The sequence below is a fragment of the Armigeres subalbatus genome, chromosome 3 (assembly GCF_024139115.2).
Source record: "Armigeres subalbatus isolate Guangzhou_Male chromosome 3, GZ_Asu_2, whole genome shotgun sequence".
Lineage (NCBI taxonomy): Eukaryota > Metazoa > Arthropoda > Insecta > Diptera > Culicidae > Armigeres > Armigeres subalbatus.
Genome location: NC_085141.1, coordinates 388,298,826 through 388,370,914, shown reverse-complemented (window position 1 = coordinate 388,370,914; position 72,089 = coordinate 388,298,826). Strand labels below are relative to the sequence as shown.

Here is a 72,089-nt window from a genome sequence, read left to right as displayed (position 1 = left end):
TTATCGCATTACGCTGCGGAGTGTACGCGTTGTATTACCGCCATAGGCGTAGCATTTTCCTACGTGTAGTGTCTGTTTAAAAAAAATCACATAAGGTTCCCTGGCAGCTTTTAAATAATTTATTTTTCTTCATAAATCAGTGAAAATTGTCTTTTTATGGACACTCATTTCCAGTGACGATATCCGGGCAAAACAAAGAGTCCCGGCACACAGCCGCGCACAGATGGTGGCACAGTTGCAACCCGGTGGCTATTCAGCTGAGATTGCAATTAAAATTGTTACATTCTGTGAAATTCCAATTACCCCATTTGAATAACGCAGACTTGATTGTATTGCCAACGATCAAAATGAAATAAAGCGCAAAAAAAGAAATCACACATGGATGCCACTTTTCATCGTAAGCTGATTTTAAATTTCAATTTAATTTTTTGCGAGTGCATCGAACCGGAGGCCACACTGCACCAAACGCATATCGGGAGTGGTGGGCTGGGCCTTACGCTTTTATTTTCGCGTTTTATTATTGCTTTCACCCGGGCTCCCGGTCGGTGTCGTTGTCTAGTTTACAGCGATAGTGACATTCTGTTGGTACACGCAATGATTTTCACCATATCCAATCCAACCATATCTCGTTAGCCTCCTGGATGACATTCATTAACATCCGCTGCTGGGATGCCGAACTTTGGGAACCAATTTGCAGCCCCCATTTGAACAAACAGTGCAACAATTTCCCGTGGAGAAGACGAGCCCGGAAAAAAATAACATTGCTTAAATTGCTTGCAATAATAGAGTTTAATTAAAATTTTCATATTGTTAGAGAAAACTTTGGACTCTGGCTCTGTGCTCTGTTGGAACAATAAAGAAAAGTATTTATTTGTTAACGAAGTCGAGTGGATTGACATTTGTAACATATATTTCTGTTTGCGATTCAGGAGGTAAATTTTCGTCATGACTCAATAATTCGGTTTACTGAACCATGGCTTTACTTTAAATCCAAGTGAAAATGCCTACTCACTATTAAAAAATATAATCCTATTCATTATTGAATTAGTTAATGTTTTTGGTGAGTATTTCTTAAGGGTAGTGTCTCTACAATTGATATTTTTGACCAAACCATTTTAAATGTGGATGGCTCTAAAAAAATGGCATAAAAAATATTATTATTTTGGAGTGATTGGAATGCATGGCAAGACTCATGACTGGTATAGTGGTATCGCATTGAACAGTTACAGAAAAATTAAATTTCGGCATTATGATTGACTTCTTAGAAAACATCACACCTATAATTAATTGCACCTAATAGGACCTAATAAAGTTCGGCCCTTACAAAGCGCATCAACCACATTGCCCTGCCAGAACAGTTGTTGATGACCCCTTTTTCAGCTAACATGCCATTCAGGAATAAAGGGCTTGCGTGAACGGTGATCAAACTGCCCCGGCACAGTAGCAGTAAAACTGAACCGGATGGATAACCGTCATAATAACCACCATCATCACAGAGAGCCAACCGACACAACACGATCGTCTTCGGATGATGGGAAACTTCAGTCAGCCTCCCTCAAACCGGAATGGAACGCAGCGAAATAAAATCAGAAACACGAAACCGGGAAACACCCAACGTACAAACGACCAGGTAAACTAAACCATAATAAAGGTGTCAAAATACACACCAAAGATCATTGTTATTCGGCGTGTTTGCCGTTCGGGATCATGTTTTCGTCTTCGGCTGCACTCGAAGGTATTTTTCGATTGAAATGCCGAATCGTTGTTGCATGATCGCTTTCGAGAAATAAGAAAACACCAGAAGTCTTTTGATCGTCTTTCACAGCTGTTATCCCGGGCGATTTGAAATGTGTCATATGATGTCGAAAGTGGCAGACAGTTGCTCATTTTCAGATTTTTCCTCCATCGGAGATAAAGGTTGAATCGTTTTTATACTTGCAGCAGGTATGACATAATGGTCTTTTATTTTTTCCCACTTGGTTCATGTGCATCTTTTCTCGTCTTGCAGCATTTAACAATGGTCAAACTGATGACGGTTTGGCTCTTGTTGCAGAGTGCATTGTTCAGGCGATCTTCCTGTGTAGCAAACGCCCAATAATATCCAACATATTGACATTGAGGATCCAATGGGCGTGCGATTATTCAGTGTAAAATATCACGACAATCCGCTTTAGATCTGTTTGCATAAAATTGCTTATGCCAATGCTTATTTCCAATTTCGAGCGTAAAAGGAGGTCGCGTAAAAACAGGATTTACAGTATTTTTTTTTTTTTTCAATAATCGCAAAGATCGATTAAGTTGAATTTTTGCATCAAATTAATGAAAATTGAAATAATATCAATATTTATCATTTAATCGGAACAGCTTAGCGGCCAAGTACATGTATGTATGACATACATTGTATGTCTCTCTTCTTCCTAGTCAATCATTGCCATTGCATCCTCTATTGGGACGCCACCACGCAGCTTAGAGTTCATTAGCTTAGAGTTTCACAGTTATTAACTGCGAGGTTTCTACGCCAAGTTATCTTACCATTTTGCATTTGTATATCCTTCTAAGGCAATACGATGTAAGCATATGCGGTATTTCGAAAAGTTTCGTTTCAGGTGGTTCGAAACGAAATTCCGCGGAATTTCGCGGAATTTGAGCGTGGCGAAATCTGATTTCTTGATTTCGTTTCGTTTCGTAAAATCACAAAAATTTCGCTAGAAAAAATTAGCTTTTAACGGAACTTAACGGAATTCCGCGGAATTTCGAATCAAATTTAGACTTAAACCATACTGTCTCGTACGGTAGTGTATTATCAAAAATTTTGGCTGCGCCGCTGAACAAAATCATAAAGCTGTTTTCAAAACTTAATTTTATACAAATTTTCATATTAACGGTTACTGCATAATCCCATTCTGAGTCGACAAATACGTATTTAGTTTTTATTTATAAAACGTCTTCAGTGTTTTGTTAGAAATGTCAAACAGAAAACGAAAAATATCTTCAACTATTTTATCTCAATATTCAAGACGTCAGGCTCAGAGTATAAATGTAATCAGATACGAATCTGATCAGTACAACTTTGTCAAAGAGGCAAAGCCATGGCGTGAATTCTTATGGAATTTGTTAATTATTTTTGAAGCGCCTCTTTCTTATTAACGGCCGACTTCTTCACCTCTTATGTCTCAAACCAGCTCTAGGCGGTTCACTAAGCACCACTTAACAGTTAAGTAGGCCCCAATGAAAACATTACATATTATTAAATGAAGCACATTGATTAAACGTAGTTAGATTGATTTGAAACACGGTTTTCGTCTTCGAGTTTTCATAATAACTTCGTTTACTATGAATATTTAGTCGCTTACCAAGGCTTCACAAGAATTACCTTTTCAACAAACCAAAGATTCCTTTCCCGTGGCGCTCACTGAGATACAGAGCATTCCTCGGTCTCTTATAATTGTCAAACTAATTTCCCTCTCCTAATCCCAAATTGACTGTAAGGGCGTGAACGGCTTATACCATTACTCATGAATTTGACAACGATTTTTACATGCCTCATATGCACAAACACATATACAAGGACAAACAGATTATTACTTGGTTCGTCGAGTTGATTGTATATAAGACTCTCTGAGCTTCATATAAAAAGGTTGAATTTAGAAGTAAGTGATATCCTTTTGTATCAAGTTTTTGTATGAAAAAGGAAACATTATTTCTTCATACCTGGCAAACTGCTGCCGTAAAAATTTTTCGAGTTTGCGGATTTTAGAAAGGTGTAGAGGATTTGTCTAGCGAGCAAATGTATGCTATTAACAATTCTCTATCTACTATCTATCATTTTCTGGTTTTGAGTTAGCCCAATGATTGTATGGCATTTGCCACAATGATTTTTACCAGAAACCCATTCCCCAGAATGGACCATATGCCAGAATTACCAATTGCCAGAACGTAATTTGCCAGAATGTACAGTTTCCCAGAAATAGTAAAACTCTGAATACCAATTATTGTTGGTGGCTAAAGAATAGAAAAAGTATTACATAAAGAAGGTAATTTTGTAAAACGTGGATTTGGAATTATTTACTAATGAAAGGATTTTCTGTATATAGTATCCCCCGCTTATCCGGACCTTGCTATTCCAGCGACTCGTTAGTTCTGATCTCGCCAATTCGGAATTTTCCGGAATAAAAATAATCAACACCCATTTAAATACATTATACTGTCAGTTTTCTAATTTGTGCTGTGATTTTGTTTTGGTTCATTTATACGGATTTGACAGTCGGATTGACGACAGAAACCACGTTAGTCCGGCCACAGATAACAGATATTTTGGCTAGAGCAAATTTCATTGAAAATCCTGTGTAAACTTTTGAATTGATATACATTGGCCCACTCCTGCCATCTACTCAACTGATTGCGGCAGTACATACAAACGCAGCGGATTAACAACCAGGCTGCGTTTTCAATAACAATGATCCTTGCGCCATCTCCAATCGATTACTAAACGCGGTCCCCATTTAAATACAATTGAATTGACGGTTGCGGATGTTTACACACGTATCGGATGCCAGCCTCAATATCTGTTATCTGTGGTCCGGCCATACATTTGTCGGATCAGCGGGGGTATACTGTAATTAATTTTTACAGATAAAAATATTTTGTGATTTTAAATGTATTTTCATGCACATATTTGGAACATGCAAATAAACGTAACATTCAATCGATCTCACTATTCTTTTAAATCGAAATAAATTTTAACTGTGCTTGCTTGTAAAATTCAGTCAAATTCAATTGAATATCGAATGTTAATTCGTTTGATGCGGTAAGCTGCAAATTTACACGTCGTGGAAGTTTCAAAATTTCTTGCTGTGTTCATAAATGGGACTATTTAACATATTAGACAATTTTCAGAAAGATGGATACTATTTATCAAAAAAATTACATTCATATTTGTCTAATACCAAACAAACTGTTTACGAATGGATATCATATTTCTTTGTCCCATTCCAGAAGCAGACTTCATTTCAAAAATTGAATCATATCTACAATTGAATAATACCACTTTAAGTGATCCTAGACAGGTTTTGCTTTCATTGAAGACATTATATCTACAAGTCTAGGCAAAATGTCTACTTCTAAAGAAGGAATCACATCCTAAATATGATAATCAAATGAAATTAGGAACTGCACTAATGCTGGCGTATTGCCTTTTCGCCAATTGTAAACGGAGAAGCGGCGATTTATCTCAGGCTGCTTATTTTGTTACTACAATGACCAGGATAATAAAAACCCACTTGCAGTTTTTCATACAAAATTTTCAATTTTGGAGATATACATCTCGATTGCGTGTGAACCAATTTTGTAAACTTTAAAATCAATTCAATAAAAATTCCGCGGAAAAAAATTAAAATTTCGTTTCGTTTCGTAAAATTTCGAATTGAATGGACCTTGATTTCGTATCGTTTCGAAGTTGCGGAAATAATTTATATTTCGTTTCGTTTCGTTTCGAATCAACATACACATTTTAAATTTCGTTTCGTTTCGTTTCGTTAGGAAAAAGTGTTTTATCGCATACCCTTAATGCGATGATACCCAGGGAAGTCGAGAAAATTTCCAACCCGAAAATTTATGTATGTGTTACTTGACGTTTTCGTCACCTCACAATCTTACGCAGTCTTTCCATTAAGTAAAACACGTAAAACGTTGACGAAAGTAAAAAAACTTAAAATATAAGCCTCTAACATTTGCCCCAGCACAACTCATCTTCCCCATCAAATGTTTGGCAACGACGATGCATCAAGATGATGAGAATTTTTATTTTTAAAACAATCATCATTGGAAAGGCAACATTAAGCTGGGAATCAAATCACATCGTTTAGTAATGTTTGTAAACCACTCATCATCTATCAGTGCTCTGACCGACCGTCTCGATGTCGTTCCTTATGGTTTGATTCTCCTCTGGCTGAGTACAAAATTGAGTCACGCAAATCTGAACAGTGACAGATGGAGAGCAGCATTCACATGGGCCAATGAAATGAATACTAGCAGCTGCCGTTCTTGCGATAGAGCAGAACCACCAATCCGGACCATTCTTCGAAAGCAATTCCAACACAGAAACGGGGTCCATTTCGCAAGCACCTTATTTTCATTACAATGAAAGTGCACCTACAGCGAATCGTAGCACTTTACCCTCAGTTTGTCCTGCAGGAGCATAATCATGAAATCGCTCTAAAGAGCTTGCGAATGACTATCACTTCCCTTCACTACCGGGGTGGATGGCTAAGGGATATGCAATGAAATGTGTACAAAATTTACGCTCTTTGAGTTGTCATCAAAATGAAAAATGGTACCATATTTGAGTCGTATTTTTCACCGGAGAAAGGGTCCTGCTTTCAGAACCTGGAAGCTGATGGAAATGTGAAGGCAAATGAGCAGTCTGGTGATGCACGACGAAATGCACACGTACTTCCGAGATGATGAACGTCTTTGAAACGTGACGGGGAGTTCGGAAGAGTAGTAGAGGCGATAGTGAGCATAACTGAAGAGGTTTTTTACTGCCGGTAACGAATTCAGTGTAAAATATGCATCACCATTCTGAAGCAGAGTTAGTATTTATATTTTTGATAAATTTAATTTGCACTGATATTTCTAACTAAAAGGTTTAGAAATGCGTGACAAGGCATACGAGACGAGCCAGCCTTGGGCTGGAAGTTTCGTTAATAAAGACAAAAAAACAAGACACACACTGAGAAAATGCGTTAAATCCCCTATTCTTTATTTAAGAGATTTCCAAACCTAAGTTTGTTTTTTTTTCAAGATCATCCTCTTTGAGAATGAATAACGGCATATCAGGAGTAGACTTTGAATCAGTATAATGGAGTGTCCAGCCGGAATCTAACCTTACAGTTGAGGTCGAAATAAGTATATGTAAAAGTAATACAGAATTAAATGGAATTGTGCTAAACTCGTCTTATGACAGTGAAAATATTCCACTAAAAAAGAGCTAAATAATTTTCTTGACTGTTTATTGTCCTAAGCAAGTTTACATAATTAAATTTCAGTGTTCAGTGCTTATGCAAATAGCTGTTACGGAGCCCTCTCTAGAATTTGCAATTGTTGCAATTTGTTCATCGACTCTGGAATATGATTTATGGAAACGCTTTTATTGAAGGACATCAACTGTCAATTTTTGGTCTCGTGACGTCACTTTCGTCAAGACTCCGAGACAATGAATCGCCTGCTTTGAGCGTGCTTACAGCGGCACACGAGGAGTTAACTTTCTGAAATCAGTATGGCGAAAGGCATCTAAGGTTCGATTTCTCAAAATTAAGCACCTTCATCGAAAAAATATTTGGTAGGCGTGGTAGCGGACACCATCCTTCATAACCGGTACCAAATAGTTTTTCATGAAAAGTTCCTAATTTTGAGAAAAGCCGCGTTAGATGTCTTTCGCCATACAAATTTCTGGCGGTTAACTCTTGCTGGCTATTTGGGCATATACGATAGCGCCTGGCTGTGGAAGCGGCGGGTAGAAAATCAGCCACTGCCAATAATTCATTATTGAATTGACTGGCCCTGAAAACTTTTGAGACAAACTGTACGGCATTGTACATCACATCACTTATTAGTTCCATTTCTAATGACGTTGAAGGTTTTATAATGCTTTCATTATTATCGTCTAGATAGAGCTAAAAACAAAACTTGAATAAAGGACAAAGCCACAGCTGTCAGATCCAGAACTCTCAGTAATGATTATAACAAAAATTGAGAAAAACTCGAAACGAAAACTCACAGAGAGTTAAAACCATACGCATCAACTGAACATTTTTCTTTCGGTTCATCTCGCGAGTTTGATTAATTGATCCTCAAGAACACGTTTGCGCCTTCCGCGGAATGGAAATCCAATAGTAATATGGTCGGGGCTCAGCCAAATCGCACCTAGCGGCTTTTGGTATTTGGGGCTAACTTGGGGTATTTTGTTCGCAAAAAACGCTAATATGCAGCCTATTCGGGTTGTACGTAAGGGTATGCGATAACACTATTTTTCCTAACGAAACGAAACGAAACGAAATTTAAAATGTCTGTGTTGATTCGGATCGAAACGAAACGAAATATAGATTTCTTTCGAGACTTCGAAACGATACGAAATCAAGGTTCATTAAATTCGAAATTTTTCGAAACGAAACGAAATTTAATTTTTTTTTCCGCGGAATTTTTATTAAATTAGTTTTACATTATGTACGCAATTCTGATTTCACTTTTACGAAGTCGAATAACTGTTTTACGACCAAAAGAGCTATAATAACAGAAGAGGCAATCTGTGATAAATCGCCACATTCTCACCGCATATACCATTGGCGATAAGCCGATACCCCAGCATTTGTGCCGCTTTCAAAGGAATTCATCGTGGAGCGTGTGTTCCCGTATCTGATCAACTTTATATAAGTTCAATTTCATATCAGTTTTATATACTTAATATGAAAATAAAGAAATTGTGGGATTTTTCAAATACTGATTCAAATTTCGCTTAAAACCTTAGTTCACTTGAGAATTATGTAATTATGCTGTAGCATACTTCATATTGTCTTGTCAGCGTGGTGTTACAGTATTGACTTAGTCAAAATTAGAAAATGAATGCTTAGATTTGTTTTCTTATTTAGATGCTCTATTATGTATCCACATCTGCCAGGCGTATACGTAGTGTAACTGCCAGTGACGTCCGCCGTCTATACAGTCCAGACGTCCCAAACTAGCTCACCGTTGGGGTTCTCAGGCTTACTTTTACTTGCTCACGTGATATACGACGGAATAGCGAAGTGAAGTGGACAATACAACGAGAGTTCGACGCAATTGCATGCACATAGGGATAGCGTTTGAATGAACCGAAGATTTGGAGATAGATTTTTAATTATATTTTATTTTTGATTTGATATTCCTGGGTTTTTGATTAGTGGGAGGAAAGGAAGGGTTGCGGCCTTACGTTGGTCGACATTGCCATGCTCAGGTGTTTTGACATACGTGGGTACTCAACGGTACCTACAACGGGATTTGAAGGAGCTCCTCCCCGGCTCCGCTAGTGGATTGCTGACCGGGCTGACAGTGGTTGGTAGTTTGAAGCGACTATGCTTCTCCAGGTCCTCTGGATAGGTTGCCGACGAGGCAGTCTTGGACACGTGGGAGGGGAGGGCTCGATGACAATTTGTCGAAGATTTTTCTCGGCTTCTTATTGTATACATGCTTCGGAGTGCTTATAGTTAATTTAGGTTTAGGAGAGGAAAATTAGTTTAACACTCATTGTTATAAGAGATCGAGGAATGCTCTGCATCTCCGTTAGCGCTACGGGAAAGGAATCGTTGGTTAGTTGAGAAGATAATTCACGTGAAACACCTTGGTAAGCGACAAAATATTTATTGTGAACGAAGTTATTTTGAAAACAAGAAGACGAGAACTGTGTTTCGAATCAATCCAAAGCAAGACCAATATGCTTCGTTTAATAATCTTCTACAACACGATCGATTCCGCACTAAATAATTGTGTGCTCTTCGATACAGGCATTAGTTTTATCACTTCGCGTTCTTCCACACTAGCAGGCGTGATCAGCATCAACACTATCGATTGCACTCGCGATTGTAGATTTTTATCACTTCGCTTTCTCCCGGACTAGCTGCGTCCCATGACCAGCAGTAACACGATCGATTCTGCATTCATATTGTGCAAATAGTAAAAAAAAATATCACAAAATTTAAATTTTAATTATGGAAACACAGAAGACGTTTTATAGAAGAAAACTATATGCATATTTGTCGACTAAGAATGGGGTTATGTAGTAAGCATTATTAGAAAAAATTGTATAACATAAAGTTTTGAAAACAACTTAACGATTTTGTTCAGCGGCGCAGCCAAAATTTTCGATAATATAAAGTATGGTTTAAGTTTAAATTTGTTTCGAAACTCCGCGGAATTCCGTTAAATTTCGTTAGAAGCTAGTTTTTTCTAGCGAAATTTTTGTAATTTTACGAAACGAAACGAAATCAAGAAATCAGATTTCGCCATGCTCAAATTCCGCGAAATTCCGCGGAATTTCGTTTCGAACCACCTGAAACGAAATGTTTCGAAATACCGCATATGCTTAGTTGTACGCAAAGGTGACGTAGGACTACGTAGCAATACGAAATGGATGGTACTTGTCATCATAGTTTGTGTATCTTTAACTGTTATGAACAGATGAAAAAGTAGTAACCCACGATATCCCTTATTTGGTAGTAACCGTTTATCCTAGTAACCATGTTTAGAGGTAGTAAACGGAATAATAAAACTTTTCATTAGTTCTTCAAACTACATCCAATACGGACGTGTTTTCTTTAATTCTCAAGTGGTTATGGGCCCAGAGTTATTGGCCATTGTTTGAAGAAAAGATACATCGCACAGTTGTCAGAATTGTCCGAGAATGGTTCTTCCAAGGGATGATGCGAATATTCAAAGCGGTAGGAGTACTAGCGGAAGTGGAACTAGTGGAGGTGATGGTGCAACTACTAGTAGAGTGAGTGTGCATTCAATTGCTCCGGTTCGCACGTTCGGAAACGCAGTTAGTCTACCCAAGGCGATGGAGAAACTAAAGGGACGACAGAATTATGCTTCCTGGTCTTTTGCGATGAAAATAATCTTGATTCGTGAAGGAACTTGGAGAGCGGTAAAACCAATAGATGTTCAGAACGTTGATCAAGACATGTAAGAGCGAGCTTTGGCGACCATTTGTTTAAGCTTGGAGAAACATAACTTCAGCTTGGTAAGAACAGCGAAGACAGCAAAAGAAGCTTGGGACAAGTTACAGCAAGCATTTCAAGACAACGGATTAATAAGAAGGTTTGGATTACTGGATAAGCTGACATCAATCAAGTTGGACGAATGCGAAAGTGTTGAAGATTACGTGGATCAGTTAGTGACAACAGCAAATGATTTAAGCGAAATCGGCTTTGAAGTTAACGATCAATGGCTCGCGTCTTTATTGTTGAAAGGGTTACCAGAGTACTATAATCCAATGATTATGGGATTGCAAGCATCCGGTATCAATCTCACAGCTGATGTGGTGAAAACTAAAATCATTCAAGATGTGAAATGGCCGTTGAAGAATTGCGGTACTGGTGGAGCTCTTTATACGAAATCAAAACCGAAATACTTGAAAAGCAACCAGAAAAATGGAGTCTGTTTTACATGTAACAAGCCGGGGCATTTTGCAGCAAGGTGTCCACAAAAGTCTACATCTACATCGAAATCCAAAGCAAAGGCATTGAGTGCATCATGGACGATTGGATGCGGAAGTGAAGACAGCTGGTTTTTAGATTCTGGGGCATCCTCTCATATGACGAGGTCAGAAGATAGTTTTGTAAAGCAAATAGATTGGGTACATCCTATCGATACAGCAAGTGGCCAATGCATCAATTCTATTGCAAAAGGAACAGTGAATTTGGAATTAGAGAAAGGACCAATGCAAGTTGAAGATGTATTGATGGTTCCAGAGTTGTCAGCAAATCTTTTATTCATCAGCAAAATTTGTGAAAAAATATGAGTGTATTATTCAATTCCGATGGTTGTGAAGTACGAGACAAAAATGGTGAAGAAGTCGTTACTGGAATTCAAGAGAATGGTATGTATAGGCTGCTCACGAAACGATCTCAGAAAGCATTTATAATGACCGACATGGAATTGTGGCATAGAAGACTTGGACATTTGAACAAGGACTATATCAGAAAACTTGTTACCCTAGTGGATGGACTGGAACTGCGAGTAACAGACATGCCTGATTGCATAGCTTGTGCGCAAGGTAAACACAAGAGAAGTTCATTCCATTCGAGTGTATCACATGCAACTGATTTATTGGATTTGGTACATTCCGACGTTTGTGGTCCGATTGAAGTTCCTTCCATTGGAGGGAGTCGCTATTTTGTGACGTTTGTAGACGACGCAAGCCACAAGGTGTTCCTGTATTTCATTGAGTCAAAGCAGCAAGTCAAGGAAGTTTATGAGCAGTTCAAAGCATTAGTAGAGCGCCAATCTGGAAGACGACGTGAGTGTGTACAGATAATGGAACAGAGTATGTGAATTCAGCATTCAGGAAGCTCATGCAGCAAGATGGGGTAATTCATCAAAGGACTTGCCCATATACTCCTGAACAGAACGGAAAAGCAGAACGAATGAATCGTACACTGGTTGAAACAGCAAGGTCTATGCTGAACGACGCTGGATTACCAAAAAAGTTTTGGGCGGAAGCAATATCAACAGCAGCGTACCTGATAAACAGAAGCTTTAGCCGAACTGTGGAATCAAAAACACCGGAAGAGGCCTGGAGTCGAAGAAAACCCAATTTGAAACATTTACGCATGTTCGGATCTAGAGAAGCGAAAAAAGTTCGATTCGAAATCTGTAGAAGGCGTTTTCGTAGGTTACAGTGAACATTCAAAAGGTTTCCGAATATACATTCCAGCAGCAGATGATGTCATCGTTAGCTGTGACGTGATATTCATTGATGAAGGACGGCCATTGAAATTGACAACTGATGTACATGCACAACCGATTGAGTTTATGGAGCTATATTCCTGGCTGGACATTGAAGTGGATCAAGAAAATATCAGTAACATCAATGATGATGTGTTTTCAGATTCCAACATACAGCCTAATCTCGCGCTCCCACCGCAATCAGAACAATCAGCTGAAGGGCAACTAGGATTGAGGCGCAGCGGTCGGGAGCGCATTATTCCAGGCAAGTATTCAGATTTTGTGTATCTCAGTTCAGCTACTGGTCCTGATGATTTTGCAGACACCAATCTAGTAGTTGCGGATTCGGATTTGACTGAGGACCCGATCAACTTTACTGATGTGTTACTACGACCAGATCGAGATCGGTGGATGGAAGCGATGCGTGAAGAAATAGATGCCCTTCATAAGAATAATACCTGGGAATTAACGGAATTACCAAAGGACAAAAAGGCAATAAAAAATAAATGGATATATAAAACGAAGCTTGGAGCAAACGGAGAAGTGAGTCGATACAAGGCCCGACTTGTTGTGAAAGGTTGTTCCCAACGATATGGAATCGATTATGAAGAAGTGTATGCTCCTGTTGTGCGATATGCCACAGTCAGATATCTTATGTCATTGGCAGTTGAACATGATCTAGATATTGAACAAATGGACGCAGTGACCGCTTTTCTCCAAGGCAAACTTACGGATGAGGTGATATTCATGGAACAACCGCATGGAACAACCGCACCATCAAAGGTTTTTTTTTTTTTTTTTTTTTTTTTTTTTTTTTTTTTTTTTTTTTTTTTGTTAGAGAGGTTTGCAGCCCTAGGCTGACTCACCTCTTATTTTTGTAAGTTTGTTTATTTTTTCTTATTTTTAAAATTATTACTTGAACTATTGGGCTTGTTATTGCCCGAAGAAATCATTTCTTTTTTTGAATTAGGTAGACGATAGCTTAAACTAGGCATATCACTTTGGAATCCCTGGCTCGAGCACATTTTTTTTCTCTCATTCTCACGTCTAGTTGACACTCGTCGCTTGTTACTGTCTTCATTGGCATCGTATTGTACAGAAGCAGATGAACTAGTGTTCTCCCCGTAGTCGTCGTCGTCGTCGTCGTCGTAGTTACTTTGCTCCTGATTCTGGTTTGGCGATTCAATTTCAACTGGCTCCGCAGTCGTAGGTACGGTTATGGTTTCAACCTGTAACTGCGCTGGTGCTGATGGAGCTGGTTCTTGTTGTTGATGTAGTGGAGGGAAATCATTCATACCAGACAAGTAGCATGCGCCACTCGATAATTTCGGAGTTATTGTTTTCTGAGTTTTGTTGATTGTTTCCTGTGCCTCCTCTAGGCATTTCTGCTTAGGGTGGGCAGCTTTTTGACAATATTGGCACGTGCGTTGTTGCCCCGGGTAAGAAATCGTCGTAGAATATCCATTAATAGAAACGTACGAGGGAATCGGGTGCTTTATCTTCATATGAAGAATACGAACACCATTGTAGACGCCAGGAAAATAATTCTTCCAGCGTTCACGGGTCACCGACAAGACCTCGCCGTACTTGTTAAGGAACTCGGTTACCGTGGTATGCTTCATCGCCGGCGGAAGATCGTGAACCCGCACTGGAACACAATCACTTTCGACATAAACAGGTATTTTGAAACCTTTATCTTCATAAAAGATCATATGCCTGTTGTTGTGCAGCCGCTGGTAGCGTGCAGCAGTTTCGCCATCTTTCACTCCAACAAAAACACAATTCCTTATATTATGGAACTGGATGTTTTCCACTTCTGATAAATCCAGTTGAATATCCTCCTTCAAAAATTGTTGGACCTTTCCTGCATCGGGCCGCTTAGGAAGGATGCCAAAGTCGATCACTAAAGTATTCTTTCGTAGAACGCTCATCTCAAACAGTAAACAAACCGAGTAAAAACACTAGCGATAGAAGCAATGCGTCTGGCGTCTGAGAGTACCTGCTGTCAACTGACCCATCAAAGGTGTGCAAGTTGAAGAAAGCGCTATATGGTTTGAAACAGTCAAGCCGAATATGGAATCTTCAGCTTGACAAGTCATTGCGAGAATTTGGTTTGGAGCAATCAGAAATGGATCCCTGCTTATATTTCAAAATCATTGGTGGGCGAATAGTTTTCGTGACAATTATTCTCAAATGAAGAAGCTTTGAAAATGAAATTAAAAGCATTTCTAAATAATCGTTTTCAAATGAAGGATTTAGGTGTAGCGGAGTTATGCCTTGGTCTTCGAATATCGCGTGATCGGTGCAATGGGAAGCTTTGTATTGATCAACAACAGTACATTGAAGACATTCTGGAACACTTCAACATGACGAATTGCAACTCAGTTTCGACACCGGCAGACCCGTCAAACAAACTAGACAAGGCGATGTGTCCTAACGATCCATCAGAAGTAGAAGAAATGCGAACAGTTCCATACAAAGAAGCAGTGGGTTCGTTGATGTACGTGGCATGTGCAACAAGGCCGGACATTGCGTTTGCTTTGAACATGGTCAACGTCATTGGGAGGCAGTAAAACGCATTATGCGCTATCTGAAAGGAGAAAAACATCTTTTGCTATATTCGAAATATGGCAATCCGCTTTTAACAGGCTACTCGGACGCAGATTGGGGAGAAGATTTGGATGAACGAAAATCTACGACTGGATACGTTTTTATTCAAGTGGGAGGAGCAAATACAATGAAACTCTAAGCGACAGGATGTTGTGGTATTGTCCACATGCGAAGCTGAATATATTGCATTATCCAGAACTACGCAAGAAGCTCTCTGGTGGCAGCAATTACTCAAGCAATTCAATATACAGCATAAACTTTCAATTATGTGTGACAACCAATCGGCTATCTTCGTTACCAAAAATCAAGGATTCAATCCAAAAATGAAACACATTGCTATTCGTTACCATTTTGTCCGTAACACGCTAAATCAAGGAAATATACTTCTGAATTACATTTCAACAAAGCAGCAACCGGCAGATGGATTTACGAAACCCTTAACTAAGCAAAAGCATGAAGATTTCAAAAAGATGATCGGTATCGTGTGTTGAGGAGGAGTGTTATGAACAGATGAAAAAGTAGTAACCCACGATATCCCTTATTTGGTAGTAACCGTTTATCCTAGTAATGTTTAGAGGTAGTAAACGGAATAATAAAACTTTTCATTAGTTCTTCAAACTACATCCAATACGGACGGTGGTCCGGAAAAAATCGATTTTATTAATCACTAAGGGAAACAAAATCAAAGAATCTTGCCAAACAAATTCACTTTCCGCCGACGATAGCCAAATCGATGAAGACGACACCTTAGTTGACAATTCCTGCAGCAACCACTCGACCGCACGACCGCCATCCAAAAATTCGCCATTACGGACACCGTCGATGCTGACGATGATTTGGGACCGCTCTCTGCGGAATCTTAAAACATTCTGCGGCAACCATGTAGACAACCACCACCGCTGCCTTTAAAAACGTGAACAGCAACAAAATCAAAATCAAAACCAAAATGCGTATTATTAGGAAGAGTATCGAAAGAAATTTCACCAAAGGCGAAGTTTCTTCATAGTACATCGCTTGGCGTCTGTCGGTTCGAGCGACGGACGCCGGCAGGTTACTGCTGCAGAAATTGTACTCTAAAATGTCATTGTCTTCGATTTGGCTGTCGTCGCCGGAAAGTGGATTTTTTGGCAAGATTATGTGATTTTGCGTTTGTAAATGATTGGAAATAAAATCTATTTTTACCGAGCAACCATTTCATACAAAAGAAGGTTGAACTGAGATGAATTTTCTTTTATTTTCTTTCCCCTTTCTTGCCGAATATGCTGTGCTGGTCCTGAAAAGAACCAATTTTCTATTCCAAACACGCCTTTCCAATAACTAATCACAACCAAACGCTTGTAGTAACCTCGCCTTGATTTTTTTTGTGCTGCTATTGTCCGACGGCCATTCGATAATTTTTCTCTAAGACACCACCATTTGGAATGCATTTTCCTAGACTGCTACCAACACTTTCGAGCTACTGCGCATGCTTCGCTGCGTGCGCTCTATGTGAAATCTTGTTCAAATTGAGGATTAGATCCAATCCGGCAAGTTGCTTGATTTTGATGTCTGTGTTTGCGATGCACTTACGAGATTGGTTGGTTTACCTATTTCTAAACTTGACGATAAAATGACGCATTCATACACCAAAATATTTGAAACAAAATATTAGAAAATAGAACTGAGCGTTATGGCAGTTTTGAGTTTTTGACAAGTGGCTGGTACAAATAATGAATCTAGAACAGCTGCTGGGCAAATAAATGTTGCAGATTCATATTCAAAATGAGGATTGCTGATTTTGCTCTAAGGCCGTTACATTTAATAAAAGTTTTGTCCTACTGATGCCGGAAAGGTCGAGGGGGAGAGAGTTATAAAAGATAAATATTTAATGAAAAAAAAAATCAAAATCCTTCTGGGATTTGTTAAAAAATATTTTGAAAATAATTTTATTTTTCCAATTTTTTTTTTACATATTTGTATCGACCTTATTTGACTCTAAAATTGTTAAACAAAATTATTTCCTCCGCGGATTTTTTTTATTCCTTTTTTGAATTATCTATATACCGTGGGGCATCTAAATCCGTACACTTAAGCACCTTAGTATATGAAAAAGTCATTAGAAAATAGGAATCGAATGTAAATAAAACGTTTGTCATTGACACAGGAGCATAAAGGCTTCTAGTTTTGAAGTGTTTCACATTTACTCATTAAAAACTACGAAACACATGATAAAATAATAGATAAAATCTACTACTCCTGACTCGAAATCCATCCACCGTGGACGGATTTCGAATCTAAGGATCAAAATCCGTACAGCTATTATTTAACTAAATATTTGAATTGAAGCAGTCTGATTGACTAAACTACCACTATAAATAGTTCGATACGTACCTTGAGAAGCGATCCCTTCGATTTGTATTCCGCTTATCTTATGTAATGATTCTCAATTAACAATTAAAACACCGTTACATTTGGTGCAGTTATGCTCTACCCGAAAACAAAATGGCGGCAAAAACTCCGCGTTTGGTGGGTGGCGATTTGTTTTTGATGTTTGCTGTTTTATTGTCAAAGCCTTCTTTCCATTTCTTTCCCCTAGAAGCTTACTGCCAAGTATCTGAACAGGATAACATAAATTATTTCTACATTAATTATCTTTAACACCCTTTAATTCATTGATATCTTATGAGGTGGACGGATTTCGGTGCTGTACGGATTTCGATCCCGCACGGTAATGCTAAACAAACTTTTAATAAAAATTCCGTGGAAAAAAATTAAATTTTGTTTCGTTTCGTAAAATGTCGAATCAAATGGACCCAGATTTCGTTTCGTTTCGAAGTTTCGGAAGAAAATTTGAATTTCGTTTCGTTTCGTTCCGATCCAACAGCATTTCTAATTTCGTTTCGTCAGGAAAAATTGGGTTAACCTTCTTCGGATATTAGAAAAAACTTACGAATAAGATGTTGGGGTCATATTGACCCAGAAATGTAAATGCTTATAAAACAGTCAAATTATAACCGAATTTCAAAGTTTATATACCGTTCGAAAGATAAACTCATCAATTTTGTGGTTATGTGGTGATATGCTGGTTCTGGAGACAATGGCCACCGGGAAACGACTTCCACGGGGACCTTGTCGGTCATATAAGGGGAACATAAAAATCACTCCATGTATGCCATTCGATCGCTAATTCTTCATAGATTCTCTTAAAAAGGTAATGTATGGTCCATGAGAGGGTTTCCGATGAAAGTGGCTACTCCTGGTACATGCAAGGTGCCCCCGGGGAACCCGCAGGAGGGGACATTTCCGTTTTAGCACCAAAATATGCCGTGCGGCGGCTCTTTCGTCATGATTTTCCACAAAACAGATGATTATGCGCTTGAAATCGATAAGTGACCACATTGGTCACTCCTGGTACATGCAAGGTTCTCCCGTGGAACCCGCAGGAAGGGACATTTCCGTTTTATCACCAAAATATACCGTGCGGCGGCTCTGTCGTCATGATTTTCCACAAAATATATGATAATGCGCTTGAAATCGCTAAGTGATCACATTGGCCACTCTTGGAGCCTATGAGGTGCCCCCGTGGAACCCGTAAAAGGGGACATTTCCGTTTTAACACCAAAATATGTCGTGCGATAGCTCTTTCGTCATGATTTTCCACAAAATAGATTATTATGTGCTCGAAATCGATAATTGACCACATTGGCCACTCTTGGAGCCTATGAGGTGCTCTCGGGTTCCCGTAAAAGGGGACATTTCCGTTTTAGCACCAAAATATGGCGTGTGGCGGCTCTTTTATCATGATTTTCCACAAAACAGATGGTCATGTGCTTGAAATTGATAGATGATCACATTGGTCACTCCTTGTATATGCGAGGTGCCCCCGGGGAACCCGTAGGAGAGGACATTTCCGTTCTGGCACCAAAATGTGCGGTGCTGCGGCTCTTTCATAATGATTTTCCACAAAATAGATGATTATGCGCTCGAAATCGATAAGTGACCACATTGGGAACTCTTGGAGCCTATGAGGTGCCCTCGAGGAATCCGTAAAAGAGGACCTTTCCGTTTTAACACCAAAATATGCCGTGCGGCAGCTCTTTCGTCATGATTTTCCACAAAATAGATGATTATGCGCTTGAAATCGATAATTGACCACATTGGCCGCTCTTGGAGTCTACCAGGGGCCCCAGGGAACCTGTAGAATGGGATATTTCCGTTTTAACACCGAAATATGCCGAGTGGCGACTCTTTCGGTGTGTTTTCCCACCAAAGAGATGGTTATTCGCTCGAAATCAATAAGTGATCACATTGGCCACTCTTGAACCACATTGGCTACATTTGAAACCTATAAGGCTCCCTCGGAGAAACGCAGAAGATGACATTTCCGTTTAACACCGAAATATGTCGTGCGGCGGCTCTTTTGTCATGATTTTCCACAAAATAGATGATTAGGGGAGACTGGGTAGACTTGATCCCCTTTTCTGATTTCCGATGTATCACAACCAAAAATAAATAAACATACGCGATTTCCACACAGACTCTTTAAGAAATATAGTATTTTACTTTACTGATGTATGAAAGTCCTTAAATTATTGTAGTTATTGTTACACAAACGATTTTTCGGAGTGCTGTCAAAAATCGACTTTGAAAATATTCGGAGGAAATTGATCCTTCTCCAAGAACATGCTTTGATAAAAGTAGAAAGGTGCCCTCAGATTTTTTAAATATTTTCCCTTCAAAATACGCGAAATTATCGAATTGCTGTGCGTATACATGAACGATTTTTGTTATTGATTTAAACAGCACATGCAATTTTAAAATTTGGGGAGACTTGACTATGAGATCTACGCAAAAAATAATGTTTCCTGCCAAACCTTCATCAAATCCGTCAAATCTACAAAAAAATTAGAAGTCTAAGAACGGTTTTTAATTTTTTTGATTTTTTTTCGCCAAATTTTTGTATGGGTGACTAACGGGGGATCAAGTGTCCCCATATTGAGGCAATAACTTCAAATCCAAATATCCTAAAACTTTGATGGAATGTTGACATTTTCATCAGTACACATCAATAAGCATATTTATGGCTTGTTGCTGTGAAAAAACGAAAGACTTTGGTCATTGCTATGAAAAGTTGTTCGAATTTTGCGTGGCCAATACAAAAATCTTTAGGAAGGTCAAAACATACAAATCTCCCTGCAGAATAAATAAGGTTGTCAATCCAAAAAATAACTCATCACATAAAGGTCATTTGGCTAGAGGATCAATAATAAAAAATACGCTCAATAAAACAGGGGGTGATCAAGTCTCCCCGGGGATCAAGTCTACCCACCTTCCCCTATGCGCTTGAAATCGATAAGTGACCACATTGGCCACTCTTGGAACCAATGAGATGCCCACGGGGAACCCGTAGATGGTGACATTTCCGTTTTTATACCGAAATGAATAAGTGACCACATTTGCCATTTTAGAACCTATGAAGTACTGCCGTGGAGCTCATAGGAGAGGACACTTCCATTCTTACTCTTACTCTTACTTAGGGCCGATGCCCACGTAGCGTGTTTTCAAGCTGCGTGAACGCGGCGTGCAAGCAGCGTGAAAAAACTTTACGTGGACATCGGCCATTAAAGACATGCCGTGCAGCGGCTCTTTCACTATAATTTTCCATCAAATAGTTGGTAATGCTCTTGAAATCTAATATCAACCCGGGGGAACCCCAGGCCCAATTTCGGTAATTGTGGAGTGCCTTGAAGAATTCATTGAAAGTGTCTGTGTACACATAATCTAACTCACTTTTGAGGAACTTTTCCTCAACCGAATTGCTCGCAGTAAATAGAATTCAACGAAAATCCTGCCTTATTGTTTCCTATTGAAAATTGGCCAGACCGGACTATGGGCTCCGAAGTTATGGCCAAAATACTAATTTCAGCAGCTACATAGGAAAATCACTTTTCTGGTACTTATGCTCATCCGATTGGCTTGCAATAAGTTGCGTTCAGCAGAAAGTTTTAGAATGCAAATAAACAAATATGAAAAATAAGAGCTATCTACCTATTAGTGTAATATTAGACTTTTCTTAAATATTTCACAACCCTTTTGAACGAACGATAAAGGCACCATCACCACTAGGTAGATTAATCTTGTTTTTTTTCTATCAAATAGGTCATTCATTCTGAACTTAATATATACAACCTACAAGGTACCCGCAGGAGTCTCACAGAAAGAGAGATTGTTTTATATCAAAATGTTGCGTTTTCATATCATTGTCCACGGCGATCGGTGAAAACCTCAAACTTCTATGAGTCGATATTGAAGGGACCATCGACTAATGGTAATATCGAGATGCGGAATAGAAAATCCTTGGAGAGCTGTTCGAAGGAATCATCACAGTAGCCCAGAAACTATTTTTTAATTTGACTCAGTATACTCAATTTCAAATGAAGAACAATTTCAAGCGCATAACCAACTTTTTGAAGACTTGTGGCCAGGGTAGACAATGATAGACGAAGATAGAGCTGCCGCAAGCGGCACAGTACATTTGATATAATAATCAAAAAGTCCTCTCCTACGGGTTCGCAGGGCATCTCAAAGGTTCCAAGAGTAGACAATATCACTAATCAACTCCAAGCACATGACCATCTGTCCAAAATTGTTCCAAAATCCCAAAAACAAAATTTTGGACAAAATTCCAGCAAGATAATATTCAACATTTGTACTCTACTGATTTTAAAGTTAGTTGCAGCTTCAATCTTTCCATTTAAAAAATATGTTACTGGTAGTTTATAATTAGAAAGTGCTTCATGTAGACTATAATAAGAGTCAGAAACGCTTCATCTGGAGTTATTGAAGTAATCTATTATGTTAATAAAATAGTAGAAGACGTTGTGTTTGCCTCGACTTACAAAAACTTCTTCCAACAGACTTTCCTGTGCCAAAATCTAACAAATATAATATTCTTAATCATATTAAAAACTTAATCATATTAAAAATCGATCGATGTTTTTAATGTCCTCCTTTTTCAACCAAATGTCCTCCTTTTTCGCTCAATGCGGGTGAATTGTCCTCCTTTGGAAAAAAAATCATATGGTCACCCTACTTTTACCAGTCAGAATTGAAAATTGCGAAGTGAGAAGTGAGAAGTAAGGAGTGAGAAGCGAGGAGTGAGAAGTGAAAAGTGAGAGGTCTCACTTCTCACCCCTATTTTCTCATTTCACACTCCTCATTTCTCACATCTAACTGTTAAAAGTAAGAGAGGTGAAGTAAGGAGTGAGAAGCGAGGAGTGAGAAGTGAAAAGTGAGAGGTCTCAATTCTCACCATTATTTTCTCACTCCTCACTCCTCATTTCTCACATCTAACTGTTAAAAGTGAGAGAGGCGAAGTGATAAATGAAAAGCGACCCGTGTGTACATTTTTATGCACGAGAAAGCATAATCGCCAATAGATGGGTTAATTAGGGACAACTTTTTATTTCATTGTCATAATCAACTAAAATCAAACCGCATTAAAATCGATCTTGGTGTACTCGATCCTTTTGAGCTAAGCTTATCAAAAACAAGGTGCTTACAACTCAAAGAAGCTGATGATGTGAAAGTTATTCCCCTAATTTGTCAATAAACAAAGTAAACACCGATCGCCGGAATTCGACTTTCGCACACTTGCACAAACAATTTCGCTCATTAGTCAGCCAACAGTTTGCGGACTTCGCTGGAATAGCCGACGGAAACGCTGCTGAGCGACGTGAATACAGAGTAGGAAGGCGCACCTCTAAATTAGCACAGCGACCAGTTCTGATTACAAAGAAAGCAAACCAAAACATCTTGCAATAAGATGGAATTTAATTAAGTGTAAACAAATCCCTGGAAGTACCTGGGACTAGTTAAGTGTTGTGTTGTGTGTTTCTTATTGATTAGCATTAAACGGTTTGGCATTTTCTGCTGTGATTACATGTTCAAGTGTAAAACTAGATGTCTGGATGGCAAAAACACTTTTTAATAGGCAAGGAGCTTTTAAACAGAAGAACATATTCGCGGCGTAAACATTGTTCATATGTAATTCTTTGAAGTGAATGAAAAAGAAACCAGTAAAATATGGTTGTCCTTTCAATATTTATAGCAATAAAAGCACAATGATCTGATAATGAATTAAAAGCCATTTAAACATTAGCATGGGATCCGGGGAACACAATTAGCAATCGTGCAGCCACTACCGATTGACGGTTTCAGCACAAACGAATAGCACTGTTATTAGCATTTGGTGGCAGCAATCCAAAGACCGATTACGTCGTTGCATTAAAAGCACATAAATCATATGAATATGCGTGCTCAGCAGTAATAAAAGTCGCCGATTGGCGCTGCCGGGCACCCCCAACATTGAGTCCGGAGAAGAACCTACCTTTCTACGGGCTAATTTGTGTGCAAGTTGCATCAAAAAGGAATCCGAGGGTAAAAATCTCCGCTGCCTAATAAAATGCTTTTCGCCTCATGAGCGTAGCTGAATTGGGTTCAAGAGGTAAAATGCTTTTCACCTCATGAGCGTAGATGAGTTGTGGTTTGAATGGAGCTATGGTTCGGATTTCTCCTAAAAACTTTGTAGTATAAAGCGGTAAGAACATAAATGCATTTTTTGGATAATAATTTGTTTAAATTCTTGCTTTGCAGGCAGATAGGCCCTTTTGTATACGCCCATGTTGCTCACTTCGAAATGATGCACAAAGAAAGAATTTTCATATAATTCGCGAATAAACACAGTAAACAGAGCTACTTAGCTTCACAGAGCTCAGCGAGGCCCGGTCATTCTCTGGGACGGAATCTTGAAAAACATTTTTTCGCCTCCAGAAACAGTTGCACCGGCACATCAGCAGGAGGAGGAAACGAATGAAAGAAATGCACTTTGCTAGCCCCGGCTCAAGTATGGAGGCATTAGCAGGAATGTGCCTTCGGATGCTCCGTTGCTAATTTATTTTATGTTTTAATCATAATTCTTTATGTAAATATGAGCAGTATGCTGCGCTGCTTGCCTACTCGCGCCGGTTGCCTCTGGATGCTGTCGGTATTATTTTATTTTATTTGCATTGCCGAGCCCCGGCAGCAGGACTGTTTCTGCTGGTGGAAGAATAAACAAGAGCATCGTTATCAAAAGATCGCCCGCCAAGGATGAATGGTCAAGCTAATGAAGATTCTCCACTCCCAGCGTGGAACAAATGGCTGTTAGCCGATGTTCAAATGAATCAGAACAATTTCGCTGTCGTTTTTTGTAAGCAAGCAGCAAACAGAATAAACAGAGTACGTTTTCAGAGGCGAATAAATTTGCCGTGAAACGTTCATAAATAGTAGTTCTGCCATTCCGTTCGTAAATATGTTCAGGCAAATCTTCTCAAATCAACAACTGTACTTATTAAGCTTAAGCATGGATTCTGAATACATAGAAAACTAGGGTTTGTTACTCGCGTCTGGTGTCGACAACTGGTCATAAATCAACTACTACTAAAAACGGTAATTCTTGATTTATTACAACCGTCAGAAGTTTGAAAAGAAATGTCACAAAGGCTCAAAGATGGACTTATTGAAACTTGTATCTGGCTCACGATACGAACACGTTCAAATCCTTAAACTTATAAACAGTATGAGAAATGAGCAAAACATTTTTGAGAATCTCTTATTTTTAATGTATTATGTTTTCAATCAGAGTTTGTGATATTTGTATGCATCGTAATTGTAAGGTAATCTGTGACCTGATAAAAGGGTGCAGTCGAACCGCCCAGTACTGCCTACCATTCACAAACAAATGGACTCGTGGGATGCTTCATCCTAAATCGAGCACACTTTTCCATCACACCTAAAGCTAGTGCACTTCGTTAGTAACACTACAAAGCTAAATCCCTCAAGCGTTGTGATGGAGTAGGAAAAACCCAACGCAATCAATTAGCCAAACCACGCGAGCAGCTCGCCCGCAACACTCCACATTTATTGTGGTGGGAGCGAGTCTATGGAATTCCTATTGAGCCGGTTGCCGGGAGGGGGAATTGCAAAATAAATTGATCGATCACAGCGTGGACCTGCTGCTGCACAAAAACCGAGAGCCTCCTCGAATCAATAGTCCGAAATCCTGGACGCATGCGAACACTCGTACCCACACACACATACACACAAGCTGCTCAACAAGCAGTTAATCAATGGCAATCCTTCGGCCCCACTGATTGACTGCACATGGCCGTGTAATCGATGTTTCGTGGTATTCGGCGATATAATATCACTGCCGGATTTTAATTGATTGATTCAGTTGATTAAACGACGATCGCACCACTGTTGCCTAGAGTGGAAATGCATTACGACGTTTTGGAAAATCTAAAATTGCGAAAGCAGGAGAGAAGAATATTGCCGAAGGCCAAATGCCAATTACAAATAGGTATCGTAATGATTGTTGATGTCGCATACCATTCGTACTGAAATAAATAAGACTATGAGCTTTGCTATTTGGAGATTGAGTAAGTGTACCCTAAAAATTTCGGGGTACTGCCACGTTTGGATTATAAAAAGTTTGTACTCGTACCTTTTCTTGAATTTCCATTTGTGACCCACAGTTTGCCGTATCGGTATAGTTTCGCAGCATCTCTCGCACGCCGAAAAGGAAGAAATTGCCAGGGAAAAATCTGTCACGTTCATGATTAGCAAACTTTTGCCGCCGCCGCCGCCGCCCTGTCGAGGTAAGTGCGAAACGTAGGAAAATTTACTGCCATTACGCAAACTATGTACCCAACTATGCTCATTAATTATTCGCAGCTCCCGTCGGGGTGGGGGCCACCACTTTGGCTGACAACAGGTGAAACCCGGGTGCTTGCTCCGGTGTCACAGAGAAAAGGGCAATCTTCGTTGCCGTGGAAATTTTCCGGCTGCCACATTGATGTCGCGTAGGTACATGGAAATTGGTCTTCCCACTTGTTTTACATTCTTGATGGCGACGGGGCCGGGTGTCGTTCTTCAATGTTGTCACGCTCGGTTGATTCGATAGGAAATGGGAAAAGCGTGGAGGCGCGAAAAATTCACCAAGAATTCTGCAACAGTAATTTATAACTTTTCACCTACGCGAAAGATGTGCAACGACACTGCCGTGTCGCTCACGCGCGGGAGTTTTGCTATATTTGAAGAAATTCTGTCATGTGCAGTTCTCTTCCGAAGGTAATGGAAAATTTCTTACTTGTTCATTAATTTACTCCACATCTTCCGAAAAAATCCTCCAATGACACCAGCAAGAACATGTTGATCATTCAAATTAGATAAGGATCGATCATTGGCTTGGAGAAACCCGAGGAGATCGGTAGTAAACAGCGAACTCGAGCGAACTTGGACAACTTGGATGATACTGCAAAGTGGTGTTAGTATCGGCAATCGTAGGTAATTTGTACAATCGGAATCCTTCATTAGAACTTTTATTAGCTTGGAGTCGTTGTGAAAGCAGTGCGGGGATTCCCCATTTGGCCGAAAGTCATTCAGTCAATAGCTATGATGTCAGAATGACACTTTAGGCCGAGAATCATCTAGTCCAATTTAATGTTTAGCCGACACGGTTTCTTTTTTTTTCTGGCCGACACGGTTATTGGACAGAAAACTGTTTGGTCGAAAAGGACAAACGGTAGAAATTGTTACTCCACCGAACTGGTCGTTTAGCCGAAAAAGTATTTTGGCCGAATAGGTTGTTTGAAGGGAAAATTCATCTGACCAAAACAATCTTGGTTGAACTGAAAGTGTTGTTTCATCCAACATGACGTTTGGCAGCAAAAGACGTTTGGCGAAAAGGATAGTTCAACCGATGTAATTTGGCCGAACGGGTCATATGATCGTAAATGTCATTTGGCCGAAGAAAAGTGAAAGTGAAAAATGTGAAGTGATTATTAATAACTGAGAAGTGAGAAATAAGAATTAAGATGTGAGGAATGAGAAGTGAGAAATGAAACGAAGTAACAAGTGGGAAATGCGAAGTAAAATGTGAGACGTCTTACAGTCACTTTTTACTTCTAACTTGTTTCTCCCACTTTTCATTTCTCACATCTTACAGAAAGAAATGAGATGTAGAAAGGGATTAATGAGATATGGGAAGTGAGAAATAAGGCATCTGACTACTCACTCCCTATTTATTACTTCTCTCTTCAATTCCTATTTCTCACTTCTTCCTGCACAACTTCATCGTAAATGATCGAATTTGTCCATGTCATGTGGCTACCGTGGAAACCCTGAAACTTGTGTCGAAAAGCAACCCATTCTCAAAGACGACCGCTAAGTCTTGGTATTCGTAGTGACTTCACTGTGAGTGCAGTAGCCAGATTCAGCAATGTGACTATCATTTGAACGAAAATATCCAGGGTTCGAATTGCTCACTGTCAAAAGATTTTTTCACTATCCATTTTATCCGGAGAAATTACAGTGCGATAAACTCTGGCACAAGCGATATTTCGCGAAAATCAAATTCGCTGCTTACTTTGCCTCTCCAAACTGATTGCATATGACGATACGCCACGACAAGTAGTAGGTTCAATACAGCAGTTTTTCTATTTGTTTTCAATCAGTTCGTGTGGTGGTGTGGTTATAGTGGGCGCTCTGAACATTTTAATTTTTTTTTTGGTTTCGAATCCCGTCCTGGACCTACATTTTTGAAAAGATGCTTTCAAAACTTATCTGGAGACATGGTGAGGTGGAGAATTTGAAGACGCAGACGGTTGACAGAACAAAATGTCGAAAGGACAAAACGTCAAAAGGATAAAAGGTCGAAAGTCAAAAAATGGAAAGGACCACTGGTTGAAATGACAAAAGGTTGAAGAAAAGAGGATCGAAAACTTAACAGATGGTTGAATGAAAAACTAGTTGAAAAAAATCATTTTTGAAGTCTTAACAGTTCAAAATTACAAAAAAAAAATACTGAAGTATCCCGTCTAAAGGCGGTCTTGGGCGTTAGAGGGTAACTAGTTGACTTCAAAATGAAACACAAACGTTCACAAATCACGTTACGGAGGGTCCATAAATTACGTAATGCTTAGAGGGGAGATGGGGGGTTCAGCGAAGTGTGACGATCCATACACAATTTTTAGATGTTTCTTACAGAAAGTGTGTGGGGAGAGAGGGTGCTTTAAAATGCCCAATTTTTGCGTTACGTAATCAATGGATTTTCCCTAATACAAATTTTGGCAATTACATACCCCTCCCTACTTTACAGCGTAACGTAACGGTTTCTAATAATAAAAATAAATGTATTGTATTCGTTTATAGTTACTTGAAAACAAATTTTGTGAACAAAAATGTATCATCTTTTGAGCACATAAAAATAAAATTAGGCATAATGGACGTTAGGCATAATGTACGTTAGGCATAATGGACGTTTGGTATAATTCTGCCTTCTTTATGTCATAGGCTGTTCTTTGGGTCATTTTATGCCTAACGTCTATTATGCCTATCGTACATTATGCCTAACGTCCGTTATTCCTAACGTCCATTATGCCTAACGTACTTATGCCTAACGTCTTTATGCCTAACGTACTTATGCCTAACGGGGTATACCCGAAGATAAGTGCTAGTCCCAAGCAAACATCTGTTGGTTCTCTGTACAAGAACAGCTGATCTGGTCATAATGGAGTAGCAACTACGAGCAGTCAATCAAGCTGAAACTGAAGCTGAAGCTTCGACCTTTTGGTCTTCACGTTTTTGATCTTCGATTTTTTGACCTTCGACCTTTTGTCCAACAACCGCAATTTCTATCTTTTGTTCTTTCGACTTTTTGTCTTTCGACCTTTTTACACTCAACCTTTTGTCCTTTGACCTTTTTATATTTGACCTTTTGTTCTTCGACCTTTTGATTCAGTTTTTTGTTTAGACCTTTTGTCCCTTCGACTGTTTGACTTTTCGACCTTTGGTCCTTTCGACCTTTTTTCCTTTCGATGCTCGACCTTTCGACTCAGATTTTTTGTTTCGACCTTTTGTCCCTTCGACCTTTTGTCCTTTCGACCTTTTGACCTTCGACCTTTTGTCCTTCGACATTTTGACCTTCGACCTTTTGTCCTACAGCCTGCCAGCAGAGGGATGGCCATCAGTAGCACCTACTTTGTACGAAAGAACATCCGAAAGCACACCTGGAGACACCCAAATGGTGAAACTTTTAACCAGATAGACCATGTTCTGGTGGATGGGCGCCATTTCTCGGATGTTATCGATGTGCGGACATTCAGAAGTCCGAACATTGACTCTGATCACTACCTCGTTGTCAGTAAAATTCGATCACGGTTGTCAACTGTATCGAACGAAAGATCACAGCGAACGATACGTTACAATATCCAGCGATTGTCGGCGGAAGGAGTATCAGCTGAGTACCGCCAGAAGCTCGAAGAACGGATAAGTGCAATTAACGTTAGCGACAACATCAACGATCTATGGGAGTCGATCCATGGAGCGGTGAGCACAACAGCACGAGAAGTGGTAGGCACTGCACAGAGGCGACCCAGGACGGGTTGGTTCGATGTGGAGTGTCAGAGAGTGACAGACGAGAAGAACGTTGCCAGAAGCCGGATGTTGGTGTCAGGTACCCGATCGAATAGAGATCGGTACAAGGAAGCAAGAGCAGCCGAAAAACGAACCCACTGCAGGAAGAAAAAAGAGTACGAAGAACAAGTTATTAGTGAGGCGCAGGAAAAAATGGAGCAGAACGATATGCGGAGGTTTTATGAGTCTGTCAATGGCGTGCGGAGAAAGACAGCGCCATCTCCCGTCATGTGCAACGACCAACAAGGGAATTTGCTGACAGATAAAACTGAAGTGGCTGCCAGGTGGAAGTAACACTTCGAGACTTTGTTGAATGGAGGAAGTGAGGGTGTATCGGTGAACAGAATAAATATTAGCGACGATGGACAAGCTGTGGAGTCACCTACACTAGATGAGGTTAAAAAAGCTGTCAAAGAGCTGAAAAACAATAAGGCTGCGGGGAAGGACCAGCTCCCGGCTGAACTTCTCAAACATGACAGTGAGCAGCTTTATGAAGTTCTGCACCATATTATGTCGAAAATATGGGAAGACGAGGAAATGCCTGCTAGCTGGTTGGACGGCCTCATTTGCCCTCCCTTTAAGAAAGGGCACAGACTGGAGTGCGCCAATTACCGAGGAATAACCCTCCTTAATTCGGCGTACAAAATTATGTCCCGTATTCTGTTCAACAGATTGAGACCGCTTGAAGAGTCCTTCGTCGGCGAATACCAATCAGGTTTTCGTGAGGGCCGATCAACGACGGATCAAATGTTTACCCTGAGACAAATCCTTGATAAATTCTGGGAGTACAACTTGCAAACACATCATCTGTTTATTGATTTCAAGGCGTCGTGCGATTCAGTAAACCGGAATGAATTATGGCAAATTATGCTTGAACATGGTTTTCCGGCGAAACTAATACGGCTGATTCGTATAACGTTGGACAGATCGAAATCAAGTGTAAGGGTTGCGGATGAAATATTGACATCATTTGTTACCTTTTAGATGGATTGAAGCAAGGTGATGCACTCTCGAATCTACTGTTCAATATAGCGCTCGAGGGAGCGATTAGGAGAGCTGGTGTGCAAAGAAGCGGTACCATTATCACAAAATCGCATATGCTCCTGGGATTTGCGGACGATATCGATATTATCGGAATTGATCGCCGTGCCGTGGAAGAGGCTTTTGCGCCTTTTAAGAGGGAGACAGCGAGGATTGGACTCACGATCAATACCAGCAAAACGAAGTACATGGTCGCTGGCAATCAACGTGGGTTCATTAGTGGTGGTGGTAGCGAAATAGTGCTGGATGGTGAAAAATTTGAAGTGGTAGAAGAATTTGTGTATCTTGGAACAGTGACGTGCGATAATGATGTTACTCGCGAGGTGAAAAGGCGTATTGCAGCTGCAAATAGGGCTTATTACGGACTTCGTAACCAGCTTAAGTCCCGTAGTCTGCAAACGAAAACAAAACTCGCGCTGTATACTACTCTGATTCTTCCGGTGGCTTTATACGGCTATGAGACATGGACGTTAAAGGAGGCTGATCGGAGAGCTCTCGGAGTGTTTGAACGTAAGGTGCTGCGGACAATACTCGGCGGTAAACAGGAGAACGGTATCTGGCGGCGTCGCATGAATCACGAATTGTACCAGGTGTATAAAGGACTGGATATTATTAAGCTTATACAAAACGGCAGACTACGGTGGGCTGGTCACGTTGATCGTATGCCGGAAGAACGTCAAGCGAAGATAATATTTAGTAGAGAACCCGAAAGAGGCCGCAGGCTTCGTGGAAGGCCGCGTACGCAATGGCTTTTTGCAGTTGAAGAGGACCTGAGGGCGCTCAATGTTCAGGGCGACTGGAAGCGATTGGCCCAGGATCGAGTCCAGTGGAGAAGGATACTCCATTCGGCGTAGGTTCATCGAAGAGCTGTAGCCCATCAAGTATCAAGTATTCCACTGAAAAGCTCAAAATAATTTTCTATACAATAAGGCTACTCCTAGGGTTGAAAATCTCGCTAATAAAGACAAAAAAAATAAGGCTACAGGGAAGGACCAGCTACGGGACCCCTCAGGGAGAAAGCTCTTCTTGAAGCAGTATATATTATAGTATGGAATAGAACCGATTTTTTCAATAATGTGCCTCTTCAATCACTGAAAGTAACTTTCAGAAGCTGTTAACAGCAATTATCTGCTGTCGTCGAACGATTATGATTTGCGCATTGAGGAAAACTCGTCTTGGCTCAACCTTGTCTTGGACGAAATGGTGGTTGAAAAGAATAGATTTAATTTTATTAATGTGTCATTTTCAATAACATCAACAATATCTTGGATGAAAATTTCAAATCAAACTATCAAACTTTTCATAAAATGCTGGCAGGTCCATGCACTTTGCACAGGTCCAAATGCATTGTTGTTCCAACTATTGCAACCGCTACCTTTCCAGTGAAAGCGCATGCTACATAAGCGTTCAGCTGCTAATTATGGGATTGGCTGTACCGATTCACTGTCTCCATTAGAATGCGTCAGGGGGGGGGGGGGGGTCCGTAGCGTAGTTGGGTACACGTTCACCTTATAAGCTCCTCCTTTAAACCTATGGCAGTCGCCGGCAACACCGTCCGTACGGTGACGTTTTGGAGAACGCGCCTCGTCAAACGACTGCCTGATGGACGACTTACAAAACCGTTCTTCTCGGAGGCATTCCTACAACGTACCTGTATAAATGGCAACCGAACAAAGCAACGATCATTGGATTTACCAGGTGGACAAATGGATACAATGGAATCACGATAAGATTGATTCTGTGTGGATTACAGCAGAATAACACAGTCGATCACGGCACAGTAGCGGTTAAGAATGCAGAGAACCTATCAAAAATATATAGAAAAAAAATTAGAATGCGTTAAGTGAATGGCCTTCACTTGACTTCTAATGATGCCAACGTCAGCCACTCGATAGCTGAAGATACTTCGACTTGCGGAAGCACTGGCACAGTGATCAGATGCCCATGGCCGTCGATAGGCTTGGGCCTTGGTCTTCATTGCAATCGGATACTGGGAAGCCGAGGTCTGATTTTCGCGACAGAATCGGCAAAACGACCGGAACAAAGCACCGAACAACCAAACATCATGACACCAAAATCCGTGAAGAGAAAAAGGCGGCAGGGATGATGGCTGCTATGGGCAGCAAGGCTCAGTTTGTCAAGGGCGACAAACTACCGAAGCGGAAGCCACGGAGGAAAGAAAACTGTGCCATCTACATTTACAAGGTGTTAATGCAGGTCCAATGCAGAACGGGAGGCTAAGACCTCCCGTCCGGCGCACTAAAACCACCCGCAAGATTTAGACCGCTATCCGTCTCCTGCTGCCGGGCGAGCTGGCCAAACACGTCATCTCATAGGCAACTAAAGCCTTCATCAAGTAAACCAGCTCCAGCTCGTTTAGAACGAGCGATTAGCTTCACCCAAAAAGGTCCTTTTCAGAGCCCCGAACGCTTTTACTGCCACCAACTCCAACTTTCTGCCGTCACCAAGCAGTTTTGATTTGCAATTTGAAGAAAAAATTCACTTTAGCAATGGAGTTTTATTGAAAACTACGAAATGTGGTGTCGGCATCGATGACAAGAACTGTGAAAACATTGACATGCTCCACAGTGAATTCGTAATCAACAAACAGCATATCTTAGATGTTTATCATATGTATGCCTGTTATGAACGAATAACAACGAGGCAACGTTAACACTTCAGAATCCAGCAGTTTGGATTTGGACAGCTCCGTTACTAGTGATAGTTTGCAGCTGGAAAATTCCACACTCATTCCATTCGGCAGTCATCGAGAAGTGGAAATACCCACTCACTTTCAGAACATTCACCGCCTTAAATTGTGTTCCCACATAGGTATGTGTATTATGGTATATGGAAAACGTTCTCAAGGCAAGCGCAAAACTGCAAGAGGATAGATTTTCGTTAGATAAACATTACGACATTTCACACAGGCAGGCATCATGTTCACTTGCCATAAGCTGGTTGCAACAGCGCGCAAAGAGCAAACATCCAGTAAGTGAACCTTTGTGGTATCCTCTCTGTGCGGTAGAGAAAAGTTTGTTCCGTCGCATGTGCTGAACGTTCAAGTCCCTGTGACAGCCAGAAGCCCACATGACAAATTCCATTCCTTGTTTAGTGAAACTGCCGCGCTACCACCACGCGGGCCACTACTAGTGATGATGACGATCATCACATGGACTACATGGACTCGAGCTACAGATGCTTCCTGCATTGAGAGACACGCACATTCTTTGCATAACAAATCATACAGAGTCTGTGCCAAAGTGAAAGTTTTTGGCAAGGACACTCCGTAATGATAGAAAATGGAATGTTTATTTGGATATTGTCAAGGTGTCTTTCTATCTGATATGGTCCTGACTTGGAGACCATACGAGACACCTAAATACAAGAAAGCACTGTACTCACATGCTCACTGTTTCGCTATTATTGCCCTTGATGGGTGTCAATTCATCCGACTAGGAAAGCGAGAATGCTAATGAACAACGGATCGCATGCCGAGAGCATGTTTGTGTCCTCGGATCGAAAACTGCTCCGGTCCCCCTAATTGTGAATATTTAATTAAAATTTATTGGTTTCCTGGTGCCGTTGTCTGCAGCCGGAATGCACGTGGCAGACGGGAGGAAGTGGCCGCACGAGGCTAAATATTGTGTTGGTACATGTTTGACTTTCGTCACCAAAAGTGAACTTCGAAATGAATACAAGTTTGTTGTGCGGATATCGATTTGCCAGAAGCAAATTGTCACCATTGTGACACAATTCATGTGGGACGATAACGTAATCCCCTCGGAGTGACGTCGTAGTGATGTTCTCACACGACGAATAACATATGAACTGTAAAAGTGGGTAAGTTTGATGGAATTGGAAATTTTCTGAATATTTTTGATAAGCAGTGTTTAATTTTTTCAAGAAAAAATAGGTTAATATCAGAGCTACATGTAGACATTGAAATTTGCTGAAAATGACACTGGTAGATAGTTTTTGAGACTGCAGTGGGTTTGATAATGTATGTATGTTTTGTGGAGTTATAATAAATTTTATAAATTCATTATAAACATAAATGGGTTCCAATCAGTTGTGGATTATTCTGTGATACATCACTCTGTGAAGAATAATGGTAATGGGAGTAGTCAAGTATAGCTTAGCTAAGCTTGACTTAGACTGACTGTTCATATCAATGGTTGCTACCCCAGGATTGATCAGAACTGGTGAAAATTGCACTTCGAAGGTGAATAGGGGTTGGGATTCGTCTATTCTCGAAGTGCACGTTTAGTATAATGGGAGTAGTCAAGTATAGTGCAAATACTGTAAAATACTTTCAATACAATTTTTGGATTCCTAAGGCGGGTACTAGGTTCCATAACCATAAAATGTATGTTACGTTAAAGCCAAATCCGGATTCCTGCTTCGGTATGAGACAGTCGTACCACCAAAGTTACCCGCACTATCAATGATTCCCCACTCAACGGTACCACGTAGCGTAAATACCATTATTAAGAGTGAGAAATAGTTTATTTCGCTCCGGTTGTGTCTATAGAGACAGAAATAGGAACGATGCGACAAAGCTCTGCTGGAAATATTGGTGTGATAGATGACGGTTTTCGATCCACTCATTGCCGTCTGTAGATGCTCCATAAATCAATTAATAATTAATAAATATAACAGATCGGGTAATTGATTTCCAATTGATACAAACGAGTGTTCATTATCGATGTTGATTTTTGGGTGATTTGATAGCAGTGGGTTGTTTTATTGTCGGAGACAGATTTCTGACATCATTATGGGAAAAGTAGTATTTAACGTTTCAAATATGTGCATTAGACTGGCCCAGCCTTGTATGGGGAGAAAAAACGGTTGTTGAATTCTACGAAGCCTTGGGTGCCTTTGGTGAGAAAATCAATCTCTGAAAATTTCAGCTCAATCGCTTGTTACCTAAGCCAACCACAGCAAATAGTTTTGAAAATTCAACGACGTGTAAAATTGCAGCAAGTCCCAACAAACGAATAAACACTCGATGTTCAATTAAATTTGATTGAATTTTACAACCGAGCACGGTTTAAATTTATTTCGATTAAAAAGAACAGTAAGATCGATTGAATGTTACGTTTATTTACATGCTCCAAATATGTGCATGAAAATACATTTAAAATCACAACATATTTTTATCTGTATGGCGCATTTGATTTGAAGTTTGTATGGGAGTTTCAGCCGAAATACATAGGAGAATACACCTCCACTCTTTTGTTCATCAATCAAAGGTGCCTATGACGTGTGGTTTGGCGCGCGCTCAAACATATGTAAATGCACGCGCGTCTATCTCAGCCACCTTTGATAACATGCGTTTTGACGTAGGATTACATTATTCGGGAAATTAGGGGGTTTATTCTGCAGATTCAAATTTGAGACCGTCACGAAAAGTGGTCAGGAAGTGTAGTCGTCTTTCTACCGATTTTGGAGATTTTTGGAATCAATTAACCGACGTAATCTTTAAGATTTTTTACAGCTTTTGTAAACAATGGGTTGAAGGCGCTAAACTATTGTAAAACTGAATTTCGGCAAGCACAAATTCGGTGAACCAACTGACGGGCTGGACTTTAATCTTCAGTTTAACCCTTTCAGGCCCACAGGGTCATACCGTCATGTCGCCATTCATCGTGCATTTTAGGCAATTTAACACATCTTAGGGCTCTCCAAATATTTTAAATTGAAAGTTATACTCTTGAACACCGTCACGTACCTTAAATAATAGTTTTAATTCGAATGAAAATCAGAATCTATCTGTTTTTGGCGAGATAGATGGATGTAGTTAATTTTTCAGTGATATATTAGGGTATCCTTTCACCGTGATAGGGCACCATTCACCGTGTGGGTAGGTACCGTGCATAAGAACTTTTCATTTAAATAAATTAAAATATCAATTTAAACATTGATTTTAAAATGTTATTCGTGTTTTTCATTTGGTTAAGCATAAACATGTGATATTTATGTGTTTTAATGTAACACAGAAAAGACATAATCAATGAAAACAATTCTATTACAGGTGCAGAAATCAATGCTCATTAGCGTCGCGTAACTCTTATAACCAACAAGTCATCCCCGGAAAACCATTGCTTCTGCGAATTTTTCTGGCTCAACCTGTTCAAAATTATGGCGGTATCATTCATAGTACTCACGATTTAAATGGACGGTGAATGGACACAGTTATTTTCTGGGGGATTCATTCGCCGTGAATTTTTATTTGTGGAGAATGAAGTGTTACCGACATTTAGATAGATGTAGATTGTAGATTGTAGATGTACATGTAGATAGCCGCAGGATGTTAACAAGTACTAATGCCAAAACAGCTGTTGGAACAGTTATATTTCACTGTAATTACTCGAAGAGGATGCTTTTGAACTTCTTTAATGATGCTGATGTTAAAATAAAGTATTTTTCAATATTTTCGTCAACATAATGAAAATAACTTTGAACCCCACGGTGAATGGCGACCTGACGGTATATGACCCCAAAAGAAAAATGGATATATAAAATCGTACGATGGATAAAAGTGAACACTCTCTTCAGCAAAATTGCTTGGAATCAACTTCCCTATCAGCGAAAAATATCAGGCATGGGCCCTACGACAACCTAGAACGTCATGAACACGGTGAAGTTACGAAAGAGAAAAACTTAGGTGTATTGGCAGCAGATTGTTTTGTTTCAAAATAAGATTTTTATTCAAAGTATCCGTAGAGTAACTGTGATGTACAATAAACTATTTTTCAAGTTCCTTGGATGTCCTAGGGCATCCAAACATTCCTTGAGATTAGGACTTGAAATCTACAGCTGCAAGAAAATCGTTTTTCAGTACTCAAAGCTTCAAAATGCATTCAATTATGTGCATTACACCTCCTGGGAGGTCAACGGATATGGTAAGATAGTTTCGAAAAATTCTGGGCAATCCAAACTATCCTTGAGTTCAGTACTTGAGATCTACAGCTGCTTAGAAGTTCTTCTCGGTACTCAAAGCTTCAATAATTGTTCAATTATATCCATCACACCTCTTGGGAGGTCCATTGATATGGTGAGATAGTTTCGAGGTAATCCTGGCAATCCAAATTGTCCTTGAATTCAGGACTTGAAATCTACAGCTGCTTAGAAACTCTTCTCAGTACGCAAAGCTTCAATATCCGTTCAATCACATCCATTACACCTCCCAAACTTGTCGCTTGCTTGCGATAACTTTCAATTCGGTGCTGCATCGTGCTTTGTAAAAATTCTTCCTTCCACTTTGAGCTTAGGTAGTTCGATCTCACCGCTAAAAGCCAATGAAAATCAATCAATAAGACTTCAAATCTACTTCTGCAAAATTTTTTTTTGAAATGTTGGTGCTGTTATATTCAACTGTAATAATCAAATACATCTAGTACTTTGAGAAAATTTGAAATTATAGTTCCGACATATTAGAGCTTTGAGTGACGGATACCTTAAGTAACCATTAGCACTCTATTTTGCCTTTTCGGCAATATAAAGCTATATAAGCCAGGCTCTATAAGCCAGTATAAAGCATGTTAGTACTGCGACAGCGTTATAATCGCACGTATGGGTTTTTTAAATGCCTACGGTTAGCTGTAAAATGTACTGCTGTGCCTGTAAATCGCATGTCCTGAACCCAAAGACGGTTTTGATGACCCAGGATATCCAAAAATCATCTAAACATGTCCCTTGGCTTTCAGGAATGAATTATGGATATGGATGAATACATAACCAAAACTTTAAGCGACGAAAAAAGCTAATGTGGTGGCTGTAGATCGCAAATTCTGAACTCAAGAACGATTTGAATAACCCAGGATATCCCAAAACAACTTACCGTATCTCCTGGTCTCCTGAAATATGTTATGGACATGCTTGAATATATATCCAAGTTTCTAGTGACAAGAAAAGCTAGTGTCGTAGCTGTAGATCGCAAGTCTGGATCTCAAGGACAGTTTGGACGATCTAGTACATCCCGAAAAAATATTTTTCTACTTGTTTTGTCAGTTTTCCATTATAAATAACGAAAACAAATGGATAATACCGCTTAGAAAAATTTGGGCCTGAAAGGGGTAATCAAGACATTAAGAAGAGTGAACGCGAGGGCCAAACAGCAGCTGTCGCAAGATGACCAACCAAAAATTCACAAACCCGGAAACGAAATCAGAGAAATAATATCTGCGGAAGGATCTCCAACTCACAAAATAGCAAAATGGTTAGTCAAAGAATTCCAAACACTCTACACACATACACAAACAGACACGTGACAAGTACAAAACACAAAACAGTTTATTGAAAAATTGCAAAACTCAGGAAATATCGAAGAAGACGAGATAATGGTTTCATTTGATGTGGCTGCACTGTTCCCAAGTGTACCCGTAAAAGAAGCTATTGTCTTGTTGGAAGATTGGTTACTTAGACAAAAATCAGACGCAACTTGGAAGACAAAAGTACGCACATATTTAAAATTAACAAGACTTTGCATAGAAGAGAACTATTTTACATTCAGAGGAGAATACTACAAGCAGACAAAAGGAACACCAATGGATAATCCTCTGTCCCCTTTCTTATGTGAACTGTTCATGGCTAATCTTGAAAAGGATTTGAAGGAAAAAGGTGCCATTCCTGAGAGATGGTGGAGATATGTAGATGATATCTTCAGCATCATTAGGAAAGACGCACTTCCATCAATCCTAGAAGCCATTAACAGTGCACATAGGGATATCAAGTTCACTTGGGAACAAGAGAAAGACGGAAAATTGCCCTTTTTGGATGTTTTAATAGTTAGAGAATCAAACCAAATGAATTTTGAAATTTACAGAAAACCCACACACACACAAAGAGTTATACCCAACACTTCAAACCATTCACACCAACACAAAGCAGCCGCATTCCAACACATGATACATAGACTCGAGACTTTTCCACTTAGCGTCACAGGAAAACAGAAAGAATTAAATTACATTTTTGAAACAGCTAGACTAAACGGATACTCAACTAGAACTATTCAAGCTATTATAGACAAACATAGAAAAACCCAGTACAGAAAATCATTAACTACATTATCACCAATAACAAATGAATTGCGACGAGTATCCGTTAATTTTGACCATAATATAACCAGACCATTACGCTCTAAATTTAGAAAAAAAATGGTATCGAATTAGTTTTCAGTAGCAGGAACAACCAACTGAAGACACTACTTGAAAGCACAAAAGACCCCGTTGACGCATTAGGAAAATCTGGAGTTTATAAAATATCATGCCCACACTGTGACAAAATCTACATAGGACAGACAAAACGAACACTAGACACGAGGTTCAAAGAACATTTGGCAGAAGTAACTAAAGCAAACAAAGACACTGAAAAAGGTATACATTAAAATTTCAAATCAAAAGTATTTATTTATTTATTTTATTTTTTTATTTATTTAACAATAATAATTCATAACTACATAAGTAATCTTCTAACGATTTTCAATGTATATGTGGCTATGAGAAACTATATATTGATAGCAACGTCTTTTGATCAACACCATTGTACATTTCAATACCGATTAAAGTGAATCTTGATCTTGTTCTTGAAAGCAGTTGAATTTCTTTCATTCCTGCAAATAATTGGCAATTCGTTCCAATATTTGACTGCACGATGACGAAAAGATTCTTTTAAATAATTCGAGTGATACCTAGGGACAGTTAACAGGCAAGTACGGGATGATCGAGTAAATGTGAAAAAGTTGTGGAGGTAAACAGGTGGTCGGCTCAGAATATTGTGTGTTTGAATACAAATTCTTGAAATAAGATGTTTAGTATAACTACATCCTAGAAGGACTTCTCTATATACTGATAAGTGGTCAGTGGTTCCTCAGATTATATACATATCTGGTGACAGCATTGAAAACTAAATTAAGTCTTTTTTCATTTTTTTTTTTCGAAACAAGACCAAACAGAACATCCCCATAGTCAGACAATGGAATTATTAGTGATTTGGTCAATTGAGCCCGAATATGTTGTGGAGTACAGTGTCTTAACAAGACAAGTGAGTGTAGGGTACTGTAAACCTTACTACAAACGGAATTAATTTGAGAATTCTAATTCAAATTACAATTCATTAGAAGTCCCAAATTTTTTACTACATCGGTGTAATTAATGGAATCATTTCCAACTACTACCAATGGAGTTACTGTTAGATTAGTACGTTTAGTGCGGAAGATAATAGATTGAGTTTTCTTCGAATTTAACACCAAACCGTTGCAGCAACACCACTCAAGTATATTACGGATGTCAGTATTGATCAGATTTACTAGTTCGTTGATACGTTCTGGAACTCCAGATATGTATAACTGGCAATCGTCAGCATACAAATGAAATTGGCAGAATGATATGCCTAGTGGTAAGTCATTAATAAACATAGAGAATAGTAGTAGCCGAACATATATTTAACGATGATCATCAATTAACTAAAGACAACATATCACATCTTAGATAAATACAAAATCCTTGGAAACTTGACGTAGCGGAAAGCTTAGAAATTTACAAACAAAAACAAATAAACTTACTTAGCAAAGATCAAGGAAACGGATATACCTGGCTGTTTAGATTACTACCCACGGGACGACGACGAATCGGTCCAAGCGACATGCCCTAATTTTTACCTGCAGTTCTACCTACACACCATATTTAAAGTTAATGAGCAATGTTTTTCTTCAGTCGATAACAAACACTGAAGAAGTTTCCAAGTAGGAAACGAAATACGTATCTGCTTGTTAATAGTGGAAGTAAATGGAAGAATAATAGTCTTTTAACCTTGTAGCATTTCCCCTAAGACGCTCTAAAATAATTAATCAGTTGAAACTTGATGAAAAACTGTGATGAAAAGAAGAACAAGTGTCAAAACAAGAGAAAAGAATCAGCGTCTTTGCAGGTCTCGTCTCAGGATTGGACCTTCGTTTATGAAGCATTATGAAAAGAAAATCAACAAAGCACAAAATGGCGTTGGTTGCGGCTCTAAATGGTGGCGTGTAGAAAATCATCGAGTAATTGTCGGACAGCAGCAGCAAGGTTCGGACTAACGTTTGGTTGCGTGAGTCATTAGAAATGCGCATTATGGATTGAATATCGATTCTTTTCAGAATCTCTATTTTACACAAGAAAAGGTAGAAGCGAGACAATTTTCCTCATAATCACTTGAAGATGATAGAAATTCTTTGTCGGTAGCAGCGCAAGCGCTCGGCGGAGGGAGACGCTTCAAAAGTTTATTCGCAGGGATGACGTCTCAAATTTTCGAGTGGTTAACGTGGCGTAAGTTTCAGTCAAGTGAAATTTGTTGCTGTTTGTTATTGGAAAGGCGCATTATTGTTTCTTCTCGGAACCATCGTTGTATAGGAGAGAAGGTTAAGTCGAGATAATTGTTTTTCAATGTGCAAATCATAATCGCTTGGCGATGGCAGACATTTTCTGTCGGTAACAGCGCAGGTACTGTGCGCAAGTACTCGTCGGAGGGAGACGCTGCAAAAACATATTTGCATGGATGGCATCGATCGATTTTCAGCGGCAAAATTTCGAGGGGATGCCATGGCGTCAGTAGCAGTGAAGAGGAATTTTGTTTCAAAATTCTGATTTTCTGCGTGCGCGGTACAAAAATCTCTCTTTTCTGTGAGCGCGGCTGGGGCCGTTTTGGATTGATTTACGGCCTTGCTCGTGTACACTTGGAGCTGGTGTAATTGGTGACGGCTTTGGTTCCCTCCGAGACGGCAGCGTGCTTGGCCAGGTCGGCCGGCAACAGGAGGCGGATGGCGATCTGAATCACGCGGCTGGTGATCGTTTAGCGTTTGTTGTAGTGCCCCAGCCCTGATCCGCGATACGCTCGAAGATGACGTTTATGAAGCTTGTCATGATGTAGTACATCGTTTTCGACGCTGTTCGTTGCTTCGTTCTAATCGTACAGCCGATTGGTCGCGAAAACCGGACATCGGCTTACCATTACTTACTTACTACTTGATGGGGTACAGCTCTTCGATGAACTTACGCCGAATGGAGTATCCTTCTCCACTGGACTCGATCCTGGGCCAATCGCTTCCAGTCGCCCTGAACATTGAGCGCCCTCAGGTCCTCTTCAACTGCAAAAAGCCATCGTGTACGCGGCCTTCCACGAAGCCTGCGGCCCCTTCCGGGTTCTCTACTAAATATTATTTTCGCTTGACGTTCTTCCGGCATACGAACAACGTGACCAGCCCACCGTAGTCTGCCGTGTTGTATAAGCTTTATAATATGCAGCCCTTTATGCATCTGGTACAATTCGTGATTCATGCGACGTCGCCAGATACCGTTCTCCTGTTTACCGCCGAGTATTGTCCGCAGCACCTCACGCTCAAACACAGCCTCCTTTAACGTCTATGTTTCATGGCCGTATAAAGCCACCGTAAGAATCAGAGTAGTATACAGCGCGTATTTTGTTTTCGTTTGCAGACTACGGGACTTAAGCTGGTTACGAAGTCCATAATAAGCCCTATTTGCAGCTGGAATACGCCTTTTCACCTCTCGGGTAACATCATTATCGCACGTCATTAATGTTCCAAGATACACAAATTCTTCTACCACTTCAAATGCTACACCATCCAGCATCATTTCGCTACCACCACCACCTTCATTTTGCTGATATTGATCGGAAACCCAATCCTTGCTGTCTCCCTCTGAAAAGGCACATAAGCCTCTTCCACGGCACGGCGATCAATCTCGATAATATCGATATCGTCCGCAAACCCCAGGATCATATGCGATCTTGTGATAATGGTACCGCTTCTTTGCACATCAGCTCTCCTAATCGCTCCCTCCAGGGCTCTATTGAACAGTAGATTCGAGAGTCCATCACCCTGCTTCAATCTATTTAAGGTAACAATTATTATTATTTATTTAAACTAAGGCTGAAGTGGCCCGTGAGGTATATAAGAGTCTTCTCCATTCGGCTCGGTCCATGGCTACACGTCGCCAGCCACGCAGTCTACCACCTTGCCTGCTGCCTCCGATTTTCGCGGTGTGAACGATGGATGGTTCTCCCAGCAGCTCATGCAACTCGTGGTTAATTTGCCTCCTCTAGGTATCGTCCGCCATCTGCACCCCACCATAGATGGTACGCAGAACTTTCCTTCCGAAAGCTCCAAGTGCGTGTTGGTCCTCCACGAGCATCGTCCAGGTCTCGTGTCCGTAGAGGACTACCGGTCTAATGAGCGTTTTGTAGATTGTCAGTTTGGTTCGGCGGCGAACTCTATTCGATCGGAGCGTCTAGCGGAATCCAAAGTACGTACGATTTCCAGCCACTATGCGTCTCCGAATTTCTCTGCTGGTATTACTTTCGGCAGTCACCAGTGAGCTCAAGTACACAAATTCTTCTACCATCTCGATTTCGTCACCACCGATGCAAACTCGCGGGTGAAGGCTCACATCTTCTTCAGTCTTCTCTTGAACCTCTTCCTATCATGTACTGCGTCTTCGACGTGTTGATGATATGGGCTGTTCGGCCACATTGAGAGTTGACGTTAAGTCAATGTCAACTTCTCTCCACAAACAGCCTAGATAGCCGTTTGGTGTCGGCAGCTGGTTATCTGGCTAAGAATAACATCACGGATTGCCTGGTAGTGGTAAAAGTCCACCATACAGGTGACCCCTAATTCTCGGTGTGATGCGGCTTTATGCTTACCGTGCCTACGAATGAATGGTTAGGGGGGTCTAATAAGAACCTAACCGCAAACGGAGCCTGTGAAGCACCAGGGCCCCCTTCACAGTATTTAGCCCTCGCTGCGCTAACCGGAGCTATGGTGTAGTTGACTTTTTGCTTCTCCGAGATAATCGGCTACTCTTATTCAATCTCAACGTGAGGTTAAATAAGAGTGGGGTTATGAACATGTGTTTTACTTAGTTTTCAACAAATTGTCACCTATATGGATTCGCATTATGCGTTTTTTACAATGTACTTTGTGTTTGTTACCTATATGGATTCGCGTTTTTCACAGTACGTTGGATTATGCGTTTTTCACAGTACACTCTGTGTTTCGTTTTTGACGTTCGTCCATTGTTACGTCCTCAGTGTTTTTGTGACACCTCTTTTTAGTCCCTAGCTAAATGCGTGTGAGTCTACATAATTGGCTTTCCTATAAATGGTATATCATATGCATTTGCATTGTGTGACTTATCCAGTATATTTCATACTTCGCGTTTCATTGCGTTTTACAAAATGCATCGTATGTATGTATTATTATTGAAGTTGGTTGAGGATGCAAATTTGACACAAATTTTTGCATGCCTAATATGCACTAACATATAAACAAGGATAAATAACTTGGTTCGCCGAGTTGATTGATATAAGACTATGGCTCTCCGAGCATTCTATGAAAATGTTGAAATTGGAAGAAAATAATACCCTTTTGTTTTTGTAGGAGAAAGGAAAAATTATTTCTTCATACCTGGCAAACTGCTGCCGTAAAATTTCTGAAATACATATCCTTGTGCAATTTAGAAAGGTGCAGATGGTTCATCTAGCGAGCAAATGTATGATATTAACAATTCTCTATCTGCGTATACGCTTGGCAGATGTTGATGTATAAATGAGTATCCCACTAAATAAAAAACAAAATACATACAATATGCATTAATTTTCTGGTTCTGAGTTAGCTTGATACCATGAAACCACGCTTATAAGTCAATATGAAATATGCTTCAGCATAATCACACAATTTTTAAGTGAAATAATGTTTTTAACAGTATTTGAATCAGAATACAAAAAAACCCACAATTTCTATATTTTTATATAAAGCTGATATAAAGCTGAATCCCAAGTAACATTTTAAGATTTATCAAGCTCTATAAGAGGTTTTCATGACCAGTTGCTAATAAAACTAATAACTCCACCAAAACCTCTTCCTAACATCATTAAGATAGCCTTCCGGCGTAATGGACCAATCTAGAAGAAGTTATTTAAACCGTATTAAGAGTAAAAATAAAACTGCAATGTTGATACTCTATAAGAGGTTGTCGTGACCATCATAAGAGTAACAATAAAACTGTTTCAATTTCATATTATGGATTAAATTTATTGTCATTCCATTGCCTTTGTTTTTATTTTCACTAGACACAGATAGAAAAATCCACTGAAATTTAAGCTAAAAATCATGCACATAAATGGAACATCATTGTTAGCGTAATTGCACATGGGATATAGCCTGAATGTATACAATATTTGAAGTAAATCGTCTATATTGCATGCAAGTTGTAAGCAATCTTGTTAGGAATATGACCATTTCAGCGAAGAATAGCGTAAATTTTTGCATGGCAAGTTTTACGCGCTGTTTACTTTTCATTACTTTTTTCTGTGAACAAGGTCCCCTGATGTGTGGAAAATGAAGCTACTGATTTTCCTTGTAATGGTTGATGCTGAAAATGAAGTATTGTTTAAGTAGTTCATACAACAGAATGACATGTGCAACCAAATTTATCGTGAATATTGTTTGTAGAAGCTTAAAATCAACGCGCCTCGAAATTATCGAATAATCTAATGGAAATAGGAAATTAAATAATTTTCTAAACTGCTCAAAATATTTCAATTTCAAATAGTTTTCAATAAAGCAACTGTGCTTCTATCAAAAAACATCTGAAATAATTTAACGCCATTAATGAACAATCAATTTGATCGTAATGAATTATTGGCAGTGGCTAATTTTCTACCCGCCGCTATCACATCCAGGCGCTATTGTATATGTGCAAAATAGCCAGCATGAGTTAACCATCAGAAATTTGTATGGCGAAAGACATCTAACGCAGGTTTTCTCAACAGCAGGAACCTTTCACTAAAATCTATTTGGTACCAGTTATGTAGAAAGGTGTCCGCTGCTACGCCTACCGAATATTTTTTCGATTGAGTTGCTTATTTTCGAGAAATTAAACCTTAGATGCTTTTCGCCATACTGATTTCCGAAAGTTAACTCCTAGTGTGCCGCTGTAAGCACGCTCAAAGCAGGCGATTCATTGATGTATTTTTTCAATCACGGCTGTGACGTTGATCATTATTTCAACATAGCGACATTCCTTTTTATGAAAACAAAAAATCTGACGATAAATAGCTCAATGGCTTTTGTGATAACCTCAATAATTCTCATTGTTTACTTCATGACCGTTTTAAATTTGTTATAAAACTTTGTCAAGATTACACTTTCCTACAACAGATGGCCTTTGGTTCGATAACACGCAGCCTAGTGGCTGAGGCAGGAAGCACTTTTTCATCCTACGGGCAACGATGCCAAATCGGTGAAAATTAAAGCTCACGGCAGATTTACGGATCCGTATAAGAAATTTACGAATGCTAGTAATTTCCTGAAATTAGTGAACCTGCGAATATACGGAATATTACCCATTCGTATTTTTGGTATTTTTTCTAGAAATCAGATATATCCCTAGCAACACACATGTTCCACATAGGCTACTGCAACTCTTATGTGACCAGATTTAGTCACAATCAAGTTGCTGCAACCATTTTTCTCTGACTTGTGCTGCTCGGGATGTGTATGTTACAAGGACAAATTCTTTAACCAGGAGCACATTAGCATGAAAAAAATGCAAAAAATATTTTCTCCTTCACTTTTTTAGAAATCGGAAACTCTAAATCATCGAGAATTAAAATGATTCTTCATCGCATCGGCTTTTCATGAAAAGCCGCAAGTCAATTAAATGCATATATTTAATAGCATTTCACATTTATGTGTCTCATTTCCCAAATCTAAATCAAAACTAACTTCTTTTTTTTTAATTTGGGAAATGAGAAGCATCTTAAGTTTATCAGACACACATGTCACTCACATTATGTCGGTAAAAATATGCTAACCTCATCATGCGTCTTATTGCATAATTCACGTATAAGTTATACAGCAACACTGCTTTCCAAATAAAACATGGTGAATAGATCGAGTCACGTTGAGCAGATTTGAAGCAGTGACCCAAACTGGTTTTATGACGCATTTGAAAGCAATAATAAAACTATTATTAAAACTTCAAAGCTAACAAAAAGTTCAGTTTTAAAACATGGTTTATAAGAGTTTTATGGATATCTCAAGAGTTGTATAAAACCTTTGTTCGTTAGCAGTGTTTATGGCCACCATAAAACAATAGGCTTTAATTATTCCCACAATAAAACCTTATTAAAATTCGTATAAAACCCAACGGTCACAGAATTGTTACTTGGGAACTGATATAAAATTTATCAGATTTGGAAGCAAACACTGCATAATGAATTCCTTTGAAAACGGCACGACTGCTGGGGTATTGCCCTATATCCAATCATGGTATATAAACGGGAACGCGGCGATTTATCCCAGACTGCTTTTGCTATTACTATAACTCTATGGATCGCAAAGCAGTTATTAGACTTTAAAAAATGGAATCAGAATTGCGTACCTAATGTGAAATCCATTCAATAAAAATTCCGCGGAAAAAAATCAAAATTTCGTTTCGTTTCGTAAAATTTCGAATTTAATGGACCTTGATTTCGTATCGTTTCGTAGTCTCGAAAGTAAATCTATATTTCGTTTCGTTTCGCTTCGAATCAACATAGACATTTTAAATTTCGTTTCGTTTCGTTTCGTTAGGAAAAAGTGTCTTATCGCATACCCTTATTAGTCAATATTATGAATAAAATCGAAGGTCCTTGAATTTTCTTGGGACGATTAAAAAAATATGCAATGTAACACAAAATTATATTATTATTATTATTTAGTACTGTGGATTTGGAGTATGTAGCTTGAAAATTCAATGTAAATTACAAACACTATCAAATTTGGATTTTTTAAATTCATTCAAGTGATTTGCCTTACCATCACACTATCGCTTTCCATTTACTGCAATCGAATGTCTGTAAGTTCTTTTTCCATTGCCCAACGAAATCCGCTCTAAATTCACTGTGCCTTGGCAGGCTGCGGTGTAAGATAGACAGAATCAACCCTTCCGTTAATGCTGTCGGTTACTCTCAATAGGACTTCAGCCAGTAATCATAGCAATCTCTCGACGGGTCCCTTTTAGGTTCTCGACCGATAGAAAGAGGTGCGATTCGAGACTTTTATCGAAGGCATTTGCATATCCACTTGGCCGGTGCCATTCTTCTCGGGCTTTGTCCACACCACCACCGGGGAAGGGTTCATCTCAATTGAGGAAGTTTGATTATGCATACCTAGGCAAGAGCTTCTTATACGAGCGAGTGGGTACACAGAACGCTGGAAGAACGTTGCGCCAGCGATCTTCATTCAAGAAGGTACTGCAAGAAGAACGTAATCGAAATTTGAGTTAGTACTTTTTTCTCCCTCACCATCTTACCAGAAGGATAGAGGAAGCTTCGGTTTTCGTTGTTGTAAAAATGCATTCCCGTGCACGTACGATGACGCACATTATATAGGAACCGTTTTCCAAACCCAAGATGCTGCGCAGTGACAGGGTTGCAATTGAAGTCAGGAAAAACCTCAACTATTGTGGGAGATGATTTGGTCATGCTTTACAGGAAGAAGCACCTGCACATCATGAGATGTGCTGCGAACTACCTCGTAGAGCACGATTATGAACCATGATGTGCTAATTATTTCTATCTAGAAGGTCCACCATTAATTCTAGGACCATTATGTGACTTGAGCCTTCTCATATATGATTGGCATTGACTCCATCGTTTGGTGATTTTCGATCCCATATCCGGCCTCCGGACACTACTCGCCGAAGAGCCAGCAGCAAAGCGAACACACTACTATATCAATTGGTTTCCACTTGAGAATGCAAATTGATTTGTTCAACTCCTTTCTCCCGACGTCGTCGAAGCTGCTGCTGAGGTTGTGAATCCGCTGAGGTCCGGGGAATGGAACCTAAACCAGTCGATCCTTTCGGTATCCGGCTTCATTTTTCAATCTCTATCGCCTTCAGGAGGGAGCACTGTGATAAACGGGGTCCTGCGAGGCGTCATTTGTGCGATGATGTTGTGAAGGGATGCTTCCATCAGTGCATCACTTTTGGAGCAGGTCTGTCGTCTTGCACAGAGAACAATGTTGGAACGGAACAATGGATCCATTCCTACAATGTGGAATATCAATAAAGTTTAGAGCTAAGAGTTCGTTTAGCTTTTCCAATTTATCCTACTTTAAACAGGGTTTGTAATTTTTTCGTTTTCAATATTACTTTGAATTTGTGCCGAAATCATGTCTTGAATTCTAATGATACCTAATGATACAAAACTTTGTCGGATAATTTCTCTTGAAATTTGTTCATCGGGAATCAAAATGATTAATGTTCAAAACTGTATTTTATTTTCTGATGAAATTACAGCTCCAACATTTTCTAATAGTCAAATTTACTCTCTTCTGCAACTTGCATCAGAATGGCAATCCCTGCTAAAGAAGAGTTCATGCTGCTCTTCCACTTGCATCAGTCAATCGACCCGCGATGAACGATAAGAGATCATCAGTTGTTGTGTGTCAATTTTGTCTTTCTATTCTGCACTGCACCTAAATCGAGTGAATTTAGATAACGAGAGCAATCCAAAAATGAATCAAGTCCAGCAGAAGGTCGCATTTGTGGAGCTCTAGTTGATGTTTGATTATCCTTATTTCGGTAGTTGGAATAGACGCCACGTTATGGAGCCAAGTGCTGGGTGCTTCAAGATCCAAAGCGGTTCGTTTGCTTTATCAATCCTCGATTACAATAAATAACAAGGCTGAAACTATCGTCGTATTCAGGGCCAATACTCTGACAACAGACCATCGTTCGTGTTTGTTTGGAAATATTTTAATTGACGTTTGTCCTTTCCTGGGCCAGTTAGTAGCTGTATACTAATCAGAGCCTCAATCTCAAGGGAAATAAACATGCATCATTCAAACACAGCTGGCCCATCATCATCTCCATAAATCCGATCCTCGGACGGCTTTTGGACGGCTTCTCAGACGAACTTTGTTATCCTTTAACAATGCAGTGCCGGGCCAGGCCGGGCCGGTGCTGCAACGAGCAAAACAGAATAAATGTAGGTTGGTACCGTAGGAGGAAACATAAACAATTGCCGATTCAGATCCTCGGCCCTACCAGAAGCGAAAGGCAAAAGCGCAGACGAAACAATAAAGCCAGAAGCTAAATTATAATCATAATATTTGCATAACTCGTTAATAATATCATTTTATGCATGTTCTTCGCTTTGAATTCTGCTGCCGTTGTTGCTCTCCTTTTCCGAAGCGATTGTTGCGCGCTGCATCGAATGTAGTTACCTACCGTGCTGGCCCGAGCAGGTGGAAAGAATATGTTTTTTTTTTATTTTTTTATTTCATTAAAGTTTAGCAATACAATAAGAATATAATATTTTAAATAAATTAGTTGATTATTATTATAAAATCGAAGTTTTGATTTATTTGCCTAACGTGATTTTTTATTTTTTATTTTTTTTTTATTAGCTTTATTAAGGAGACTTGCAGCCCCAGGCTGGCTCGCCTCCGGTTGCCTAACGTGATTTTTTAATCATTGATGAAGGCGGGCAGAAATAGCCACCCTCAGGTCCAACCGTGGGACCTTCCATCGATAAAATAATTCAATGAACTCAATGCTAACACTTCAAAGACAAACCTCCCGTATTCCAAAAATAAATGTACTCGCGTTTTCAAGGGCACACCATTAGAAATGGAAGCAACGCACATTTGTAATTATCATTATTCCACGCATGCTGCGACGCAGCAAAGCTGGAATAACGAAAATGACAGTTGTTTGTTACTTCCTTATTGAGTGGTGTGCCCTTGAAAACGCGAGTGAATTTTGTTTTAGATTTCAGGAGACTTACCTTAAGATTGGGTTAAATACAGTAGGGTAAACTGGGGTAATATGCACCCAAAGAGCAAAACGATCTTCAAACCGATTTTCAAGAATGTTGACTCCTGGATTGGTAGTTCGAGATCCAAAGATTCATGCGTTGTAAAACCTCTGGAAAAAAACCTCTGTTCCGAACACCTGGACGTGGAGGAATGTCCGATTTCTATTTAGCCAATACAAACACCTGTTTGAGGTTATGTAACGCTTTTAGCTGTAATTTTAATTTGATTTTAGATTTTCTATACAAAAATTTTCTTTTCATCACTTACATAAATCGGTTCTCAAACGTTCTAGTTCAATTTTATTGAACTCCTATTTTACGACGCGTGTTCCCAATTATTTTAAACATTTTTTAGATTAGGCTTTAGATAAATTTAACTGGGAACTTACGGTTTTGACTGTTGCTGAACTACAGTAATAATAATGACACAGAATAATAGCCACCTGGTGTGGCGTGCTTTTTCTTGCCTTTCGTCAAACCGGATATCTATCTCTCTTGTTTCAACTCTTCTGCATGAAGTAGAACGCTACTTATAATACGCTTATTTTGACGTTAGTGAAGACGTTTGTTTTCAATCCCATCGGTGTTGTCATCCATCGCTTTATGCAGTGCTGCCAGCAACATTGTCCCCCTCGTAACACTGGTCACCATCACCTGATCCAGTTTTACCACCATTCTGAACTTCCAACACTACCAACCTTGCAACTGAACGACGCACCACCCCCCTCGCAGTTTTTACTAGAGCTTGCCGAATTCTTCCATCGCCCCCTTTTATGACTTGAACGATACGACCACGGGTCCAACTATTCCTTCGGGACTCGTCTACCACTACTACCAAGTCTCCTTCCGTCAAAGGTTTGACGTCGCCATGCCATTTTGAGCATTTTGTAAGCATTGGTAGATATTCGCGAGTCCACCTCTTCCAGAACATGTCCAGCTGAAATCTGGAATCTGGCCATACAAATTCCTCAAAGTAGCTATGGGGTCTTCTGGTGTCCTCGTAGCTAGCGCACTCCATTAGAACTTCCAAGGAGGAAATGATTTGGGGTCAACGCCTCACTTTCATCCGAATCCAGTGGAAGGTATGTTAAGGGGCGGCTATTAACTATACCTTCGGCTTCTATCACTAGGGTCTCGAGTCCTTCTTCGTTGAGTTTTCGGTTATTGTTATAAGCTATCTCCAGAGCTGTTTTAATTGAACGGACCAACCTCTCCCAAGATCCCCCCATGTGTGGTGTTCCTGGTGGGTTGAAGAACCATTTGGTGTTAGCGTTGGTGAATGTTGCGATTAATTCACTTTCAGTTTCTTGCATTTGTTGCTTCAACTGTTTATCAGCTCCCACGAAGTTTGTTCCATTATCCGAATATATCTCCGCCGGTGATCCACGACGGCAGACAAATCGGCGAATACATTTTATACAGGATTCTGTACTCAAACTGTGTGCTACTTCTACATGAACAGCGCGAGTTGTCATACAAGTAAATAGAGCGATCCATCGTTTTGAATCACTTCGTCCGACTTTGATGGTGAATGGCCCAAAAAAGTCCAAACCTACATAGGTGAATGGTCTGGTGAACGTTGCCATTCGAGCAGGTGGTAATGGGGCCATACGCGGTACTACTGCTTTGGATCGATATACCTTACACCACTGACAAGCCTTTCCTGTTTTCTTCACACTTGCTCGGAGATGTGGAACATAGTAGCGCTGCCGGATTTCATTCACGATCGTCTCGGCGTTTGCGTGGCGAAATCTGCAGTGATAGTCATCTAACACCAGGTGGGTGAGACGGTGGTTCCTTGGTAAAATTATGGGAAATTTTGTATCTTCTTTCACGTTTGGCGCAGCTCCAATCCGTCCGTCAATTCGCAAAATTCCACTTTCGTCCAGCATTGGTGACATTTGATACAAAACGCTGGAACTTTCAAGTTGATATTGTTTTTCTGCAAGTTTGTCCTTATTTCGATTCAACACAACTAACTCGTCTGGATAATTTTGCCACTGTACGAGACGAATCAAAGTATTTTCTGCTTTACGTAACTCTTCAGATTCTAGATGTCTTCGACAAAGACCGGCACCTTGCCTTTTCCTTCTCATATTGTCTATAAACCGATGGACGTAGGCGGCTACTCTAAGGAGTTTAGTGTACTTCGAAAATCTGTCTAGATCAAACACCTGCTCTGGTACAACCAACCCTCGATGCACATGACACGGGCGAAGCTCTTCATTGGTGTATTGGACGTTATCTCTTTGCCTCGGCCATTCTGATTGTGGAAGCCGCAGGAAGTTGGGACCCTTGAACCATGTACTATCGGTTGACGTCAGTGGACATTTTCCCCATTTGGTGGCTTCATCCGCTGAGTTGAGTTTAGACGGAACCCACCTCCAATCCCCTACGTTAGTCAATGCCAGAAGTTCTCCAATGCGGCAGGCTACGTACTGTTTGTAGCGACGAGCATCTGACTTCAGCCAGGCTAAAACAGTAGCTGAGTCGCTCCAGATAAACTTTTGTTTAATCTTCAGGGTGTGACTCTCCTCAACAAATTTCATCAACCGTGCTCCCAAGACCGCAGCCAGCAGTTCCAGCCGAGGAACGGATAAAGGCTTGAGCGGAGCGACCTTTGTCTTCGCCATTACTAGGATGCAGTCTGTTTCTCCTTGATCACGAATTACCCGAAAGTATGCCGCTGCGGAGTAGGCTAATTCGCTGGCGTCTACAAAAATATGCAGTTCGAGATTATGGTAGTGGCTACTTGTCGCCCCTTCGAAATAACATCGAGGTATACGAATTTGATTTATTTGTGTCAACAGTAGGGTCCATTTTCTCCAACGTTCGTATATTGAGTCGTTCACTCTTTCGTCCCAAAGGATTCCCGAACGCCACACTTCTTGCAATAGTATCTTTCCGTGAACAAGTATCACGCCCAGCAATCCCAGGGGATCAAAGAAGGCCATTAGACATTTCAATATTTGTCGTTTTGTTGGCCGGTCCTCGCTGTGTATCAGCTGATTTACCTCGTCTTTTAGTTCGGTTGAAAATGCTAAGTCGTCCTTTCCAGTTATCCATAGCAGGCCTAAAACGCGTTCGCATCCGAACTCATCACTTACGCAGAAGCTCTTATCTTCAAGGTGGGTAGATTCCCCGAGACTTATTAGGACTTCATCACAATTCGATAGCCAGTTTCTTAGATCAAAACCCCCTTTTTCATGGATCGCGCGCATCTCTTTGGAAAACCGTACTGCGTCTTCAATGCTGTCATAGCTTTCCAAAGAATCATCGACATAGTGATTCCTTACAATTCCTTCCGCTGCGCGTGGGAATTCCTCTCTATACTCATTAGCGTTTTTATTTTTTATGAACTGAGCAGTCGCTGGCGAACAAGCTGATCCAAAGGTAGCTACGTCCATGATGTAGATCTCAACCGGAGCAGATGGATTCTTACGCCACAGGAATCGTTGCGCGTCTCTATCTTCAGGTCGAATGGAAATCTGATGAAACATTTCCCTTATGTCGGCTGTGACTCCCACTCTGAATTGCCGGAACCGCATTAGCACCGCAGGAAGAGAAGAAAGTTGATCGGGTCCCTTAAGCATGACCGAGTTGAAGGACATTCCATCGACTTGAGCACGACCATCCCAAATCAGTCGAACTTTTGATTTCCTAGGATTGAACACAGTACCCAATGGTAAATACCACACTCGCCTCAAATCCGCTACAGCCAACTCATTCGGAGTAGCCCGGTGCGCGTAACGTTTTGCTTCATACTCACACAACTGTTTTTGTATATTTTCCCGTAACAATAAGTCCCGGCTCATCCTTCTTTCGAGGCACTCCAGTCGTCTGAACACCATAGCGTAGCTGTCAGGAAACTCAATGTGGTCATGTTTCCATAATAGTCCGGTCTCAAATCGATTTCCCAAACGCACTGTAGTTTGCTCAAGGATACGCATAGCCCGTTCCTCCTGCCTTGAATAAATCGTAATCTCAGCTTTTGCACCAACGTCTTCTAGGGCAAAATAACTTTTTACCGTTTCGTGTACATCTGAATCTAGTTCGTTGCAACCGCAGGAGTGACAGTTGAGTGAAATCGATTGACCATCTAATCCATTGCCGCCATAAATACACCATCCCAATCTTGTCTTTGCAGCCACCGGTTCCCGAGGCCGTCCTTCCTTAACTCGAAGCGGCAGCATAACGTTCAAGTTATTTATACCAATCGACAGTGGTTGTGCATCCTGGTAGCTCTGCACTGGGATTCCCTTCAAATGTGGATACTTGTCTACAAGATGCTCCAATGAAATTGTTTGCTTCGGTAGGGATAACTGCTTCACTGTACGGGCGTCGACTAATGCATGCTGCTTTTTACAGTCCATGGCAGACACGTTTAATTCAACTTGCCGTGATTCACTCTCCATGCGTGAGACGTTGCCTGTCCACAACAAACATAGTGGCAGGATATCACCATACGCCCCGAGCTGTCTTGCCAAACTGTCCTCGATCAATGTCATAGACGAGCCTTCGTCCATAAAGGCATACGTTTCAACCGATGTAGTCGGACCGTGTAATGTCACTGGAACAATGCGAAAGAATAGCATACTGTCTGACTTACGATGAGATAGATTCTCCGCAAGAGTTACCCGTTGTGCTGGGACAACGTTAGATTGTGGCGAATGGAGTAGGTGATGATGCCGGTATTGGCATCCATTGAGCCCACAACGATTAGAGCTTCGACAGCTTCGCCTCCCGTGATCATTGAGGCACGTACGACAAAGACTCTTGTCCTGGACCAGCTTCCACCTATCATCCACCGACAGCTGTTTGAAATTTCCACAATCGACGATTCTGTGATCAGGCATCTGACAAGCGTTGCACAGCTTCACACGTTCCTGTCCGTTTCCTGTATCACCGACATGAGTGTTCAGGGTCCCGCGTATCTTCGGATTGGATTTGTCATTCGAACTACTTTTAGCACTAGCACTAGCATAAACAGTCACTTTGCTCACTGAGATGACGACTGCAGACATAAAATTCGCAAAATTCTTCAAATTCACTTCGGAAAACTGCTGCAGATAGGTACCCCATTGCATCTTGATGTGACCGGGTAGCTTACCGACTAGCTCCGAAAGCAGTGATGGATTGGTTAGATGCGCACGCTGATCAGCCGCCTCTAGGTGATCACAAAGGCTCTGAACAGCCATGCCGAAATCAATAAAGCTCTCCAACCTTTCAACTTTCGGCGCAGGGACTGATCTGACTCTTTCTAAAAGAGCGTTAATCAAAATTTCAGGTCTTCCATAGAGCAGATGCAAGGTATCGATTACATACGGAACAGATTCTGGGAGTAACAATCGACTCTGTACCGCTGCGTAAGCTTGGCCTTTCAGACAGCGCTGAAGGCGTGCTAAATTTTCAGCGTTGGAGTATCCACAAGCCAGAGTAGAGTTTCTGAAGCTGCTTATGAATACAGGCCATTCAGTGGGGTTACCCGAGAATATGGGGAGGTCGCGTGGCATAACTTGCCGGGCGGCTAACTGCGAGGGGGTGAGATTGAATTCGGAAGTATTCACATCTCTAATATTCGGTTGACGATTCGAATAATTATTGATTAAATGCTCGTTAGGCAAGAAATGTGGTCTGGTAGGAATAAAGGTAGATTGATCAAACCTTTGATGGGTTGACTGCAAGAAAGACGGGATTGCCTCCACTGGATTAGGACGTGACAATCCAGTGTCTTCGAATTGTTTGCACAGGAAGTTCATATCGTTGTTGTGTTGAGCGTTCTTATTTGGCAATGGATCATGACGTGACTTACCTGGTTGCTGAGCGAGGGGAGGGGGACCGATACTACCTACGTTTTGACAGTCGCTTCTGCTATCGTCACCGAATGCTAGTTTCCTTGGCCTTGGTATTGGCTTGACACCAGTCCGGGTTGGGATGTAGTCGTCCGATTGAGTATGTACATCAGGTTGTACAGAATCGCTTCTACTGGAGGTCCGTTGCTCGGTGTCCCGTTGCATATGTGATACGTTTTTAGTAGGGTCTTCACCAATTCTCTGATTACGGTTGCGTGACGTATGCGGAGACGACGATGGAGCGTTGGGTAGACCAGTTATGCCTCCATCTTGAACGTCCGCACAGGCTTTAATCCACTGCCTCACCTTGTCGAAATCTGGTTGAATGTCCATCGCGCTGCTAGTACCGGTTCTGTCACTGTTTCCATCAGATCCATCCAATTCCGATTCGAGGAGCTTGTATTTTTCGTCTAGAAACTTTCGTTCGAGTGCATACTGCTCACTCAGTTTGCGTAACTTAAGTTCCAACCGAGAAGATTTCGATTTAGCATTCCCTGAGCTCGGCTGTATGCTTCCTGGTTGGCGCAAGCACGTCACACATAACCACTGTCGATTCTCGATCGATTGTGATACCCCGGCACAGGACATGTGCCACCATGCATCACATTTATCGCATTGGACTAGGTTGTCATCGCTGTCCAATCGATCACAGTTGACACAGTTCGATTCCTCGATAATAGGGGTTTGAAACTTCCCGGCATCCATTGTGGTGCGATTTATCTAAAAGTTTGTTCCGAACACCTGGACGTGGAGGAATGTCCGATTTCTATTTAGCCAATACAAACACCTGTTTGAGGTTATGTAACGCTTTTAGCTGTAATTTTAATTTGATTTTAGATTTTCCATACAAAGTTTTCTTTTCATCACTTACATAAATCGGTTCTCAAACGTTCGAGTTCAATTTTATTGAACTCATATTCTGCGACGCGTGTTCCTAATTATTTTAAACATTTTTTAGATTAGACTTTAGATAATTTTAATTTGGAACTTACGGTTTTGACTGTTGCTGAACTACAGTAATAATAATGACACAGAATAATAGCCACCTGGTGTGGCGTGCTTTTTTCTTGCCTTTCGTCAAACCGGAAATCTATCTCTTGTTTTAACTTTTCTACAGGAAGTAGAACGCTACTTTTAATACGCTTATTTTGACGTTAGTGAAGACGTTCGTCTTCAATCCCATCGATGTTGTCCTCCATCGCTTTACGCATAGCAGTGCTGCCAGCAACAACCTCAAAAATCTCAATTAACGAATTAACAGTTGTTAAATGGCGGCACCAACGAACTTGCATTGCATTGCTGCAACAAAAGACCAGGAAATTACAGAATATGTTAGGCGACGCGTTATATAAATGGGGAGGTGTGAGCCCCACATGCAATTTTTCAACATTTGAAGACTTTATCCCTAGAGCCATGTAGTATTCTTGTTCCCTCCGGAAAAGTCTTCAAACTTTAATTACCAATCATAACTTGGAAAAAGGCGCCCTGTGGGGACATTCCGGATAAAAGCAAGGAGGTTGCCGCACTCTTTCAAGTGCTGGAGGATGAAGGGGGTCCTAACCCTGTTGAAAGCCCTTGGAGATATCCAAGAAAACTAGATCCATGTGCTTGCAATCGTTGCAGGCATTCTGCAGTACATCTCCCTGGTATGCGAAATATGCGCCCCGGGCGTATCCTGGGCGGAACGTGTGTTGGCTAGAGCCAAACCTATTTACCATCGGCTTCTCAGCCGCCGATTTACCTACCTCTCCACGACCTCGGAGAAACAAGTGGAAATGGGTACAATGAGGCTTCTCCATCACTCGTTCGAAAATATTTTATCAGACCAAGCATGGTTGATTAACTCCAGAAACCGGATTTTAGAAGAGGGAAGTTGTATATGGATGGGATAATCAATCCAATCTGGACCTGATGATTTTCCGTTGCTCCTTGAGATGGCGAAAGGCAGCTCAGGAGCGGAAAACAAAAAATCAAAATTGGCGTTCTGGGAATCTGGAGAGACACGGAAGTTGGATATATTAATAACTCAAATTGCTCTATTAGTTTTAGAATCAGCTGTTGCTATCATTCAATCATATGTATTTGCTGTATTAAGAACTCTTTATTCTAGTGAAGTAAATTAATTAATGTCAACACATATAAATCACCCCTTCCATTTAGTTGATTATAGTCCATGACCTTTAACAGGAGCTTTAGGAACAATAACTACTGTTACAGGACTAGTTCAATGATTTAACCAATACAATAATACAAATATTAAAAATCCATTTTGTCTCGCCCCCCTCGGATTTTTTTTGTCAAAAAATAATATTTTGGTGGGCAACAAAATAAAATTCGGATAATTTTGAGGATTTTCAAACCATTCTTTAACAAATCAGAGGAGTTTTTTATATTGTCATTTTAATATTTATTTTTATGATCGCCTCCCCCCTTGACCTTTCGGAGACCAGTAGGACAAAACGTTAATTAAATATTTGTAACGGCCTAATTCTTTATTTTTATTGGGTAACTAGGGAAAGATCTGCTGTTGATAGTCCGTTGACACACAGCTGGATAGTCGTTGACGAAGATTAAACTGGCACTGTTTTTTATTTGCTTCTGGAATCACTGACATGCATTCGAAGTATTTTTTATAGTCCTGGAGGGTACTTATCTTGCTTATCTCAAAGGGTCTTCCTTATCGCCTTTCCACAGGACGCGTATCATTCGATCACCGAGGGGCTGTCTTTCATCCTGGACGGGTACTAGTTTGTGGCATGAAGGCAACGGTGACATCGAGTACGGTTTTGGTGAAGTCGGGAAAGGTAGTGAGCGTGTTTCGTTTCAATTCGTACCTTCCAGTTGGCGGCATCACAGCGCAGCGCCGGATTGCTCCTGAATATGTCCGTGGATACTCCCAATACAGGAGATGGGAGTATGCCAGTGGACGAGTGGGCGAAAGAAAGAAAGTGGGCAAACTGTTGTTAAGAGTAACTAAGCCGCGTTCACGAAAGATTCAAGAAGAGTAATACCGCGAGTCAAGTCGAGTCAAGTACGAGACACTGAAAACGACCACACAGTTGTGGTCGAAATACGTATCTGGAAAGATATCAAAATGATTGGTGGAATTAAATGAAGAGTACTAAACTCGTCTTAGACGGTTGACGTCTGGTCTACCGGCGCCGTTATGACTACCCAGGGCTGTTGTGCTGTTCGTCCGAGACCATCTCCGGATGCCGTGCTCGGTCAAAAGGTTCCGGTTGGGCTATGACTTCCAGTCCTTAGGTGCCACAATAGTCCGGATCAGGAAACGTCACGGATGTTGCAGTAGTGTAGTCCATTTTTTAAACGTTAGAGGCTATAACGTGTAGTGGTTTAGGGTCATTCGGCCGAATGTCGTTTGGCCGAAAAGTTGAAATACATTTCCTTATTAAGCGTGTGAAGTGAGAAGTGAGTTGTGAATAGTGAGAAGTAAGATATGTTTGTAGTGGGCCGCAAGAAGTGAGAAGTGACAGAAGTTATTGGTAAGAAGTAGGATGTGATAGGTGAGAAGTGATAAGTGAGAGAGCGAGTAGCAAGCAAAACGAAGCAAGATCACCCCTGAATGAATAATAACCAAATAAAAGAGGAATAAGAAAGTAAATAAAACAAATAAAAGAGGAATAAGAAAGTATCTATGAAGAAGAAGGGAAAAGGACGAAGAAAAAGGAAGGGGAAAGAAGGAGAAGGAAGAGGGAAGAAGGGAGAAAAAGAAGGAAGAGGGAATAAGGAAGAAGATATGAAGAAGGAATAAGAAATAAGGAAGAAGACAGAAAGAAGAAGAAATAATGAAGAAAGATGGATGAAGAAAAAGGAAGAAGGGATAAGGAAGAAGAAAGAAGAAGGAAAAAGGAAGCAGACAGATGAAAGAAGGAAGAATGCAGAAGGAAGAAAACAGCAGGAAGTATGCAGAAGGAAGAATTCAGAAGAAAGAAAGAAGAAGAAAGAAGGAAGAAAAAACTCAAAGGGTTGGCCCTATCGCCCTATCGGATTGTACGTAAAGATGACGTTGAACTACGTAGCTGTATGTAATGTACAGGTTTTTGAGCTGACAAAAGCAAGCGTTTTTCAAGCCCAGGTTGAATCTGTTTTCGTTGTCTATCCTGTGCTCCTGAGATTAAGTGAGCATTACGAACTCTGGTGATGATATGATTTTTAGAACATTTGAAAAGGATGATAAAAATAAAATTTTCAAATAATCGAGGATGAACAATACTCTCAAGTGATAACATATCCAAATTATCAATTGATAAATCGCTAGAAAGTAGGAAGTATCTCGATTCGAAGCATTGGTAAATGCTATTTTTGAACTCCAAAACAAAATGCCAAACATCCTAAGGAGGGAGTCAAAGTAGACGTGACAAAGAAGTTTGACAGTTCATATATATAAATAAAATTAGTTTAGGTTACTTTCCTAACGATTTAACTCACGAACGGGTTAACCGATTTGCAAAAATTTCTCCCTAATCGATTCGTTTTGGCATTTGTAAGGTTTGTATGTACAAAAGGTTGGACAATTAAACGGGGAAAGGTAGAAAACTAGTAGAATACAGTTGTGGGTCAGTGGTTGAAGAATACAAACCAATGGCACGAAAATTGTTCTAAAGTGCAGTGCTGCAAATAGTTCAGAATATGACATTTGTATCACAAACATCCAGGCAAAGCTGGGTATTTTTCGCCAGTTCATAATTCGTCGGACTTTGCGTTTACTCCGGCAGACACCTAGGAATCAGCAAAAACGAACCGAAGAAAGTTTCCCAGGACGCATGCACTGCAGCAGCGAAAGAGATTCCGAGCCCCTCTACTGGCATCAATAAACGTAAGCGAGAAGATGCCGTTACACGCCCCAAGCTTTCGAGAGAAAACACGTGTAAGTTAGCAGCACCGCCTAAAGGCCTTCAAGTTGCTTTAGTTTGACGTCTATGCTGGCATGAGGTCTTCAGTTAGCCTTGCAAACAAAGGGGCAGAATCCGGAAATGCCACAGAAGATACATACTAATGCAATGGCGGGCATACACGGAAGAAATAAACTACCCAATAGTGAGTTTAATTCACCCAACCTCGAACATCTGTACGGGAAGCCAAAATTGAGTAAGTAGGGTCGAAGTAGTTTGCCTTTACTCCCATGTTAAAAAAGTACCCAACGGAAAATTTATTGACCCAAATTTAAGTTTAATTCACTCAATTTCGACCTCAGGTAATAAAACTCAAAATTGGCTTCCCGTATTGAACTGGCGTCGGTGGATTGTTTGGCTCTTTTGTTTTTGACAACAAAAGAAAGAGTGGATGAAAGAGAAGAGAAAAAATAACTCAAAAGTAAGTTTAAAAATATTCAATTTTGGGTACTTTTTTTCTTCCGTGTAGAAAGCTTTCAATTAATAACAAGTTCTTTTAATAAAAAGTCAATTGCAGGTTAAGTTCCAATTGGAATGTAGTGTAATGGAAGAAGAAGCTTGCGATGCCCTTACGAGATTGACTGATTCAACGAAACCGATTGATTAACTGTTACCAGATTTTCAATAGTAAATATTATCATACATAAATATTGCAACACACTGGAGTCGGTTTTTACGCGGAGGATATGGGTCGCGTAAATTAAAACAACATAAAAAACCGCCTAAATCCCAAAAATGTCTGAATGAACCGCAGAAATCTCAACATTCAAGTGAAAAAAAAATCGCATAAATTTAGGAAAATTGGTATCGAATTAGTTTTCAGTAGCAGGAACAATCAACTGAAGACACTACTTGGAAGCACAAAAGACCCCGTTGACGCATTAGGAAAATCTGGAGTTTATAAAATATCATGCCCACACTGTGACAAAATCTACATAGGACAGACAAAACGAACACTAGACACGAGGTTCAAAGAACATTTGGCAGAAGTAACTAAAGCAAACAAAGACACTGAAAAGGGTATACATTATCATTTCAAATCTAAAGTAGCCGAACATATATTTAACGAAGATCATCAATTAACCAAAGAAAACATATCACTTCTCAGACAAATACAAAATCCTTGGAAACTTGACGTAGCGGAAAGCTTAGAAATTTACAAACAAAAACAAATAAACTTACTTAACAAAGATCAAGGAAACGGATATACCTGGCTTTTTAGATTACTACCCACGGGAAGACGACGAATCGGTCCAAGCGACATGCCCTAATTTTTACCCGCAGTTCTACCTACACACCATATTTAAAGTTAATGAGCAATGTTTTTCTTCAGTCGATAACAAACACTGAAGAAGTTTCCAAGTAGGAAACGAAATACGTATCTGCTTGTTGATACATAAAAAAGTTAATAGTGGAAGTAAATGGAAGAATAATAGTCTTTTAACCTTGTAGCATTTCCCCTAAGACGCTCTAAAATAATTAATCATGAGGTTGTAGACAATAGGCTGATCGAGATAGTATTCTCGGATTGACATGCAGTGTGATGAATTTTGGTAATAATTTTGGAAATCTTTTTTATGTGAATTAATAAACTACGAGTATGAACATTAATGATTTATTTAATTAGTTGATTAGTATGAACCTTGAGCTTTATTTGTAGAAAATTGCTAGCTATAAGAAGGTTGAGTAAGCGTAATTAGAAGACCGCATATCATTGAATTCAACCAACGCGGTTATTTGTTATGGTAAAATATCTTAAATTCTCGATTCTTGCCTAAACTTAAATATGTTGCAATATACAGCGAACATTATCGGCTAACGGGTCTGACAACTGGGCAGCAGTTAATAGGTGCATGAAAGCAGATAATATTGGTACATATAAACATCAGTTGCATATGCTACTAGTTAAGGCTCAAGACAAGTTGAGCGATGAAAAGAGCTTTCTGAATGATTCACCACCGCCGGTGTGTCGTCTATTTCTTTCCGTCCTTCGGAAAATTGTGATTGTGTTAGTGCAACACCGGCCAATATCACAAACACTCATTCCAAAAAAATCAGATTTATGTAGTGGTGTGCTGCCAATCTTCATTCCCCCTCAAGAGAACCATAAGAACCTTAAGAGAAGAAATAAACAGCCTTAAGTGTTCCTAGAAGCATAAATGGACTGCAGGATAAACAAACACTTAACGTAAGAGCGCCATGTAAAAAAAAAGTTGAATTCATCTAATCCGTTTGTATATTGTAGGAAGTTTTAATATACTGCTACTGTTATTAAAATTTTTGAATTTGTTGTTTGTCCGAAGTTGGCTAGGTGCCAACAATCAAAGTCTATCATATTTTCGTGATGTTTTTCTATTTTTTGGAATCGTAAAGTGTACCCAAAAATAAAAATACAGACGTAGTTCTACGTCAAAACTAAGGAGAAGGAGAATAAAGGAAGAAGAAGGACGAAGGTAGAGGAAGAAGCACGAAGTTCTTCTCAATTTACAGTTTACTTTTCTCTTCTCACTTCCTACTTCTCATTGCTCACTTCTCATTCCTCACTCTTCACTACTCGTAATATGAGGTCCATTTTTTAAACTATGCCAAACGACCCGATCGGACAAATGGCCTGACACCCGTGTAGTGTGTTTGGGTGCTCATTGAAAAGGTAGTTGTAGTTTCGCGGAAGGTCGCCCTTTTTGCTGGAGACACACTGGGCAGAATCATTGCAGTATTTCATCAGCAACTTTCAAAAATGGACAAAGGCTGTTTTCCTTGAACACGGAGATGTTCAGTTAGCGCAGCTCTGGGACCACGATGTCCTTCGCACTACCACACGACATGGTCAATATCCTGATAATCCTCGCCGCAAACGCAGAAATCCAAAAGCTTCACTCTGAAAAGATGTGCATTTAAAGGGTAGTGATTGGATATTTGGCGGCACCTTTAGGTTAGAGAATCTATGACAAAAGGTCGAAAGATAAATGTTCTAAAGGACAAAAGGCCGAAATGACAAAAGATTGAAAAAAACCCAACTTAATTCACCGAGTGGTGAGACTGCCTTTCTCGCATTTAGCCAAGACAACAACCTTATATGGCGTTAATATGGTTCGATGTACAATTTTCTTTATAACTTTCAAACGCAACAGTCGATCGATATAAAATTCAATAGTGATCAACTAGGCTTTACCCCCTGTCGAATGAAACTTGTTGCGAGAAAATCGGTTAAGGATTACTATATGAAAAGTTGTCTAATGTTTTTCTTAGATTTTGTGCACACACATACACACACACACACACACACACATACACACGGACAGACAGACATTTGTAGAGCTCTTCGAGCTGAGTCGTTTGTTATATAACACTATAGGTCTCCGAGGCTTCTATAAAAAGCTCGTATTCGGAGTGAAATGATAGCCTTTCGGTACAACTTTGTTGTACGAGAAAGGCAAAACGTCGAAAGGATAAAAGGTCAAAAGGGACAAAAGGGACAAAAGGTCGAAAGGGACAAAAGGTCGAAAGGGGACAAAAGGTCGAATTTAACTTCAAGTTCATCTCATCAATCAAAGTTGAAGAATGAGCAATTTTCAAAGAAGGAGTAATTACCATGAAACAATATTATGAATATCTAGATAGTTCTGTGAGAGATAAAAAAGGATGGTTGATTAAAGAAATAAATAAAACTGTGCGAGAATGATTCTCTCTGTTTCAGTTTCTTGTCTATTTCGACCTTTTTCTATTTTCGACATTTTTTTTCTTTCGACCTTTCGTCCCGTTCGACCTCTTGTCCTTTTCGATCATTTGTCCCTTTGGCCTTTTGTCTTTCGATCTTTTGACTCTCGACCTTTTGTTCCTGAGAGAATAATGTGAATTTAATCATCAAAGGTAGTTTTCCGATCGTAAATATCACTTTCCATAACGCCAACCTTAGCCTTAGAGTCCACTTTCTCATTTCCCGGATTCAAGTATTGAGAAGTAACCCACTCAAAGCATTCCTTATCCCGTTTCTGGATACACTGAGTGCTTAACAGGTTTCATTGGCCGAACCACCTTCAGGGAACTTAGATTGTCGGTAAAGATAAAGAAGTGCTCAGGAGGTAGGAATGCAATATGATCAAGTGAATAGTGTACCTAGCAGCTATACACAGATAGAAAAATCCACTGAAATTTACGCTAAACATCATGCACATAAATGGAACGCCATTATTAGCGTAATTCCGCGCGTGATATAGCCTGAATCTATACAATATTTGATGTGAATCGTCAATGTTGCTTGCAAGTTGTAAGCAAACTTGTTAGGAAGGGGACCATTTCCGTGTAGAATAGTGTAAATTTCTGCATCTCAAGTTTTACGCGCTGTTTACTTTTCATTATTTTCTTCTGTGTACATATAGTATACACTTGTACCAATAAATACCAATAAAAATAAAATACCATCGGATTTTTTGAAGCATGTTTTAATTATTTATTTTATAAATTTCAATTACCATTGTTGGCTAAAAGCATCCAAAGGTAAGGGGGACATTTTTTTTTAAATTTCGGTCTTAAATTAACAAAAAAAACCCAGATTAATCAACCTAGCGGTGATGACGCCTTTCTCGCGTAAAAAGGTAATAAATGTAGCCTTTACGCTTACACCTCGATGATGTACAAGAAAGGCAAAACAGTTACACCGTCTAATGTTATGATAGAAAATTTACACTAGTAAACGACAGATGGCGCTGCCAAAAGTTTCTCGAATTTCCTATGTTCGAATTTTGACTTTCGGACAATTTCATGGTACTATGAAACTGAACGAAGAGCATACTTACGCCTAAATGCGTGCAACACGAGCATCTTTATAGTACGATGAAACTCTTAATGGGAGCAAGCCACGGATAAACTTCATAAATATTCATAGATGCAAGGCATTTTTCATAACACATTATTGTTCTATGTGACTATGTCTCATCATTATTTTAATATTATCTATTTTTTGCAATTTGCAATTATTATGAAATTCAATAGTGATCAACAGCGTTTTAGTCTCTGTCGGATGCAACTTGTTGCAAGAAAATCGGTTAAGAGTTTCTATGTGAAAATTTGGCTAATGTTTTTTATGGCATTTTGTGCACACACACACGCACACACACACACGCACACACACGCACACACGGACAGACAGACATTTGTTCAGCTCGTCGAGCTGAGTCGAATGGTATATAACACTATGCGTCTCCGAAGCTTCTATACAAAGTTAATTTTCGGAGTGGAATGATAGCCTTTCGGTACAACTTTGTTGTACGAGAAAGGCAAAAAATGTGTGTCTCTTCTTATAGATTTTTAGCTCAAAGGCAATCTATCTCATAAGCATGTCTTGTTGTAATACGGTGCACTCTCATTATTCGATACTGGAGAGATATTCGAGTGTGGGAGTAGACATATCGAGCTATAGAAGTAAAATTTAGATTTTTTTAATAGCAAAGTTGTACATTAAGTTCGAGAACACATCGATGAAAAGAAGATACACCTGTACTTGTAGTATCTCAATATTCGATCGAATAGTAACAAAGTTGTTATCCCCTTCTGCACGAGAGCCACTGCACTGACTTCACAATTCAGCATCCATTGTATACGCCGGCGAACGTCGAAGAGTAAAACTGCGGTGCATCGACTGCAAACTGCATTTGCATCTGGTTTGCCAACCAGAAGAAGCGCTTCGCCCGCTCTATCAGCAGTAGCGGAACGAGAGAAGCCACCCACCTATGCCGCAAACGAGCGTGCTCCCAGTTACATGGGCTACTGATTTGGGATTACCTGCCGCGCCTGTCGTCCTGCCTTGCAGCTAAGCAGTCAGCACCGCTGCGCGCTGCTGTTGAGTGTTTATTTTTTTAGGCAGCCCGCTTGATATGGACAGGCATTGTGCCACCGATAAGCCTGTACTCATATGGGGAATAATAATTGGAAGAACGATGCTGAACGCGTCCGGGTGACGTGTTCGAGAAATTCCCTCTGGAATGAAGAAAATGTACCGTTTGTAAACCGGCGATAATGATCAGTTAAACATTTTGCGTAGACTTGCAATTAACCAAACATCGCAGACATCATTAAGTGGATATTATCAAAAGGCACAGACAAATAATTACGCAAGTCACATAATCAGAGCTGCTTGAGGACTATGTAGCAAATTCACTCATCGTCAGTCCTGCAAACCACGTGATTTCCGCTTCCACAGAATAAAAGCAGCATTCGACATATGGTAGTGAAGCATGGGTATTATTTTGATGAGTAATCGACTAAAGTTTCAGTAGAAGTATTTCGTTAGATTTCAAAGATTGAAAATGCAGGACATATTTAGAATACGTACACTACACGATGTGTTTGTCAGTCGTGAAGAAACGAGTATTTGTTTCAACCGAATAGATTTTGAATCGATAGATCTTTGAAAATAATGTTTGAAGTGTTTGACAAAGAACGCTCGATTATTTCATTATTCAATTCTCGCTCAATTACTTATCTAGCATCAATTTGGAAGTCTAAGAATTCAAATTGGAGTTGTCAAGATTCATCCGCTTTCCTTTCGGGAAAGGGAAGCAATGATAAAGTTGCATCCGTTGTTGGCAAAAAAGGAATCCATATGGCTATTTTAAAACATATTTGGAACAATGCTTTATTCACTTTCAAAAATATTTGGTTTTATTGGATCTAGGTCTGAATTAGCTCTAATATGCTAAAGATGTGGGTTTGTGTAGAAAAAAATCGGGAGCGCTCTGGACCCTACCACCCCTACAGCATCATATGGAAATGCGTTCTTTTTCTAGTCAGATGAAAAGCAACACCAGTCCCGTAATGGAAAGAAAGCATGGCATAACCATCTCCTCCTCGGAGAGGGTGCCTCCAACATGGGGTTTCCGTAAAACTTTTTAATTTAATTAATTTTTTGTCGCACCCTGCTTGGAAAACTTGGTGCGAAATTTGAAATATCCGCTTCCTTGCACTAATTCTAACATTGCCTCGAATTGTTCACGAGTACACCGGTGGGTGGCGCAGATGACGGAAAGTGGTATTAAATGCGCCTTAGCAAATTGTATGAAAAGAGCAAACAAAAACATGTTATTTGGGTTTCACTCATAACATAAAACATTACATTAACTTGCGTTGAAGATGAACCATTTTATCCCATCATCGGTGCGTTTTAAACTTTCCCTGATACATTCCTCAGCATCGCGTAGTCTGCGAGTAGAACACACCGCTCCCACCTTGTGCAACTTTCGGTGCCACAAGAGATTCTACGAAGCGCCACTTGACATGCCGCACCTATTGGTGCGAAAAGTATCGCCCACAACCGAAACCAATTTGAGCGGTGCATATCGATTCGATTATTTGGCGGAGGGATGTTGCCTAAAAGAGAAACGCGTGCGAAGAATTTAATTAAATTCGAATTTAATTTCTGATGATAATGTTCAAAACTTGACGGGCAGAATTGAGGTGAAATTCGATTATTGTGTCTCGAGGGCATTATGATCCAGTGGGGCAAACTTGTGCACGTTATCTTGCACGTTTCAGCATCGCCGCACGAAAAGCTTCAATATTCCAAAGCACGTTCTATTTGTTCTTCCAAAACGTGGTTACAACACATATTTAATTACCACGAATGGCTCGTTCTCAACAATGATATCTCATTACACACTAATTATAACGATGTCCGCGTCATATCCGGTTAGAAGCCCTCATTGTTTACTCATTTTACTAAATGACATGGCTAAGGACAGTTCAGTATGCGTCGAAAAGGATAACTTCTGCTACGTGGATTTCCTTGAAACTCAATCGCTCACTCCCCACAGTAAAAAAAATCTGTCACAGTTTGTTATTGTAAAGTGAAACCAGATGACTTTTTGTTAGCTATACTTTTCACATAATAACGGTTCCTTTAAAAAAAAGGTTAATTTGCATGAACAATTAGCAATAATTCAAAATTTGGTTCATTCTATGCAGACTACTAGAGGTTTATTTCGGTAGAGCGCGAATTCACATCATTATTTAGTGTGCCTGATAAAGTTGCATTGTCATCGTAACATACTTAGCCAACATTGGCAGGCGTGCCCTATCTAGAAGCATAAAGCTCCCGACCCCGACCTACCAACATTTTGTTCCGGGAACGGCAAACCTCAGACCGCGTGCGTTCTTTGATGTCATCACCAGGTATCGTACCGGTGCCGCTCATATGCTCGGCCACATCCTCATTAAAACACAAACATTGATATCCCATTGTCTTTTCGGGTTTACATCTCATTATCTCTCCGGTGTTGTCAACCCTGGTTGCTGGTCGTTCACTTATGGACTTATCGCCCCTCATGACAACGTGGAGCACGCAGTTTCGCGAATATAAAGGATAATCTGTCGTTGTAGCACTACGAGGTCGTTCCGCTGCTTGACTGGTGTACAATTCATGCATGCAATGCATACTCTTATGAGTGTTTTGTTTATAAAGAAGGCATGGTAAAACTTCTTCCATTTGAACCGAGAAAAAGGGGAACAAGAAAAAAATGGAACTTTTGATTTTGATGAAATTAGAAAACATAAATTGATATTCTGCAATTGTTTGTAGCAAGTCATCAGATGAAAAGAAATTGAATCTACAATTTTCAATCTAACGAATCAAACTATCGGAAAATAGATCATTATTGTTCTGATGTCTTGTTGGCTATAGCGTCGTTACACATATGCCTGGCATATTGCAAAGGTTCATAATCGTATGTAGGTCTTTAGTGATGTTTCGGGGGCAGCAGAGACTATGCAACGATGCTCCCCTGACCGTTGTTAACCAAACAAAAAATTTTCCAACATGTTGTACTCGAAACGGTATAATGGAGGAAGGCCACTACACGATCATGAGCCCGGATTCACCCACTTGGCTGAGTCGGTCCGGAGTTCATGGAACATAAGACCTGTTCCACAAACCTGTTCATAACCAACACGAACGATCACATCTTGCAGCCAGTCGTCTTCCAGGAGCTCAGCTCGGATCACTATTTGGTGGTGGTGGAAGTGGACTCCTTGGTTAATCGGCATCAGCAGTCCAGGCGTAACTACCATCGACGGTTCCAAAGGTGCGTCGACGACAACATGGACTACTAGCATCATTCGGCCTCACCGGAAGAAATCGACGAGCAGCTGCACACCATCCAAGAGGTGCTGACGCCCGACGCATATCCCAACCAACCCCGTGAAACAAGGACTAGTTCTTGAAGCCACCGTTTGTTGGCGTGGCGCTAGTGCTGTTTATGAAGTATAAAGCTCCGTTCATGTTGCACCGATTACATTTTGCGCGAGTATTCAATTATCGCAAAATGATTTTCGATCGTAAAAACTTTAATTTAAATAACTTAAGTTATATTGTTCTGTTTTTGTCATTTATTCAGCATTTTACGTGCGGTAATGGCTGCCAAAATTTAACTCATGTTCAGGTACGGTGCAGTCTATTTGACGTTTGGCTTGTGTCGTTTGACATCGCAGCGACCACCATCATCATGGATTAAGCATTATGCTGATGGAAACTTATCAAACGACACAAGCCAAGCTTCAAACTGTTTCTACCCTACCAAAAATTGAGTTCGATTGTAGCGGCCATTAGCACTAGTAAAATGCTGTACATGATCAAATTAACTGGGACAAGAAAATTTTTGGGTTAAATTAAATAAATATATTGTAACTCTGTCAATTATCATCCGATTTTGACAATTTATGGATGCCTTAACAGGAAATGTAATATTGTTCCAAAGTATGTTTACAGGGCCGGCTAAGGTCCTTTAGAAAATAAGTTTATCAGAATCCGAATGAAACCACACATAAAGGTCCGTCTCAT

General features: G+C 40.1%; 1 protein-coding gene across 1 annotated transcript; it reads right to left on the bottom strand.

The window, feature by feature from the left end:
* Positions 1 to 52,499: 52,499 nt before the first annotated feature.
* Positions 52,500 to 58,532, bottom strand: LOC134222969 (uncharacterized). The gene is made up of 3 exons (XM_062702112.1): positions 58,340 to 58,532; positions 58,219 to 58,281; positions 52,500 to 58,161 (listed from the first exon to the last, which is right to left on the bottom strand). The coding sequence occupies exon 3, from the start codon at positions 58,050 to 58,052 to the stop codon at positions 52,500 to 52,502; it is 5,553 nt and encodes a 1,850-aa protein (XP_062558096.1). The 5' UTR covers positions 58,053 to 58,161; positions 58,219 to 58,281; positions 58,340 to 58,532.
* Between the last annotated feature and the right edge of the window lie 13,557 nt (positions 58,533 to 72,089).

Coding starts and splice junctions, on each gene's coding strand:
- LOC134222969 (XM_062702112.1), bottom strand. CDS start 58,052: ATGGATGCCGGGAAGTTTCAAACCCCTATTATCGAGGAATCGAACTGT.